Below are 61939 nucleotides of genomic sequence, written 5' to 3'. Positions count from 1 at the left end.
ACACCGGGATAGCCCTGGCACCTAGGGAGATGGTCCACGTAGGGGTGTGTTCGAGGTCCAGAAGGGCCCAATGCAGTCCAGGCATTGCACTGAGGCGGTGACAGGTCCTCTGCCACTTCTCCCTGCCGCACGATCCTGTGAGCCTTGGGTCCCCTGGTTTTTGACAACCTGCTTTCAGTGGGGATAAAAGCTGACTTTCTTCCTTGTATCAATGACAGATGGTCTGCAAATCTTGACCACCCTAAGTAACACCAAATACAAATGGCCCACACATCTGTGAAGGACTTCCTACTCAGAGGTGTCAGATCCTGTTGCTTTTCGCCCTCTGCGGTTTCTCTCCCATCCGTCGCCTCCCCCCTTCCCCTCTCTGCCACCCCAGTTGAGCCCCTCATTGTCTCCTGCCTAAGATGATGGCATCTGCGTTTTTACTAGTTTCTCTCTGCCTTTGAAATTGTGCCTTATAATGCTGCCCGATTTATCTTCTTTAAGTGCGGCTCAGACCACGTTATTCCCTGGCTCAGAAACATTCTGTGACGTCTTTTAAATTGCTTATTAAATGAAGCAAACACTCTTGGCATGATGCGAGGCAGACCCCTGCACTCTATCTTCCATTTCCTACATTTTATTTCGCAGTTCACAGTCACACACCCAACATTTCCGCCCGCTGGGGTACTCACTGTTTTGGAAGCTTTCTTTGCATTTAATTGCTTCTTCAAGTCCTCTGGCTAGAATGTTTTTTCTCATGGTCTTCACCTTCTGGAACCTTCTAGCTATCCATAGGACCTGGCTAAAAATGGCTTCTCCTTCCCTAAGCCTTTCCTGTCCCCACCGTGGGATACCATCATTCCTGGTTTGAACTAGCATGGCAAATCTTTTGCTCCTCTCTCATTGTATATATCGTAATTCACGGTGAGGGTCCTCTTTGGTGAGCAAGCTCACGAGGGCAGTGATTTTCACCAGGTCCCCAGAAAACGTCTGTGGATTCTGGTGCGTGCTGCCTGCGTGCTAAGCCATTCAGTCATGTCTGACTCTTTGCGACCCCATGGACTGTAGCCCACCAGCCTCCTCTGTCCATGGGATTCTCCAGGCAAGAATACTGGAGTGGGTTGTCATTTCCTCCTCTAGTGGGTCTTCCTGACCCAGGGACTGAACCCACGTCTCCTGTGTCTCCTGCATTGGCAGGTGGGTTCTTTACCACGAGCGCCACCGAGCAAGTACCATTCACATCTGCAGTCCTGGCATATAGTGCATCTCGTGAGTACCTTACTGTTTTGTGGGGAAACAAAACTAAGGCCCCCTTAGATCTTCTACCAGTGTGATTATAAAGGAATAGAAAATTTTAAATTAGAAGCAGAAGATATTAAGAAGAGGTGGCAAGAATACACAGAAGAACTGTACAAAAAAGATCTTCACAACCCAGATAATCACGATGGTGTGATCACTCATCTAGAGCCAGACATCCTGGAATGTGAAGTCAAGTGGGCCTTAGAAAGCATCACTATGAACAAAGCTAGTGGAGGTGATGGAATTCCAGTGGAGCTATTTCAAATCCTGAAAGATGATGCTGTGAAAGTGCTGCACTCAATATGCCAGCAAATTTGGAAAACTCAGCAGTGGCCACAGGACTGGAAAAGGTCAGTTTTCATTCCAATCCCAAAGAAAGGCAATGCCAAAGAATGCTCAAACTACCTCACAATTGCACTCATCTCACACACTAGTAAAGTAATGCTCAAAATTCTCCAAGCCAGGCTTCAGCAATACGTGAACCGTGAACTTCCTGATGTTCAAGCTGGTTCTAGAAAAGGCAGAGGAACCAGAGATCAAATTGCCAACATCCACTGGATCATGGAAAAAGCAAGAGAGTTCCAGAAAACCATCTATTTCTGCTTTATTGACTATGCCAAAGCCTTGGACTGTGTGGATCACAATAAACTGTGGAAAATTCTGAAAGAGATGGGAATACCAGACCACCTAACCTGCCTCTTGAGAAATCTGTATGCAGGTCAGGAAGCAACACCTAGAACTGGACATGGAACAACAGACTGGTTCCAAATAGGAAAAGGAGTACGTCAAGGCTGTATATTGTCACCCTGCTTATTTAACTTCTATGCAGAGTACATCATGAGAAACACTGGGCTGGAAGAAGCACAAGCTGGAATCAAGATTGCTGGGAGAAATATCAATAACCTCAGATATGCAGATGACACCACCCTTATGGCAGAAAGTGAAGAGGAGCTAAAAAGCCTCTTGATGAAAGTGAAAGAGGAGAGTGAGAAAGTTGGCTTAAAGCTTAACATTCAGAAAATGAAGATCATGGCATCTGGTCCCATCACTTTATGGGAAATAAATGGGGAAACAGTGGAAACAGTGTCAGACTTTATTTTTGGGGGCTCCAAAATCACTGCAGATGGTGACTGCAGCCATGAAATTAAAAGACGCTTACTCCTTGGAAGAAAAGTTATGACCAACCTAGATAGCATATTCAAAAGCAGAGACATTACTTTGCCGACTAAGGTCCGTCTACTTAAGGCTATGGTTTTTCCTGTGGTCATGTATGGATGTGAGAGTTGGACTGTGAAGAAGGCTGAGCACCGAAGAATTGATGCTTTTGAACTGTGGTGTTGGAGAAGACTCTTGAGAGTCCCTTGGACTGTAAGGAGATCCAACCAGTCCATTCTGAAGGAGATCAGCCCTGGGATTTCTTTGGAAGGAATGATGCTAAAGCTGAAACTCCAGTACTTTGGCCGCCTCATGCGAAGAGTTGACTCATTGGAAAAGACTCTGATGCTGGGAGGGATTGGGGGCAGGAGGAGAAGGGGACGACAGAGGATGAGATGGCTGGATGGCATCACCGACTCGATGGACATGAGTTTGAGTGAACTCCGGGAGTTGGTGATGGACAGGGAGGCCTGGCGTGCTGCGATTCATGGGGTCGCAAAGAGTCGGACACAACTGAGCGACTGAACTGAACTGATGTTGATTTACGATATTGTGTTACTTTCTGCTGTATAGCAAAGTGATTCATTTACACATATATATGTATGTATATACTTATACATATACAAATATATATATATATATATTCTGTTCCATTATGGTTTATCATAAGATGTTGAATAATCTGGGAGATGGTGAAGGACAGGGAAGCCTGGGGTGCTGCAGTCCATGGGGTTTCAAAGAATCGGACACGACTGAGCAACTGAACAATAATGACATTGAATACAGAGCCCAAGAATAGAAGTTTCTACACTGCACACACGTTCATGGATTATTATAGCATGTGGAGTATGAACAGAAATCTAGCTCAACCCAGCTAGACAAAAAGGGGACTTATTGGAAGGACATGGGTTTCCAGAATGGAAGTGAATTGAAGCAAAAGGCACTCAGTCATGTCCAACTCTTTGCAACCCCATGGACTATACAGCCCATGGGATTCTCCAGGCCAGAATACTGGAGTGGGTAGCCATTCCCTTCTCCAGGGCATCTTCCTGCACAAGAATCAAACCAGGGTCTCCTGCATTGCAGGCAGATTCTTCACCAGCTGAACCCCCAGGGAAACCCTGCAGAATGGAAGAGAAGCTTGAATGAAGCAGATAGTTTCAGGGGCCTCCTGACTTGGACTCAACATGTCTCTATGTCGGCAGACCCTAATGGCCACTCATCTTGCGTCTCTTTGGGAGATAACTTTCAAAAAAAAAAGATGGGAGGCCGAGTAAAGAGAAGGATGAAAGAGTGCGTGCGGACTCATCGGGGTCACACATGGTCATCTAAGGTGATTAAGTTGATGCCAAGTCTCAATCCTATTACTTTTGGCCCAAACTGTAAGATTTATTTGACACTCCTCAGAGTCCCTAATCATGTCTTCTGGCTTCTGGGGAGGAAGCAAGCCCATAGGGCAGGCTGTCCCTTCCTTTTTCAGATGGAGAGGAGTGTAGGAGCTTTAGAAGGAACGGGCAGCAGAGAGCTGGGGAGGGAGCTGGAGCTGGCTGGTGGCCACGGTGATGGTGGACGCAGGGAGTGGGGGTGGATGAAGGGCAAAGCGGAAGGGAAGGTTCCAGTTCAGGGCTAACTCTGGGTCTAGGCATGGAGCAATGTGAGTTAGTTATACATATATTCATTCTTTCTCAGAGCCTTTCCCCCACACAGTTAATACAGAGTATTGTGTAGAGTTGCCTGTGGCACACAGTAGGTCCTTGTTCGTTATCTAGCTTCTATGCAGTAGCACGTGCATATTAATCCTAAGCTCCTGATTTATCCCTCCTCCCACTTGGGTCACCATAAGCTTGTTTTCAAATTCTGTGAGTCTGTTTCTGTTTTGTAAATAAGTTCATTTATAGCATTTATTTTTGTTTAAAATAAAAAAAATTTGCCATGCCATAAAACACACACGATCTTAGGTCCCCAACAGAGATGGACCCTCGCCACCCTGTAGTGGAAGTGCAGGGTTTTAACCCCTGGACAGTTAGGGAAGTCATTAAAAAAACAATTCCACATATAAGTGATCTCATGTGATATTAGTCTTTGTCTGGCTGACTTACTTCACTGAGAATGATAATCTCTAGGTCTATCCATGTTGTTGCAGGTGGCATTATTTTATACTTTTTTGTGGCTGAGTGATATTCCATTCTATATATGTATGACATCTTTACCCATCCCTGTGTTGACGGACATTTAGGTTGCTTCCATGTCTTGGCTACTGTAAATAGTGTTTCAGTGAACACTGGGGTGCATGTATCTTTTTAAATTATCGTTTTCTCCAGATAGAAGTGGGATTGCTGTAGTTCTATTTTTCAGTTTTTTAAGGTATCTCCATCCTGTTTTCCATAGCGGCTCCACCAATTTGCATTCTCACTTACAATGTAGGAGGGTCCGCTTTTCTCCACACCCTCTCCACCATTTATTTGTACACTTTTTGATGATGGCCATTCTGACTGGTGTGAGGTGATACTTCATTGTAGCTTTGATTCTGGCTCGAGGCATGGATCATTGGAAGCCAAGCCTTTTAATGAGCAGGAGTTGATAGAAATGTCTTGGTTGCTGGAGCAATTAGATGACTCAAAAGGGCTAACAAGAATAGCTAAGGAGGCAGGTAATGAGAGATACGTGAGTTTGTGAGACTATGACGGAGGATAAAAGTCATCTGCCTACCAGAGGGAACCTGAATATTTAACGCTGTGAATCTATAAATATTTAACCACGTTCAAATATTTAGCTACTGAAATTGCCTCTTTAAAAAATGAGATTTTTCTGAATACAGGGCCATTTTTCTCAGGGCACAAGGTAGCTTAAGCAATTCATTTAAAAAATCATTTTTGACAACTTCTCATGGATCACAGAATGCAGCCCATTGTGTGTTAGGATCCCTTCTGATACACTGATCAGACGGAGTGTAATGAAAGCCTGATCTGGCTATTTTTCACCACACCCAGGATGTCAGAAAACCTCTTCTGGCTTCTTGACATTTACGAGCACATCCATTTCTCGTTCTCCCTGTGGCAATCTTGCAAGACTTCCCCTCTGCACAAAATCATGCCCCAACATAGAAAATACAGGCACTTAGGGAGTGGTTAACAACGACAAAATAAGAGCTAAAAATGGGAGATGGGCGCTTGGGAAAGGCGAGGTGGGGAGTGAAAACCTCCAGGGTATTTAGCTGCAGATACAAACTCGGGCAGACTAGTTCCAGGAAGGAGTTTGCACGGCATTGGCCAGCACAGAACTGCATTCCGTCTAAACCATCTGTGCCCACGTGCCCTCTGGAAGCCTTTGTTTCACCCAAGACTCGGGCTCCACGGTAGAGGGCTCTCTGCACACACCCTCTCTTCAAAGTCCCTCTGCTCAGAGCCCATGCACTCCCAAGCGTTCATATCATCACTTACGTTTTGTCTCTCAAATTCTCTGTCTCTACGCACCTTCCCTTTTCTCTCAATACCTTCTCCTCCTCCACATTTAAGGAAAGACCCTTTACACAGCCCTCAAGCAAAACAAGGGGGCTAGGCAAGCTGCCGTCTGTCTCATTAACCCTTCGCCATGGCCGACATCTCCCGTGACAGACAGGGCTCTCCAGAGGAACAGAACCAGCATGATAGAGATAGGCAGATGTGGGCTTCCAAGGCGGCTAGTGGAAGAGAACCTGCCTGCCAAGGCAGGAGACAGAAGAGACAAAAGCTTGATCCCTGGGTTGGGAAGAGCTTCAGGAGGAGGACATGGCAACCCACTCCGATGTTCTTGCCTGGAGAATCCCATGGACAGAGGAGCCAGGTGGGCTTCAGTTCATGGGGTCGTGAAAGAGTCGGACACAACTTAGAGACCTAGAAGAATTGGCTCATGGGATTCTGAAGGCTGAGAATTCCTACAGTCTGCTTTGTGCAAGCTGGAGAACCGAGAAAACCAATGGTTTAAGTTCAGGTCCACAAACTTGAGAATCCCAGTGTGAGTCTGAATGCCCGATGAACTAGGAGGGCTAATGTCTGACGGCCAAGGGCGGAAGACGGATATCTCAGCTCAAGCACAGACAGCAAATTCTCCCTTTCCTCGTTTCGTTTTGTTTTGGTTTACTGAAACCCTCAGTGGATTAGATGATGTCCCCTGACACTGGGGATGGAGATGCATCTACCAATTCAAATGTCAGTCTCTTCTGGAGACACTGACACAGACTCTCAGAAGTAGTGCTTTTACCAGCTGTCTGGACATCCCTGAGCTCAGCCAAACAGACACGAAAAATCAGTCATCATATATCTAGCAACTCTCCACGTCCACTGTCCCAGAGTGATCACAGCTTAGTGTGTATGAGCGCTGATGGTGGGTGTGAGTTTTGAGGAAAAGGCAGAGATGGAAATGGTCCACTGAGGAGCTGTAGGGTCCCAGTCCTTCCACGTACAATTAGCCTCCAAATGACTGTTTTGGTCTCATCAGCCACTGCCCTAAATCATAGGTCACAGGAGTTGGCTTGTTGCTTCGTCTTTCAGCTCTACGTCCCTTCTCGTACGCTGACCTAAGTCTGAAAAATCTGATTCCCCTATTTCTTCTGATCCTCAAGGCCAACTTAAAATTTGTTTCCTCTAGTCTGACAATGTTAGTTACACATAAAACATCTGTATCTTGTGATCTAGCAAACCTACTTTTAGGATTTTACACCAGAAACAGACATGTCCTTTCAAGGGCGTTCACTGCAACTTTGTTGGAAATGTCCTGAAGTGGAAACAATCTAAACATCCATCGAAGGGGAGAGTGAAATAAGTCACGGCGCCTCCTCACAATGGAAGACCATGCACAGTCAGAGAAAAATGAGATTGCTACAGAGGAGAAAAGTGGTGTATGGTCAAGTGAAAGAAAAACACGCTGTAAAACAAGATGGGCTGTAAGAACAAATTTTCTTAAAGAATAAAAGCATAGGCAAAGTCTAGAATGCACCAAACTATTGGTAACATGAATCATCTTTGGAGGTTAAGACTGGCAAACTTTTTCTTTTCTCAATATTTGTGTAATATTTGATTTTTTTTTTTTTTTACAAAAAGGCAAAAATTTTACTTCCTTAGGGCATCTCCATCAACTCTCCAGACCCTCAGCATGCTGCCTGTACCTAAGTTCTTATATCAAATTTTCTTTTCTTGTTTATGTCCTCAACTTCTTTTTTAAAATAATTTTATTTATTTTTGGCTGTGCTGGGTCTTTGTTGCTTTGTGCAGGCTTTCTCTAGTTGTGGCGAGCGGGGGCTACTCTTCATTGCAGTGTGCGGGCTTCTCACTGCGGCGGCTTCTCTTGTTGGGGAGCACAGGCTGTAGGGAGGACTTCAGTAGTTGCAACACCACGGGCCCAGTAGCTGTGGTGCATGGGCTTAGCGGCTCCAAGGCATGTGGGGTCTTCCTGGGAATCAGATCTGTGTTCCCGGTATTGACAGGTGAATTCTTATTCACTGAGCCGCCAGGGAAGTCCCAAATTTGGCTTTTTAACATGTTAATCTCTTTTCCTGAGCCACTGACTCCTTGAACCCAGGGTTTGTGTCGTTCACTTTTGTGTGAAGTTGAAATGTGCTAAATGGCCGATTTCTGATCCTCTTTTGCTGCAGAAACAGCAGTTCCAAGGAAGCTAATCTACTCTCTCCTTACCCCTCAGCACAGCATCAGGCTCTTGGATGAACCCACTGAAGTGATTGCCCATTGGGATCTGGTATTTACAAACAGGTCCGTTCATTGTCTCACTCAAACATCCTTAAGTATATTCACATTAATACGATTTGCCAGATAATTCATATTCACATTTTGTAAATACAGTCAAGGTGTGTGTATCATTGGACGATTATTGATATGTTTGTGCAGGGCGGAAACAGAGCTTCAAAATGAACCTCATATTTCCTAGGAGCAGGAAAGCCTCTGGATGTGAGGGAAAAAACTGGCAAACCTCTAATTCTTTCTGGTTCTTGATTTCTTTTTAAAATTGTCAGCTAAAGAGAGTGAGGAGGCTTGAACCGAGGCCAGTGTAATTTTTTCCACCCAAAGTGAGGCTCTGGCTGCCTTGCTGTGAGGTTGGACGCTGACAGCGGTGTTGGACGGACTGACTGTTCAGCAGATGCTTCATTAGGGGCCGTCCATCTGTCTGGAGGGCTGACCACATTTCTTCATGAAGGACTGGTGCTTCTTTTTTACTTTGGTACCAACAGCTATGATATTAGCCCTGAGTTACTGATCTCTGACCTCAGATTTTCCACAGGCTCAGGTAAGAATTCTCTCTGTCAACACAAGCAAATAGTTCAGGTGGTCCACATAGAACTGGGAAAAAAAAATCAAATCTGCAAGCTTGAGAACCTAGATGAATCCTCTCCATTTCAAAGGATGAACGTGGTGAAAGATGAGATGGCTTATTTTCTCGGGTCACCTCTGGGAGGAAAGCCTGAGAAACAGATACCTACACATCCCAGGGATGAAGTGATGGGAGCTCGGGGCCTGTTTCTGAGACTTCCCACCTGCCAAGGCTGGATGGAGTCTGTTTCTCCATGGGCCCTTGAAGGAGGTCAGCCTTCTGTAGCATGCAAGAGGAGGGTCAATGTTTAGGACTAGATGATAATTTAGCTATGAACAGGCATCACCTAAGTTTCTTTCTTTCTTTTCTTTTTTTTTGCTACAGTATGTGGCATGTGGGATCTAAGTTCCCTGACTAGGATTGAACCCAGGCCCTCTGCAGTGGAAGTACAGAGTCCTAACCACTGAACCACCAGGGAAGTCCCAGTGGGACTCAGGTCCAGTTGCCCCCAGTGGCAGCTGGCTTAATAATGCCTCCTTCAAGGATGCCTTCCCTTCCCTATTTGCTTCTCAATTTCCTTACCTTTTTTCCCTTCTCTTCCCAAATCAACTACTTGTACTCAAATCTTTGTCTCATCATCTGCTTTGGGAGCCCCAAGTAAAATTGCTGATTAAAGAAAAAAACGAACAGATTTCTTTACTACAGAACTTTCCAGAGTCTTTAACATGCTAATGTACTTTGTGACTATCCAAGAGAGATTCAGTCTGCAGAATTTCCCAAATATTGACTACAAAACCATATTCTGCCCCTGCTCACAGATATCTCTTGAGACCAGTATCTCCAGCAAAATATTTTGGAAGACATTCTCTTCACTTTGCTGATGAGAATGTCATCAGTCTCTATATTTTACCGAGAAGAGGACTCTCCCAGGAAAGTCAAGGGTTCATCTAATGTGTCACAGTCAACAATGGGAATTATAGCTGGACTCAAGACTTACTTTTTTCTCTTCACTACTCAAGCTTGTGTCTGTGCACCATTTGAGACCAGCATAGCATCAGAATTCTGAGGTCAGACCTTGGGCTTGGGAGTTAGATCTCAGGGTTCCATCACCAGCCAGCTATGCCTATTAATTGATCTAAGCCATCTTCTTTGTCATTCAAAACAATCTTTTGTCTTATCTTCTTCACACATGAAACTGGGGGATTACATTGGCTAACCTTCTTTTTTTCCCCGTGGTAAAATTTAAAGAACAGAAAACTCACCTTTTTAACAATTTTTAGTTCCAGCGGCATTAAGTGTATTCACATTGTTGTACAGCTATCATTATCATCCATCTCCAGAACTCTACCATCTTCCCAAAGTGAAGTTCTATGCCCACTGACCTCTAACTCCTATTGCCCACTGCTCTAGCCCCTGGCAACTATCACCATACTTTCTGCCTGTGCATTTGACTACTCTGTGTACCTCATACAATTGGAATCAGGCAGTTTATGTCTTTTTGTGACGGGTGTATTTCACTGAGTGTAATGTTCTGATGGCTTATCCATGTTGTAGCATATTGCAGAACTTCCTAGCTTTGAAAAGCTGAGCAACACTCCACTGTAAGTATGTACTGTCTTTCATCAGATTTGGGCAGTTTTCAGTCATTATTTCTTCACATATTTTTCTCTGCCCCTTTCTCTTTTCTTCCTTCTGGAACTCCCACGGTGTGTATATTGATCTGGTTGCTGGCATTCCACAGGTTCCTTAGGCTCTGTTCACTTTTTATATTCTTCAGCTTCACATCCGCTGCTTCCTTTTTCTGCCTGTTTAAACCCACCTTTGAATTACTTCTGAGTGAGTGAAAGAGAGTCATGTCCAACTCTTTATGACCCCATGGACTGTGACCCTTCAGCTTCCTCTGTCCATGGAATTCTCCAGGCAAGATTAGCCATTTCCAGGTAGCCTTTCCCTTTTCCAGGGGATCTTCCCAACCCAGGGATCAAACCCAGGTCTCCTGCATTGTAGGCAGATTGTTTACTGTCTGAGCCACCAGATAAGCCCCCAAGTGAATTTTTCAATTATTGTATTATTCAGCTTTGGGATTTCTTTTCGGTTTCTTTTTAGGTTTATTATTTGTTTTTTGATATTTCCATTTTATTCTCACATCATTTTCTTGACTTCGTTTGAGCATTTTTAAGATAATTGTTTTAACATCTTTGTTTAGTTAATTAGTTATCAGGTCTATCTCAGGAACAATTTCTGTTGATTTTTTTACCTCTTTGAATGGACCACGGATTTGTGTTTCTTTGCATGCATTGTGGTGGTTTTTTTTTAATTGGACATTTGAATCTAATAATGAGGTAATTCTAGATGTCAAATCCTTCCCCTTCTCCAGGCTTTGTTATTGCTTTTTATTATTGCAAGTTGTCTCTGTGGGGAGAATCAGCCTGAGGTATAAACTGAAAACCTTCTTAGGTCTTTTCTGAGCCTTTTACTGGGTATGTGGAGTTTACCTTCTAATTTTCCTCATATATGCAGTTGTTTTTGAACATCCTACTCTTTAATGGCTGGCTCCCAAACATGAGAAAAGAGAGAAATGAAGGTCGTGGGGGAAAGAGCCTTGGCCCTTTAAGTTCCCTGGTTACTTTCGCTGGAGAGGGAGGGGCTTGCAACAGTTGGGGTAGGGAGGTACAACTAGGGCTGCCTGTCTCTTGCCTGCACCTCTGTGATCAGAAGCAGCAGTCGGTGACCACCGCACAGAGCACTGATATTCGGAGGGCAGGCTCCTTTTTGCCCACCCTGGCTCTAGGAAGTTGTGTCCAAGCTGCGCCAGGAACACACGCACAGCTGCCTGCCTAATGGCTGGAGTTGGCGGACAGGTAGCTGCTGCTGCTGCTGAAAACTGCAATTGACTGCAATTAACTGCAATTTACCACCCAAGTCTGCCCCCAGAATTTGCAAGCCTTCAATAGACTCCAGAGTTCCAAAATAGTTATATCAGATAGATTCTGCCAGCGCAGTTGTTGTCTAGGTGAAGAGAAATATTCCTGGTGCTTCTTTTTTTTTTTTTAATTTTATTTTTAAAAAAATTGAAATATAGTTAATTTACAATGTTGTGTTAGTTTCAAGTGTACAGCAAGAGGATTCAGATATATCTATCAATCTATACAAAAGAATCTAAAAAAGAATCTGTAGGTTCTTTTTCAGATTATTTTCTCCTGATGCCTCTTTGTCATCATTCAGTGGCTAAGTCGTGCCCCACTCTGTGACCCCATGGACTGCAGCACACCAGGCTTCCTTGTTCTTCACTCTCTCCCGGAGTTTGTTGAAACTCATGTCCATTGAGTCAGTGATGCCATCCAACCATCTCATCCTCTGACACCGTCTCCTCCTGCTCGCAATCTTTTCCAGCATCAGGGTCTTTTCCAATGGGTTATTTCTTCATATCAAGTGCCTCTTATGTCTCCATTTCCCCCAAATCCTCTATGTTTAATTTTTTTGAGAAACTACAGAATGTTCTTCATAGAAGCCATACCATTTTAAATTTCTGACAGCAAAGTGCAAGAGTTCCAGTTTCTCCACATCCTTCCCAGTATTTGTTATTTTGTTTTTTTTAGAAATAACATCCCCTCTAACATATATGAAGTGGTGTCTCATTGCATTTTCCTAATGATTAGTGATAACTGTTCAAGTTTTGCCCATTTAAAAATTTTTGTTGTTACTGCTGTTGAGCTGTAGGAGTTATTTACATACGCTGGGTAGTAACTTGACTTATCTGACTTTCTTAAAGGTTCCTCTCTGTTTTAACCTTTAGGCATCTTAAAATCACACCTACTCTTAATTCAATAAACCTTATGCTCAATCACAGTGAGAACCTGGCTACTCAAAATGTGGTCCTGGGCTGGCAGCATCGGCATCCCCGGGGAACCTGGTTTCTTTCTGGCCGCACAGTCTGGCTTGTGGGATCTTAGCTCCCTGACCAGGGACCAAGCCCAGGCCCTCGGCAGTGAGAGCGCAGAGTCCAACAATTGGACTGCTAGGGAATTCCCTGGGAACAGCTACAAAGGCAAAATCCTGGGTCTCACTCCACATCTGAGTTGAAATCTGCATGTGAACAAGGTCCCTGGGGGATTTATACAGTAAATCTTGAGGAATACTGCTCTGGAACACAGTGTGGCTGTGTAAGGTGGAAGATGAATCAGGCATTCGTATGTTTCCATTTTTGATTCTGGAATGACCCCATGCCAGCATTCTTGCTTTTTCTGCTATTGAAAAATAAGACTAAGCCATGCATTTCTGATAGCAAGTTCACGAGCATGTGACCCTTCTTAACCCTGACACATGGAGATGGATGTTTTTCTCCAGGGTTGAATCAGATCAATCCATATTCTACATCTTTTTCTATATATTCCCTTTCTTTCCCCTTCTCCCTGCTCCAAAAATAAATGTAGCCAGTGGCTGTACCTTCTGTTTCTTTCCAGAAAAAAAAAAAAAAGGAACAGATTCCCACATTGGTTTTCAAAGGCCCATCTGACACTGTGTTTTATTTCCTAGCTGCTCCTTGTAAATTGCTTGTAGGCAATTCTCTTCTTAACCTCTAACTGGGGCTCTGTGTGGCAGAAGTGGTTGTTATCTCAGCCAGCCATCAGTCCATCCCCTCTCCCAGGGGCTGTATGCCTTTAATGAGAGCACTCCCTAAGCGTCCACTTCTGAGCTGCTAGGGAGGGTGCAGTTGCTAAGGGCGAGACCTCAGCACAATGAACCTTTGAGTCAATGAGACGCTTTTCTGACACCTGGATCCTACACACTTCATCTGACACATTTCAGTAGCCTTGAAAGATACCTTTGGCTCAGGTAGATTTCTGGGAAATGACAATAATGAACATGGTACCCATCTTAATAGACACATTCACCTTCAACACGGGCTGGCGGCCTTCTGTGTTCCCTCATGGTGAATCTTGCTTTTAATGGCTTACTAAACTTCCACTTTTTCCATCTAAGCTGCCTTTTTTTAGTGATGTGAGCTTTGTCTTTCTTTTTACGGATTTCCCTGGTGGCTCAGTCGGTAAAGTCTGCCTGCAATGCAGGAGACCCGGGTTCAGTCCTGGAAGATCCCCTGGAGAAGGACATGGCAACCCACTCCAGTATTCTTGCCCGGAGAATCCCATGGACAGAGGAGCCTGGTGGGCTACAGTCCATGGGATCACTAGAGTTGGATATGACTGAGCGACCAAACCTACCTATCACATCGAGCACACAGGTAGAAAGGAGGTAGAAAGGACTTGAACACAGGCTCAGCAGATGTGGCCCACGGGCTTGGTTGCCCCAGGGCGTGTGGGATCTTCCCAGACCAGAGATCAAACCCATGTCCCCTGCACTGGCAGGCAGATTCTTATCACTCTACTACCAGGGAAGTTCGAGGTTATTTTTTAGTCTCTTACAGTTGTTTTGTACTTTGTTGCTTGAGGGGATGTTTGTCCAGGTACAGGCACTGCAGCAAAGGGTCCCAGGTCCCAACCCATCTCAGAAGGACGTGGGAGGGAGGCATCTTGATCTACACTGATACTTGAAGTGAAGTCGCCGACTCTTTGCCACCCCATGGACTGTAGCCTATCAGGCTCCTCCGTCCATGGGATTTTCCAGGCAAGAGTGCTGGAGTGGATTGCCATTTCCTTCTCCAGGGGATCTTCCCTACCCAGGAATCGAACCCGGGTCTCCCGCACTGCAGGCAGACACTTTACCGTCTGAGCCACCAGGGAAGCCCAAACTGATACTTAGTGTTACTCAAAAACCTTAGCCTGTTCCCATGTGACGCCTCTCCTGACGTGGCTGTAGGAAGGGGCTTCTTGGGGGAATGACTGTGTAGGCAGCGGATGCTGTTTTATAGGCCAGCATCCATTCTCCTCCCTTTGATTAGTCTAAACCCATCACAGTGACCCCATCCCCCTACTAGTGATTGGCTCTGGCACAGGGGGAAACGAGGCCTGCGGGGACGTCTGGGGTCATGTGGGGCGGGAACATTCTGGGAAAGGCTTCCCTGTACTCTGGAAAGATGGGCTTTTTCCTTGTTCTACAGAAAGACTGCTTCCCTTTTTCCCCTTGAGCCTGTCCTGTCTGGAGAAGATGCTGGGAAGTCCTGCCAAAGCCTGAGGAGGAGGCGGCCCGAGGACAGCCGAGCAGAGGGCCGGCGCTTGAGGACGTTGCGGAGCTGCTACTTCAGCAAACCGAGACCCTGACCTGCGTTCTCTCTGTTTTGTGAGACAGTAAATTTCCCCATTGTCTAAGTCAGCTTCTGTCAGGAGTTTTGTTTCCTGCAGCCAAGATCATTTTGATGAGTACAAAGGGAAAATACGGACAGTGTCCCAGTGTTTCAGTGTTTGGGTGTTTTTTTTGTTTTTTTGTTTTTTTTTTCAGTTTGCAGCATTTTAAGTTCAAGGCATGAAAGAGATCCATATTCTAAGGTATGCAGAGACACTCAATGCGGAACATAAATTAAATATAACTTTTAATTTGCATTCATTGGGAGGACTGATGCTGAAGCTGAAGCTTTAATACTCTGGCCACCTGATGGGAAGAGCTGACTCATTTGAAAAGACCCTGATGCTCGGAAAGATTGAGGGCAGGAGGAGAAGGGGACGACAGAGGATGAGATGGTTGGATGGCATCACTGTCTCAATAGACATGAGTTTGAGCAGACTCTGGGAGATGGTGAAGGACAAGGAAGCCTGGGGTGCTACAATTCATGGGGTCACAAAGGGACTGAGCGACTGAGCAACGACATTTAAACTACCAATGCCAGGACTTTTCTATGCTAACACAGATAATCGAGACCTGGCTATTTAATTTTCACTGAAGTATGCACCTTTTAGGGTGTAGAGGGGTCACTCTGGGTCCAGGATCTCCTGTCCCAGTCTGTTCCCTTTGAACCTGACTGTGGGCCCTGCCAGGCACGGCTCTAACCACAGTATTCACAATGTATGTTTCAACTCCATTAGTTTGGGGGCAGAATAAAATTGATTTATAAAAGGAAGTTTTAAACTTACATTTAAATTTTAAATTACATTTAAGCTAACATTTAAAATTAAAAGTTAGTTATTTTCTGAAGAGTTGGTTCGTACATATGGTACACAATTCAAAGGCAGTGAAAAGAAAGTCTCCCCCTCACCCCAGGCTCCAGCTACCCGGTTCCCCTTTCATCAGCAATCACTGTTCCCATTTATGAAAGGAAACCTGTCTCCCTAATCCTCTCAGGCCTCAGTTCAGCTCAGGACAGGAGCCCTGCTGATACAAAGGGTATTCTGGAAAGTTGGATAGAAACCTAGACTCACCTAGATTGTGCTCTGGTCCCGATCTTGAGAGAACAGCTGGGCCTCTGACCTTGGTTATGTCACCGGGGCTTCTTTTGTGGAATGGGGGTAATCACGCTGATTCTTCTCTTCTGATGAGCTTAATTAAACTTCAGCCAGGATATAATAGTCCAAGTTCTCCGGAAAGATAAAAAGGCAACAACAGTGGAATGCAGACAAATGAAAGTAATTTAACCAATTGGGGGATACACAGTTTTCTTTCACCTATTAAAAATTCTGCTTAATGCTTCCATAATTTCCGCATGAAACAAACTATAAATGTAAAGGGACTCCTCTGGTGGCCCAGTGGCTGGGACTCTGAGCTCCCAATGCAGGAGGCCTGGGGTTTGATATCTGGTCAGAGAACTGGATCCCACATGCAACTAGAAGATCTGCAGGCTGCAGCTGGGACCTGGTGCAGCCAAATAAATAAATATAAATATTTTTTTAAAAAATAAAATGTAATATAATGTAAAAGTAAAGGATAATGAAACCTATCATCAACAGGTTCTAACTAGATGGCATCCGTCAGTCCTTTGGACCCCTCTGAGATACAGGAACCTTTAGGATTTGGGTAGGTTTTCATTGTTTTTGTCTTTTTTTTTGCGGTCTAGGCATTGAGTACTTTGTGCTAGCACCTCACTGCAGGGAGAAAGGATGTTAGCGCAGGGCAGGGTTTATGCAGTTTCTGGGAGGTGGCCGTGCCCTGGCGCATCATGGTGGCGGTGGCGGGTTCCTCCAGTGTGGGTCCGGGTCTTGAGAGTCCCCTTCCCGTGTGGGCACAGTGCTGCCTGTGCCTGGCGATGAGCAGGTGACCTCGGGGATAGGGCGGTGGCCCCAGGACTCCACGTGTGGGCCTTAATCGGGGAACCATTGCTTGAGAGGAATTACAACCGGCTTCCCTGGTGGCTCAGACGGTAAAGAATCTGTCTGTAATGCGGCAGACCCCGGTTCGATTCCTGGGTCAGGAAGATCCCCTGGAGGTGGGATAGGCTACCCACTCCAGTATTCTGGCCTGGGAAGTCCCATGGGCGGAGAAGCCAGGCGGGCTACAGTCCTTGGGGTTGCAAAGAGTCGGATACGACTAAGCGACTGACACTTTTCTGTTGAAAAGTGCAGGCGTTGAGCTTCAGGGAGGGCTGAGGAGGGGGTCACCCGGGGCTTCGAGGCTTTGCCGGGTGGGGGAAATGCGGGTTGACGCGTAGGGAAAAAGCCAGCATTGTGAGGAGCTGGCTGCTGGCTGCTGCGGGAGGCCCACGGCTGGAATGTGGGCCGCTCGGAGAGGTGCGCTGTGTTTACCCTGGCAGCCGCCTGGCAGAGCTGTGCTGAGCCCCGGCCTTGGGACTGCCGGGTATGAAAGGATGCTTCAACCCTGCGCAAGGTTCATCGACCTCCGGGCCTCTGAGGTTCATCTGTTTAGACTTGGGGCCCGACGGAGACACTGTGTCTTTGTGGACGGCTGCCGTGGCCGAGAGAGGCTGATTCTTTTCAATTTCATTTTATTTTTCTGAAAACTCTGGCTACTGCCCTAGGATTGGGCCAAGGTTTTGTGGTCGCCATGGCAACGGCGCCTTCTCCTACCTGAGAAGGATTCCTTTTTCTCAGGAGGCCTGCGGTGCCTGCAATCCCCACCCCCAGCCCAGGTCGCTGTGGTTGCAGGCGGTCGTTTCTGGAACGTTGGGGGCGGGGTGTGCCGCGGTCCCGGTGGACAGTGTCGTTCCTGCCGCTGCTCGCTGTCCCCTGCCCAGGTCCAAGCTGAACACAGTCTTTGCGGATTTTGCAAAATGGGACTCTGGCAGTTTACCTCCCTGCTTTTCACATCTGTCTTTTTCCAGTTTTAAGTCTTTGAAGCACTGTGGCCGAGGGATTAGTGTATGTGCTACCAAAAGGGGGCGCTGGCATAGCAACCAGGCCCAGGTTCCCCGAGTCAGGGTTTTGCGCTTGGACTGCAGCTTAACGTTTTCACTAAATAGATGCCCTCAAGTAAGGTTCTGAAAAGACCCTGAGGCTGGGCAGTCCATGGGGTTGCCAAGAGTCGGACAGGACTGAGCCAGTGAACAACAAAAGGTTCTGAGTCCTCTCTCTTCTTACCTCTAAAATGGGGATTATTGTTGTACTTTCCTCACAGGGCTTCAGCGAAGACCAGCTGGGATTGTGTGTGCCAAGTTTTGCCACAGTGTCTGGATTGCAGTAAGAAATAAGCTCCCCATCGTTATTATTATGTGTTAGAAGCTGTGCGTAGGTCTTTGAGGCTGAAACAACACAAAGGCAGCCGGCAGAAACAGGTACCTCCGGCCACACGCCTTGCCTGATCGAGTCTCGGGGAGGCCATACACATACATACCCAGATCCATCCACACTTGCCTTGGTTTCTAATCGTTTCTAGTAGCTGGATCATCAGTTGCTCTTCCTCTGTTTATTGACTGAAAAAAAAAAAAGCACAACCTGAAAGTTGAGAGTTATGTTGTATTTGGTGGACAAATCTGACTTAGGCCTGGGATGTGGCATCTCAGATAACACTGAGAATCTCTTCCAAGAGGAAGGGGGCGGGAAGGGGGTGGTGACGGGAAGCCGGGATATATAGGCCTTTTTGCAAAAACACCAAGCGGTCAGAAGATCAAAAGATCGCTTTTAATTGAAGAAAACCAGATCTCTCAAGTTAAGGAACTGAGCTCTTTTCTGTGAATATGGGAAGACCTGAGAGTCTGGGCCGGCTGAAGCCATTCCTTTGGCGCGCACCTCAGCTGTCTGGGGCCAGTACCCTGCGTGTCCTCAGGGCTCACTGTCAGGGGAGGCTGCAGCAGCTGGCTGCTGGATGGGCTTGGCAGTGGGCAGCCCGCTGGTCTCCTCCTGAGTTCCCTCAGGGCTCACCATCAGGGAGGCTGTAATGTAACGGCTTAATGGCTGCAACCTCCTTTGTTTACTGGCCTGGCGGGCAGTATTTCAGTTCTCCTGTTCTTGGAGCCTAGCGTCTACATGCATCCACCCTGGCTGCCCCTGACCTTGGGAACTGTGGCTCTTTCCAGGATCCATCCCACATCTTTTTTTTTTTTCCTTTTTCTGATTCAGATTCACTGTTGGCAAGAGAGGCCTCCACAGCTGAGTTTCTCTTGCTCATGCAGTTGGACTTGCCTCTAAATAAGGCTCTTGCTCTGGGCGGATGTGGCCGGCTCAGCACCTCTCAGCACAAGTCTTGCTGACTCTCATCGCACCACCTGTTCCCAGCGGGCATGATGGAGGCCGTCACACCGGTGCGTCTGCTGTCTCAGCACAGAGCCACCCAGCTCAGGAACTGCCCCGTTCCCACCCGGACACTGAGCTCACCCCAGACCAAGACAAACCTGTCTCGGACCCAGGTCCTGGTTCCTTCTTGTGCAATGCCACTTCCCATGCAGTTTGGGGGCATTTACAGCACTCCCATCCTTCCCCACCCGAAAGGCTGCCTTCAATTCAACTTGGGTGAGAACCAGATCTTATTTGACACACACGTGATGGACTGGGTAGGGAGATGAAGCCAAACCTAGCAGAAACACAGTCCCCTACTAAGTCCCAAAGTTCAAATAGCAGTACAATAATTTGCTATCATTTTTACTCTAGTATCTTATATAGGGAAGTCGCTCAGTTGTGTCCGACTCTTTGCGACCTGTGGACTGTAGCCTACCAGGCTCCTCCATCCATGGGATTGTCCAGGCAAGAATACTGGAGTGGGTTGCCATTTCCTTCTCCAGGGGATCTTCCCCGCTCAGGAATCAAACCCAGGTCTCCCGGATTTCAGGCAGACTGAGCCAGAGGGCTTCCTAGATGGCGCTAGTGGTAAGGAACCTGCCTGTCAAGGAAGGAGAGGTAATTGATGTGGGTTCAATCCCTCGGTCGGGAAGATTCCCTGGAGGAGAGCATGGCAATCCACTCCAGTATTCTGGCCTGGAGAACCCCATGGACAGAGGAGCTTGGCAAGCTACAGTCCATAGGGTCAGAAACAGTCAGACATGACTGAAGCAACTTCGCACGCATGCACACCTTATATAGATCTATGTTAGAAAGTAGGCGAGCCACTAGTCACGTGTAGCTATTAAGCGCTTGAAATGTGGCTGGTCTGGAGAGTGCTTTACAGATAAAATATGCACTGTATACTGAAGACAGTACAAAAAGGAAGTGATCTAATTCGTATTTTCATATTGACTACACACTGAGATGATAATATTTTGGATATATTGGGTTAACTAAAATATATTGTTGAATTAACTTCACCTGTTTCTTTTTACTTTTTTTAATGTGCCTGCTGGAAAAATTCAAATTACACGTGTCTCCCATGTGTGACTTACATTAGTTTCCTACTGGGCAGAGCTGTTCTAGATTGTTGCTTCACTGCAATAAGTTAAGGATTAAGGAAAATATATTTCACTCTAGGTATTTGAGTCAGAGAGGGATTTAACACAGGGAATTAGGAGCTTACAAAGCTAAGACTGGAGGAATAAAAATCAACAGCAGGGAAGTGGATGTGGGGGATGGGTTTTCTTGGTTTTCAGATTTATTGCCGACTTTCAGAGAATCAGGGGTTACTGCTTAGAGCAAAGATCAGAAAGCTGCAAGAAAATGCTAACAGTCCCAGCTGCCCCACAACACCCAGGTAGGTGGTTGCTAAGAGCTTCACTGTTTTCTGCAAAAACTCACATCTGACAAAACTCATGTGTCCATTCTGGAGAAAGAAGACTAGGTCCTCTCGCCTCCTTTCTGCCTCCCAAATCTCATACAAACACACATTGTTGGCAGAATTCACATTGCATCCAGGAGCCCAAATGCCATGGAGTTCCCAACCTCCCAACCCTGTAATACACCGGAGAACCAGAAAGAAGTGAATACAGGCTTCTCAAAATAAACAGACAAAAAACAAAACAGCCTCATTCTCCAAATGGTGCCCTTGGCCACCTGTCTGCACTGAAGTCAGGTGGCCTCCTGAAGGCACTGCCCAGCAACTTCTATGTCGACCGGAGCCAGTACCGAGACCAGCCCTTCTGGGGTGACAGTGAAGAACAGGGGAAATTACTGAAGAAAAACTGCACATTGTATGTAGGAGATCTTTCCTTTCATACAGCTGAAGAACAAACCTACGAGCTCTTCAGCAAAAGTGGTGACATAAAGAAAATCATCTTGGGCCTGGATAAAATGAAGAAGACAGCGTGTGTGTTCTACTTTGTGGGATACGATTCAAGAGCAGATGCAGAAAATGCCACGCGGTACATTAATGGAACTTACCTGGTTGATCGATCATTCGCACAGACTGGGATGCAGGCTTTAATGAGGGCAGGCAGTTTGACCGTGGGAGTTCCGGGAGCCAGGAACGAGGTGAGTATCCTTAGGACTATGATGCTGGGAGGGGTGGCTATGAAAAACCGGCCCCAAACCAGTGGGTGGTGAGAATTCCATCATAAAAACTTGCACTCTGGTCTGTTGACTTTGACCTGTGTTACCCAAGATCTGCACGTCTGCTCATTTTTTACCAAGCTTTAATTAATGTCTCTACTGAGCCGGAAGCCCCTTCTTGGTTTCCCTCTTAAAAATGATTAAGAACAGGATCCAAAAGAAAGAAAAACAGCCTCCTATTCAGCACAATACTTTAGGAGACTCATGTTTGCTGTGTTGGAGTCCAGCATAGTGCCTGGCGCAAAATAGCTGTTCGATAAACATTGAAAAAATTGTGTTTGTGTTACAATTTTGCTATTGTAGATAATGCTGCAATGGACATTCACATGTATAACTCTTCCTGTTGTTTTTTTAATTAATTAATTTGGTTTTGGCTGCACTGGGTCTTCATTGTTGCGTGGGGGCCTTTCTCTAGTTGCAGCGAGCAGGGGCTACTTTCTAGTTTTGGCACGCAGGTTTCCCATTGCGGTGTCTTCTCTTGATGTGGAGCACAGGCTCAGTAGACTTGAGGGTTGTGGGATCTTCCCAGACCAGGGATTGAGCCTGTGTCCCCAATATTGCCAGATGAACTGTTACCACTGGACAACCAGGGAGGCCCTCTTTCTGCTTTTATTGATGTATTTCTATGGTATATTTTCTAAGGATAGACATTCAGGAGTGGCCTTGCTGAGAACTGTTTAGTCATTTTGCTTTCCAAAATTTGCACCAATCTAGTCATATACATATTATATACCCAAGAATGCTATACGGAGGGTGGCTTTTTATGGCAATGTCACCAACCTAGTATGTTGATATTTTTTGCAGATGTTTTCTCTAATTAGGATGTATAATGTGTTGCTAGTTTTCTTTGGCTTGGATACTGGTGAGCCAGGTAGCAAAAAGGTTACGGATGGGGCTGACTTGGATGCAGGTCAAGGTTTCTCTCATCATTGAAAGCCTCTAGCTGCCAAGAAAGTCCAATTTAAGTCTTTCCCACTGTTTTATGTGTTCTCCCTTTAAGATTAACTAAAAAAAAGTGGCAAACTTTGAATCATTGAATTCTTCCCTTCTCCCAGTGAGAGTTAAGGATAATTACACAGACACTTAATGTTTGTCTCAGAGAAGGAAATATTAAATGGTACTAGCTAAATGAGCCTTTTATTTTCTTTCTTGCATCTTGCTGCGTTTCATGATGGAGACCCACATGGTGATGGCTTATGTGTTTATGAATTACATTCTAAGAACAAATATACTCCTTATTTCTCAGTAAGGGGAAGATGATCTGAAAGATACAAAGATGATACAGAATTGGACCAGAGAAGGGTTTGGGCTTCTTCACTGGTAAAGAGGGATAAGTAACGATGATATCTCATAGGGTTATCTCGTGGATCAAATAATTTAATCCACAGAAAGTGTTTTCAGTGTGCCAGACGCACAGCAAGTGCTGGGTAGGTGGTGGCTGTTTTTGGAACATGTGAGGCAATGCATGTTCTTTAGCCTGAGCCCTAATCCTTTCAGCCCTTTTGCATCTTTTTTTTTTTTTTTTTTAAAAGTCAGTAGTCAAATGAAGAGCCTGTTGGCTCTTAGCTGGGAAATGCAATTATCTGTAAAGGACCTGTGGCCATTTTAGGGTTTACGAGCAGTAACACGTGTGCAAGGTGCCTAGAATTACAATGTGTTGAGTCAAAGAATGGCTGAGCTGGCAAGAGTTTCTGACACCTTTTGTGAAATCATTTTATAGATGAAGTAATGGAGGCCCATGAAAGTGAAGTGAAAAACCCAAGATATTTTAGCCAGTCAATAGCAGACCTCAGAGTAGGAGTTGAATGTTCAGACATGCAGACAGTAGCTTGCCTGTTCCTCGAGGGCACCACACCCAACATTGGGCCAACATCATGAGCATGAGCCAGTGGGGGGTGGAGAAGGGACTTCATCTCTGGTATTTTCCTTCCCCATAAAGGGGAGAGAGGCTGTTTGCTAGAGATCCAATTTCCTTGAAACAGTGATTCCCAGTTAAAATATATATATATTGAACTATAATTGATTTATAATGTTTTAGGCGTACAGCAGACTGATTCAGTGATACATACATATTTTTTCAGATTTTTTCCATTATAGGTTATTAAAAGATATTGAAATAGTTCTCCATGCTATACAGTAGAACTTTGTTTTTTATCTATTATGTAAGTGTGTATCTGTTAATCCCAAATTCTCAGCTTATTCCTCTTCCTCTTTGCCTCTTTGGTAATCGTAAGTTTGTTTCCCATGTCCGTGAATATATCTCTGTTTTGTAAATAAGCCGTGGTGTGTCATATTTTAGAGCCCACATACAGGTGATATCAGGTGACATTTGTCTTTTTCTGTTGGATTCACTTAGTATGATAGTCTCTAGGTCCATCCACGTTGCTGCAAACGGCATTATTTCACTGCTTTTATGGCTGAGTATTATTCCGTTGTACAAATACACCACATCTTCTTTATCTGTTTATCTGTAGGTGGACATTCAGGCTGCCTCCGTGTGTTGGCTACTGTAAACATTGCTTCTCTGAAAATTAGGGTCACGCATTTTTTTGATTTAGAGTTTTCATCTTTTTCTTTTTTGGATATATGCCCAGGAGTGGGATTACTGAATTGTACGGTAACTCTATTTTTATTTTTTAATTTTATTTATCCATTTACTTATTTATTTTTATTATTTTGGCTCCTCTGGGTCTTCATGGCGGTGCGTGGGCTTTCCCTGGTCGCGGTGAGAGGGGCTGCTCCTAGCTGTGATGCTGGGCTGCTCCTGTTACGGGGTGCAGGCTCCGGGACGCACAGGCTCAGCAGTCGTGGTGCACGGGGTGCTTGCTGGCTCTCGGCATGTGCAGTCTTCCCAGGGCAGGGATCAAACCCACGTCCCTTGCGTGGGTGGGTGGATTCTTAACCGCTGGACCACCTAGGAAGTTCTTTTTTAATTTTATTAAAAGAAATTTTTTTTGATTACATCATGCTGCTTGTGGGATCTTAGTTCCCTCCCCAGCGATTGAATCCCTGACCCCTGCAGTGAAAGCATGGTGTCCTAACCACTGCACTACCAGAGAATTCCTTATTTTCATTTCCTTTTTTTAGGGAGTAGCGATTCCCAATCTTTTTGAGAGTGAGGAATACTTTCTATTAATAACATCAATAAGTTTCAGTCCCCCACTTCCAGGATGATATAGATTCTGCAGCCTATGTGTAGATATCCAACGTTAAAGAAAATGTACAATAATACTAGATACTGTATACAGACCAGCAGTTTATAAAGGAGATGCTCATGCATTCAAAAAGCAGTTGTACCTATATTATTCATTCGGACTTCAAATAATGTCTGGCTGGCATTTAGATTCATGAACAGTTTGCAATAACTCATCACTTTGCTAGATGACTTTCATGTCCATGGGGGAGGGGGTTGTTGCTGTTTTCCCTTATTTTCTGAGCATTCCAAAAGGAAGATACTAATACAGAGATAACATAATAAAAATAAAAAGAATCAGCAGGCTAAATCCCTCTGGTCCTCTCTCTGAAATGGTCCAAGGAGAAGCTCTCAGCCAAAAGGAATGAGGATTAAGTAGCTAAACAACACACACAAAGCTCTTTCTTGTTCTTTCATATAAATGCAATGGTAAATCGATATCCAGTTGGGAATGCTGGCTCCGATAGTCTGAAAGCCGGAGTATTTGGGGGCAGTTAGGGTTCATTAACTGCAGTCAAAAACACAGAGTGACAGTCAAAGCTGAAGCTTAGGCAGCCAGACTTGTGCGTTTTCTAAGGTTGGATAATATACATATGACAGAAGGAATTCAAGCGACAGAGTCCTGCCTACCCCACGGCAGAGCTGGAAATGTGCGAAGAGAAGGAGTTCCCAGCAGAAGGTTCTGAAGGGCAGGGACCACTTTGGAGCAGTTTTGGGGCAGATCTGGCCAGATACAAAGGCATATGGGGCAGACGGGGAGCCCCAGCGCTGGCAGTTCCTGAGTCTTCGTAGCAGCATTCTGAGAGAAGCTGGGGGCAGAGATTTCCGGAAACAGTGGCATGGGCATCGGTGGCTCCTTTCTATGAAATGAGCATAAAACTGGAAAAATTGTCCAGAACAACCATTTCAAAGCACTGTAAATTGACCAAAAGCACACAAATTGACAAGCTTTTACTCTTGAAAAGCTGCTGGAGTTTTGGGGGAGCACAGCAGGAGACTGTGGCCTCCTGGCCTGGGGCTCCTGACGGGTCCTTATGCCAGCCAGACTGGCCAGAGCACTGTGCTTTTCAAAGTGCGGGGCCGGCCATGAAACGGGCAGTTTTCTTGCAGGAAGGACAGACTCCATTTGGTGTCCATGCATATATGTGTGTGTGTGTGTGTGTGTGTGTGTGTGTGTGTGTGATCCTGTGTTTTTGCTGGTTGAAAGTGGAGGACTCCAAAGGGAATGAATGAGGAAAACCTGAGATTTTGCTAACCCCAAATTGCGCTCTTGGCTGGAGTGAGCGGCAGCCCTGCCAGAGATTTCATTGGGAAAGTCCTGGAGATGAAAGAGTGCTACAGAGAAGTTCGGAGAATTCTCCATGTGTTCCTGGACTGGGCCATTTTGCAGGTGTGGGGGAGATCCAGGAGAGGGAACACTGAACATCAAGGAGAACTGAGATCTGACTGTAACTTCCAGTTAGTTTCTCAGCCCCACACAGATCTAACTGGTAGAGGGATGGACATGGCCAGGCGACTCCTGGTTCAGTGCTCACCCCACTGCCCCATGCACTGCAGGCCCTAGAGAATCTCGAGGCCATGATGCGACACTGGCTGTCAGTTATAGCCGCTTATTGTCTTGGGTTAGACAGGGCTGTGGTCCATGTGATCAGATCAGTTACTTTTCTGTGATTGTGGTTTTCAGTCTGTTTGCCCTCCGATGGAGAAGGATAAGAGGTTTATAGAAGGTTCCTGATGGGAGAGACTGACTAAGGGGGAAACTGGGTCTTGTTCTGATGGGAGAGGCCATGCTCAGTTCAGTTCAGTTCAGTCGCTCAGTCGTGTCCAACTCTTTGTGACCCCATGAATTGCAGCACACCAGGCCTCCCTGTCCATCACCAACTCCCAGAGTTCACTCAGACTCATGTCCATCGAGTCTGTGATGCCATCCAGCCATCTCATCCTCTGTCGTCCCCTTCTCCTCCTGCCCCCAATCCCTCCCAGCATCAGAGTCTTTTCCAATGAGTCAACTCTTCGCATGAGGTGGCCAAAGTACTGGAGTTTCAGCTTTAGCATCATTCCTTCCAAAGAAATCCCAGGGCTGATCTCCTTCAGAATGGACTGGCTGGATCTGCTTGCAGTCCAAGGGACTCTCAAGAGTCTTCTCCAACACCACAGTTCAAAAGCATCCATTCTTCAGCGCTCAGCCTTCATCACAGTCCAACTCTCACACCATACATGACCACAGGAAAAGCCATAGCCTTGACTAGACGGACCTTAGTCAGCAAAGTAATGTCTCTGCTTTTGAATATACTATCTAGGTTGGTCATAACTTTTCTTCCAAGGAGTAAGTGTCTTTTAATTTCATGGCTTCAATCACCATCTGCAGTGATTTTGGAGCCCCAAAAAATAAAGTCTGACACTGTTTCCACTGTTTCCCCGTCTATTTCCCATGAAGTGATGGGACCGGATGCCATGATCTTTGTTTTCTGAATGTTGAGCTTTAAGCCAACTTTTTCACTCTCCTCTTTCACTTTCATCAAGAGGCTTTTTAGTTCCTCTCCACTTTCTGCCATAAGGGTCGTGTCATCTGCATGTCTGAGGTTATTGATATTTCTCCTGGCAATCTTGATTCCAGCTTGGGTTTCTTCCAGTGCAGCGTTTCTCATGATGTACTCTGCATATAAGTTACATGAGCAGGGTGACAATATACAGCCTTGACATACTCCTTTTCCTATTTGGAACCAGTCTGTTGTTCCATGTCCAGTTCTAACTGTTGCTTCCTGACCTGCATACAGATTTCTCAAGAGGCAGGTCAGGTGATCTGGTATTCCCATCTCTTTCGGAATTTTCCACAGTTTATTGTGATCCACACAGTCCAAGGCTTTGGCATAGTCAATAAAGCAGAAATAGATGTTTTTCTGAAACTCTCTTGCTTTTTCGATGATCCAGCGGATGTTGGCAATTTGATCTCTGGTTCCTCTGCCTTTTCTAAAACCAGCCTGAACATCAGGAAGTTCACGGTTCACGTATTGCTGAAGCCTGGCTTGGAGAATTTTGAGCATTAAACGGCAACCGACTCCAGTACTCTTGCTTGGAAAATCCTATGGAGGGAGGAGCTTGGTGCAGGCTGCTGTCCATGGGGTCGCAAAGAGCTGGGCACGACTGAGCGACTTCCCTTTCTAGCATGTGAGATGAGTGCAATTGTGCAGTACTTTGAGCATTCTTTGGCATTGCCTTTCCTTGGGATTGGAATGAAAACTGACCTTCTCCAGTCCTGAGGCCACTGCTGAGTTTTCCAAATTTGCTGGCATATTGAGTGCAGCACTTTCACAGCATCATCTTTCAGGATTTGAAACAGCTCAACTGGAATTCCATCACCTCCATTAGCTTTGTTTGTAGTGATGCTTTCTAAGGCCCACTTGATTTCACATTCCAGGATGTCTGGCTCTAGATTAGTGATCACACCATCATGCTTATCTAGGTCATGAAGATCTTTTTTGTATAGTTTTTCTGTGTATTCTTGCCACCTCTTCTTAATATCTTCTGCTTCTGTTAGGTCCATAAACCTTTAATCCAATTTTCTGTTGATGGGCGGGGCTGTGTCCCCTCCTTGCTGTTTGACCTAAGGCCAAGGTGGAGGTGAGGAAGATAATGGCAACCTCCTTCAAAAGGTCCTGTGCATGCACTGTGAAATCAGTTGGGAAAACCACTAGACCATTCAGGTTTGACCTGACTCAAATCCCTTACCATCATACAGTAGAAGTGACAAATAGATTCAAAGGATTAGATCTGATAGACAGAGTGCCTGAAGAACTATGGATGGAGGTTCATGACATTGTACAGAAGGCAGTGATCAAGACCATCCTCAAGAAAAAGAAATGCAAAAAGGTAAAATGGCTGTCTGAGGAGGCCTTATAAATAGCTGAGAAAAGAAGAGAAGCTAAAGGCAAAGGAGAAAAGGAAAGATATACCTGTCTGAAGGCAGAGTTCCAAAGAATAGCAAGGAGAGATAAGAAAGTCTTCCTCAGTGATCAGTGCAAAGAAATAGAGGAAAATAATAGAATGGGAAAGACTAGAGATCTCTTCAAGGAAATTAGAGATACCAAGGGAACATTTCATGCAAAGATGGGCACAATAAAGGACAGAAACTGTATGGACCTAACAGAAGCAGAAGATATTAAGAAGAGGTGGCAAGAATACACAGAAGAACTGTACAAAAAAAGATCTTCACAACCTAGATAGTCATGATGGTGTGATCACTCACCTAGAGCCAGACATCCTGGAATGTGAAGTCAAGTGGGCCTTAGGAAGCATCACTATGAATAAAGCTAGTGGAGGTGATGGAATTCCAGCTGAGCTATTTCAAATCCTGAAAGATGATGCTGTGAAAGTGCTGCACTCAATATGCCAGCAAATTTGGAAAACTCAGCTGTGGCCACAGGACTGGAGAAGTCAGTTTTCATTCCAATCCCAAGGAAAGGCAATGGCAAAGAATGCTCAAAGTACTGCACAATTGCACTCATGTCACATGCTAGCAAAGTAAAACTCAAGATTCTCCAAGCCAGGGTTCAACAATATGTGAACCGTGAACTTCCAGATGTTCAAGCTGGATTTAGCAAAGACAGAGGAACCAGAGATCAAATTGCCAACATCCACTGTATCATCGAAAAAGCAAGAGAGTTCCAAAAAAAAAAAAAAATCAACCTCTGCTTTATTGACTACACCAAAGCCTTTGGCTGTGTGGATCACAACAAACTGTGGGAAATTCTTCAACAGATGGAAATACCAGACTACCTGACCTGCCTCCTGAGAAATCTGTGTGCAGGTCAAGAAGCAACAATTAGAACTGGACATGGAACAACAGACTTGTTCCAAATCGGGAAAGGAGTATATCAACACTGTATATTGTCACCCTGCTTATTGAAGTTATATGCAGAGTACATCATGAGAAATGCTGAGCTAGATGAAGCACAAGCTGGAATCAAGATTGCTGAGAGAAATATCAATAACCTCAGATATGCAGATGACACCACCTTTATGGCAGAAAGTGAAGAACTAAAGAGCCTCTTGATGAAAGTGAAAGAGGAGAGTGAAAAAACTGGCTTAAAATTCAACATCCAGAAAACTAAGATCATGGCATCCGGTCCCATCACTTCATGGCAAATAGATGGGGAAACAATGGAAACAGTGACAGACTTTATTTTTCTGGGCTCCAAAGTCACTGCATATGGTGACTGCAGCCATAAAATTGAAAGATGCTTGCTCCTTGGAAGAAAAGCTATGACCAACCTAAACAGCATATTAAAAAGCAGAGATATTACTTTGCCAACAAAGGTCCGTCTATTCAAAGCTATGGTTTTTCCAGTAGTCACGTAAGGATGTGAGAGTTGGACCATAAAGAAAGCTGAGTGCTGAAGAATTGATGCTTTTGAACTGTGGTGTTGGAGAAGACTCTTGAGAGTCCCTTGGACAGCAAGGAGATCCAGCCAGTCAATCCTAAAAGACATCAGTCCTGAATATTCATTGGAAGGACTGATGCTGAAGCCAAAACTTCAATACTTTGGTCACCTGATGAGAAGGACTGAGTCATTGGAAAAGACCCTGATACTGGGAAAGATTGAAGGCAGGAGAAGGGGACAATAGAGGATGAGATGGTTGGATGGCATCACAGACTTGATGGACATGAGTTTGAGTAAGCTCCAGGAGTTAGTGACGGACAGGGCAGCCTGGCATGCGGCAGGCCATGGGGTTGCAAAGAGTTGGACACGACTGAGCGACTGAACTGAACTGATTTTCTTGGGTGCTTTCACAGTGGTGCTGTTGAGTGTGGTAGAAAGAGCAAGGGTTTGGGTCAGACAGAATAGGGCTCTAATCCCAGCTCTACTTCTTACTGTTTGGGTAAATTTGTATCAATATTTTCTTCAGTCCTTAGAAAAGTCTGATATGCATCAGCACTCTTCCCATGTTCCAAGATGTAGTGATATGCAGAGCCTTTTAATCTGTTAAAAAGTTTTGTTTTTTGTTTTGTTTTTGTTTTTTTGCGATGATTTAATGTGGTAAAGGCTATAAAGTACTTAACACATGATTGGTTGCTTTTTAAAAAATTGTTATTGCTGAAGGTAGGGTTTCCCTGGTGGCTCAGCTGTAAAGAATCCATAGGAGATGCAGTTTCAATCCCTGGGTCGGGAAGATCCCCTGGAAAAGGAAATGGGAACCCACTCCAGTATTCCTGCCTGGAGAACTCCATGGACAGAGGAGCGTGGAGGGCTGCAGTTCATGTGGTCACAAAGAGTTGGACACGACTTAATGACTAAACAAAATTGGCAACTGTTGTAATTGCCGAAGATGCAGAAGAACTCTGGCCAGGTTGATAAACCCAGAGAGCTTAACCCACCAGCTTGTCAGCAAGAAAATCATAAGACGAAAGTTTGAATGCTGCAGAAGGTAAAACATCTTCATGAGCTCTGTATTGATTTTCTATTGCTGCCAGAATAAATAACCACAAATTTAATGGCTTAAAAAAACACACAAATTTATTGTTACATAGTTCTGTAGGTCAGAAATTTGGGCACAGTGTGGTTCAACTAAGTCTTCTGCTTAGAGCTTCAGAATGATGAAACATGGAGTTAGCAAGCTCCTTTTTGGAAATTCTGGGTATGAACCCTCTTCTAGGACCATTCAGATTGTTGGCTACAATTAAGTTCCTTGAGGTTGTAGGACTGAGGTCCTTGTGTTGGCTGTCAGCCAGAGGCCTATCTTTACTAGAGATCCTTGCTAGAGGCTGCTTGAATTTCTTTTTGTATTTTATGTGTGATCCCTATTGCAACTTCAGGGGATCAAGTCCCATCCACAGTTAAGAATTTCTCCAACTTCCTCTTCTGCTGCACCTGTCTGATTCATGTGACGATGACAGGTCCACCTGGATAATCCAGGCAAATCTCTGCATTTTATACTCTGTTAATCACATCTTCAAAGAACCCCATTCACAAACCCGGGGGATTAGGACATGGAGGGATGCATTCTGCCTTCTGCAGCCTCTAGGGTAGAGTAGGCATCGGCAAACTTTTGGGACAGGAAACCATCCTCTTATGAAACCACGAGCAACTGGACACTAGCGACTGTGACTATGTATATATTGGGTTGGTGAGGTTGTCTCTAGTGGACCCCTGTTTTTGTCCACCCAACATTCCTTTCTTTGGTGGAAATTCCCCTGCTTCATTCTCTGGGGTTTTTAGGGGCTGCCAGGCACAAGATTCACAGGATTCACCCACATGGCCACAGGGATAGACCCATGACCCTAGATGGATCAATTAGGTCATTTCCTCCCAGCAGCTGTCTCCAGGGTGGAGACAGACAGGGCCTGGAAGTGTCTGGGGAGCAGTCAGAGAATGTCTAAGCCCTAGAGTTCGCTGGGCCAGCCCTGATTCAGTCCTTCCGGGGCCAGCACTGAGACCTACAAAGAATTCTTTCAATACACCCCTTTTGTGGTTTAACTTACTCAGAGTTGGTTTCTGTTGCTTACACCCAAGAATCATAGCTGATACACTTGCTTACTATCCCACCACCATTATTATAGAAAAGAACATTTTTTTCAGATGTCCTTGGAAACTAATGACTAGCACAGTTTACAATCTCTGTAATGGAGCCTCTTACCTGTGACATGTCTTTTTAACACTTGCTTCACAAACCCTGATAAACCTGAAGCAGACATAGAGAAAAGAATTTAATAACACGTAATGCCTTAGAAATCAAGTTATTTACATGAAAGCATCAGCCAGTCAGGCAGAGATCACCACTGCTTTTAACCTTTTATTACCTACCATATATGAATTACAACCACACCATGTAGTTCTCAGTCAAGATGATGGCCTGAATCATAAAATTTCAAGTACGAAATGTTTATTCTAGCAGTGAAGTATGCAGTACAGCCAATCTTCTTATTTTTTTATGATTAAGTGCTTTAACAGGTAAGCTTAAACCACAAGGCACATTCACTCCTGCAGAACGCCTCGTCCCCTGACAATGAAGGGATCAATGAGGTGTTATAGGAGGTGAGAATTAAGATTTGAATTGTGTACAAGCCACTGACAGTTGTATTTCTGTCTTGAGGACTGAAGGCAGTGTTCTGAGTGGCTCACATTTCTTCACAGGAGCGTTGAAGGAAGCCAGCTCTCCTCTAGCCTTGAGTCAGACCACGATTCTGGACTTTTTCAGCATCTGATCTGGTCATTGGAAAGGCAGCGACTGTGGATGGGCAGGAAAGTGGCCCTTGCTTGGTGCTCCTGGGGGAAGCTTTGATAAGAGGAGTGAACTGCTGTTGGATCCTTTCTGAGGGAGAAGTTGAGTTCCACCCAACTTCTCACAAGGTCAGACATCCAGCGCCCAGGCTGGTTCTCTGTGAAGATTAGGAAACAACGAATATGCCTGCTGCGGTATCTGCCAGGCCCTCCTACTATGCCTCTTCAGACCCCAGGAGCCCGATTTCTCTAAAGAAGAAATGTTGGGAAACAATTCACCCCTCAGTCTAATTTCTCTCCTCGTCAGCAGAACAATCTCTCAAAGGCAATTCAGTCCACTAATGATAGTAATACAGGCACCATAACTGCCTCCTGTCTTTATGTCACGCTGCCTTTCCAGAAGGATGGGATGCTTTGAAGAGTCCCTCTTATTCCAGAAGGCGAGCACCTGAGAATTTCCAGGAGGCTGGGTGCAATTAACCTGATGGTCTTCGATCTTCACAAAACCATCCCCACACACTGTGATCTTCTCAGAGCTAGTAAATGGAGTTTTTGATGCTCTCTTCTATGGAGAGTTTTTCTTTTCTCTTCCTTCCCTTCCCTTCCATTTCTCTTTTTTGAGGCTTTTTTAAAAAGAGAAATTTCAGTTTCGCAGCTGAATCGAGAGGAGGGTATAGAGATTGCCCCCCACACTTGCATAGCCTCCCCCATTATCAACCTTTCCCATTAGGGTGGAACATTTGTTCCAACTGACATCGACACATCATAATCATCCAATGTCATTAGTTTACCTTAGGGTTCACTCTTGGTGGTGTTCACTCTATAGGTTTGGACAGATGTATAGTGACATCATTATGCTCTCAGTCAGAGTATTTTCACTGCCTTAAAACACCCTCTGTGGAGACTTCCTTGGTGCCTAATTGTTAAGAACGTACCTTGCAGTGCAGAGGACTAAGATCACACGTTCAACTAAGCATCTAAGCCTGTGCACGGCAACTACCGAGCCTGCATGCTCTGGAGCCCATGCCACAACTAGAGATTAGTGAGCTGCCGTGAAAGATCCCACATGATGCAGCTGAGATCCCGTGTGCCACAACTAAGATCTGACTCGGCCAAATAAATATTTTTACAAACCCTCTATGCTCCACCTAGTCATTGTTCCCTTCCCCTCCAGTCCCTTTCACTGTCTCTATAGTTTTGCCTTTTCCAGAATGTCATGTAGTTGGAATTATACAGTATGTAGCCTTTTCAGCTTTTCTTTCCCTCATCAATATGCATTTAAGATGTCTTCATGTCTTTCTTGGCTTGAGAGCTCATTTCTTTCAGCAGTGACTAAAATTCCATTGTCTAGATGGACCCCCATTATCCCTTTACCTATTGAAGGGCATCTTGGTTGCTTCCAAGTTTTGGCAATTATGAATAAAGTGGCTATAAACATCTATGTGCAGATTTCGTGTCAATATGCGTTCAACTCCTTTGTGTAAACACGAAGGACCCCAATTGCTGGACTGTATGCTGAGAGTATGTTTAGTTTTGTAAGAAACCACCAAGAGGTCTTCCAAGACAGCAGGACCATTTTGCATTCCCACCAGCAATGGGCGAGAGCTCCTGTTGCTCCACATCCTTGCCAGCTTTTGGTGTTTGCAGTGATCCGAATTTTGGCCATTCTCAGGATCTCACTGCTGTTCTGATTCGCAGTTCTCTGAAGATATATGATGTAGCGCATCCTTTCTTCCTTCTTTCCTTCCCCCCTCCCTCCATCCTTCCCTTTCCTCCTTTTCTTTCTTTTTCTTAATAACATGCTTCCCTAGTGGCTCAGTGGTAAAGAATCCACCTTCAATGCAGGAGACGTGGAATCAATCCCTGGGTCGAGAAGATCCCCTGGAGGAGGAAATGGCAACCCACTTCAGTACTCTTGTCTGGGAAATTCCATAGACAGAGGAGCCTGGCGGGCTACAGTCCATGGGGTCGCAAAAGAGACGGACACGACTGAGCGACTAAACAACAGTATGCTTATAGCCATCTCCCAAGCTGCTTCTTCCTAAGTTTTTCAAGATGCAGTGGTAATTTTCCGGTCTCGGGGGCTCTCAGCTCTCCTCTGGCAGCCTGGGTAGTGACTCAGCTGCCTCCGGAGTGCTGCGGATGTATTGTTTTCCTCTGCAGCCACGGGTCCAGCACTCCATTCTTTCAACACAAAGGCATTGTTATTGACTAGTTTTGAAGGGAAATTTATTTTCCTCCGCCCTCCTAAGCCGCAACTTCGACACCTCCTCCTCCTCCTCCTCTTCATAATAGTCTCAGTAGGATGTTCAATTATAGCTGAAAGCTCTACATATAAGTGACAGATTAAGAGGCTTGGCAGGTTGCTGCTATAATGTTCATTTCACCTGTGGGTTTATTTTTCTAACCGGCAGGCACTGGGCTTCAGGTGAGGCTTTCGACAAAGTGCTGAGTGCAGATGCGTCCCGTGGTCAGCCAGCCCTCTCTGCTGGGTGCTCTCAGCGTGGTCTCTCGCAGAGGTCATCTGGAGGGAGCCTGTCTGCAGGGCACCACCCACGGCCATGGCATCTTTGATCTGGGTCCCCGTGAGGCCCCTTCAACCCCACCAAGTGATGGGAGAGCAGGAAGAAGCCCTCCAGACACCCCTGCTCCTGCCCCCAGCCCCTGGCACAAAGCCTGGCACATGGTGGGCGCTGCATAAAGTCTGCAGGATGAAGTGCTCTGAAGCAGTGAGACTTAAGTTTCTATAATTTGCTTCAGGTGGAGATACAGGGGAGAACTACAAATTGTCACCCACGCAAACACCTCTTGAAATTATAGAAAAATGCCTTTCCTTTTCATGTTGGCTTCCAAAGGAATTGAGTTGGCTGAAAAGTTCTTTTGGGTTTTTCCATAAAGATTGAAGAGAAAACGCGAATGAACTTTTGGGCCAACCCAGTATACGTCTAGCCTAATCCACTCTGCCCAGCTTCCTGTTTTCCTCCAAGGACCCTCCTAGGTGTCTCTGATGTCCCTGGAGTCTCACTGTTCTCAGCTCACCTCTTCAAGGGGCATCCTCTCTTAACTCGAGGCCAAGGCTGTCCAGGCAACTTTGCCTTATTAAAGGCTTATTAAAGCAAGTCTTCTCCCTTCCAAAGAATGACATTCCAATGGTGGAATTTCAGACGGAACAGCAGTTTCCACCATGTTTTCAGCCTGCTGTCACCTTCCAGATACAGAAGGTTGCTGCTTCAGATACCTTGAAGCTTTCTGGTAGAGCTGTTGGGTAGGGCTGCTGCAGTGGTTGGGCACTGCTGATTTTTTTTTTTTTTTAATCTTTATTGACTTGTTTGACTGGGCCAGGTCTTAGTTGAGGCATGTGGGATTCTTAGTTGAGGCATGTGAGATCTAGGTCGCTGCCCAGGGATCGAACCTGGGCCCTCTGCACTGGGAGTGTGGAGCTTCTAGTCACTGGATCATCATGGAAGTCCCCACTGCTGCTTTTGACTGGGCTTTGTCTCGCCTTGGAGGTTGGGTTGAGGACACCAAGCATCTTCCTGGTGGTACCTCTGCCTTCTGCCTCTGCTTCTGAGATCTTTCAGAGCCTGGAGCCCTGTGCTCAGAGCACTCAGTGCAGGCTTGTCCTTCCAGAGCCTTCTCAGGTTGGGGCCTTCCTCAGGGGCTTTCCCTTATGCCAGAGCTTGACCTTACTGTCTGATTAGGGTATCTTTCTTCGGTGTTCCTGGAGGTTTCTGTACTTCAAATGGTATTTGAATTTCCTGTGTGTCTTTTCCTCCCAGTAGCTGCAAGTTCCTCAAGGGCAGGAATAGCTATTCTTATTTACATCCCTACTGTCTAGTACAGCACCCACCTAATTATAAACACAGGCAAAAAATAAGGAGAAAGAGGGAGAGGCAGAGAGAGACACTGAGAGGAGAAGGAGAAACATGGAAGGAGAAGAGGAGGGAAGGCAGGAGGGTGGAGGAATGAGAAAACCACGGGTCAGGCACCCAGTGTCTGTTCTTTCCAACTAGTCTAATAGCAGTCTGCCAGTGTAGCTCTAAGAACTGTGTGTGTTGTGTTAGTCGCTCAGTTATGACTCTTTGTGGCCCCGTGGACTGTAGCCTGCCAGGCTCCTCTGTCCATGGGCTTCTCCAGGCAAGCATACTGCAGTGGGTAGACATTCCCTTCTCCAGGGGATCTTTCTGACCCAGGGATCAAACCTGGGTCCATCCCACATTGCAGGCAGATTCTTTATCATCTGAGCTACCGGGAAGCCTAAGAGAACTGGTATTATATATACACCCTATGGATTTGAGTTGCCATCCAGAGAGTGGGTGATATTGGGTTCTTTTGCTGGGAGCTGGGGCACGTCTTAGAGCTGTGAGGCACTCATAGATCATTAAACGCAAGGTTTTTTCTTCCATCTCATTGGTCCTAGTAGTTACTGTTAGTAACCACTCTGATCTTAAGCCCCACTTTGAAGTTGGATACCGTGGGTGTTTTACATTTAGCCTTTATCAGCAACCAGTTGGTGTCTTGTAATTGCAAATTATTTGAGCAAGAGGCGAACTGTGTAGCAAGAATCTGAAAAGGTCAGGGGAGCTGTGTCTAAAAAGATGCAGTGGGAGGATTAAGAACCTTCACTTGAAACATTAATTTTAGACAATCGCGAAGCCCCACTTAATTAAACTGGAGGAAACGTGTGTGGTATTCAGTCCTTCTGTGATGAGTAAGCTGGGGTAGCGTTTCCTGCATGAGTGCTATGAATGTGTGTGAGAGTGTGTGTGCATGTGTGTCCAGGGCACATGTGCAGCCAAGCCTAATGTGGGGTGCCACACCCTGGTTGGCTGTAGGGTTGTCAGGTCCAGCATGGATCTTGAGTGGTCAGTGCCCAGGCATGCAAATTATTCAACACAAGAATCTTCTCTGAGCAAGGAGACTTCAAGATGTCCTAGAGACAAGAAGGAAACTACAAATGCCCCCACTTCTGAATAAAAATGGCAACCCACTCCAGTTCTCTTGCCTGGAAAATGCCATGGATGGAGGAGCCTGGTAGGCTACAGTCCACGGAGTCGAAAAGAGCTGGACACGACTGAGTGACTTCACTTGCACTTTTCTGAAGAAAAAAGCTTCTGCCCCCCTCCCCACGGCTGAAGCACTGAGAACACAAGCTCAGGGACTGAATCCCAAGTCCTTCACGTCTTCCCCAGGGCAGGCCTTTTCTCTCTCCCTCCTTCACCTTCCTCTCCTCTGTCCCTGTCGTTCTTTGCCTCCACCTTCTCCTTGGTCCTCTCTTTTACACTATTTACCTTTTGCCCCTAAATCCTCTTTTCTCCCAGAGTCATTTGCATCCCTGGGACATGCCACCTTCCCCAAGAAAGTAGAGCACAGCCATATTGAAGGGCTGAGGGCACCCCGTCCCATCTGCCCCCTTCCACTTGCTGCTGACTCTCCAGGTCAGGGCCCGGCCCCAGACCCCTGCTCCAATCACCTTCCTCCACATGCTGCTGACTCTCCAAACAACACCTGCCCCCGCCTCGCACCCCCAACCCCTGCCCCCGCCTCCAACCCAGCCCCGTGGAACACAGTGCCAGCCTGGTTTCTTTTGTTTCCACGTGCCACTCTGTGCCCCGCATCCTGGCATCACCTGTTTAGACTCAAGCAACACACCATCACTTCTTTTGGGTTCTCTTCATTGCCTGGAAGGTGCTTTGAAAAAAAAGATCAGTTTTTTATTGAGCAGTTGACGCAGATACTGAATTAGCTCATCTTAGGCCAGTCCACTTCCTGAAGGGCGAAGGTCAAGGCCAGAGTGAGCACGGAGCCTCTGAGCTGAGCTGACTTTTTGGCAAGTCCATGGGGAGGCTCAGTCCATCTGAAAGGAGATCAGTCCTGAAGGTTCACTGGAAGGACTGATGCTGAAGTTGAAGCTCCTTTGGCCACCTGATGTGAAGAACTGACTCATTAGAAAAGACTCTAATGCTGGGAAAGACTGAAGGCGGGAGTAGAAGGGGACAACAGAGATGGTTGGTTGGCTTCACCAACTCGATGGACAGGAGTTTGTGCAAGCTCCAGGAGTTGGTGATGGACAGGGAAGCCTGGCGAGCTGCAGTCCATGGGGTCACAGAGTTGGACATGACTGAGGGGCTGAACAACAACATGGGGAGGATGAGAATGGGACCGGGGCTCTAGGCTTTGGAGCCAGAAAATTGAGGGTTTAAACTCTGACTCTATCACTGACCAGCTGGGGGACACTGGACACATGATCCCACCTCTCTGAGCCCCCATTTCCTCATCATTAATGCTACAGTCCCCGTAATAGCCTCCCGGTTGCTATGGAGAGTAGACGGGCTGATATTGCCAAGTGTTTGCACATGCTATGTTTCTTCTCTCTCCTGATTGCCGAAGACAAGGGACCCCGGTGCCCAGCCCTGCAGCAGCATCTCTGGACTGCTGCGTGTTTATACCAAGAGGGCACGTGAGTCCTGGGCAGGGAGGCATCGTGCCCAGGCCTAGCTGGCTGGGGCTGCTCACAGCGGCCCTGGGATACTGGGGAAGTTAAGCTGACACCTCGGGGGTGGATGGCAACCTGCTTGTGCTCAGATTCCTAGTCCACCTTATCCACTTCCCGTGGAGTCCCACTCCAAGGTCATAGGTGCAAGGCCTTGTACCAAGGCCACAGGAGCAGAGCCCAGAAGCAAGGTCATCTCTGGAACTGACTGAGACCCTTTGTAACTATTGCCAGAAGCCACCCCCCGCCCCCCACCCCCCTACCCCCGCACCCCCCACCCCCCTACCCCCGCACCCCCCACCCCCCCACCCCCCACCCCCCCACCCCCCCACCAAGAGTCACTGGCCAGGTCCTTACCCCATATTAGGCAATAATGCCCACCCTGGTACCCTGGTATTCATCCTATAGGCCCTAACCTAATGTTACCCTTCCAGCAGGAATTTTCTTGGGCTCAGGCTATAAAAATTGGCTACTAACCCATGAAAAGCATCGACTCTCCCTTGAGAGACACTTCTAACAGTGTCCTGTGGATACTCCCTGGTCTGTTGGGAGGTTGGCTGGCTGTGCTCACAGTGCCCTCATTATCTCTGCTCTTTGTTCTTAAAAAACCCACTCCTTTTCTGCACTACTGTGTGTCTGGAAATTCTTTTCCAACTGGTGTTTGGACTGCCAGGAACCTTCCTTGGACAGACGCTATGACGCTGGGGACCTGGGATGCAGACAGCTTTGGTGCCCGCCAGGGGCAGGCCTTTCGTGGACAGACACACTACTACAAGATAACGCTCCCTCACCCGCCAGAAGACCCTACTACAGATGGCGCTCCCTCACCCGCTAGAAGACCCTACTACAAGACGGTGCTCCCTCACCCACTGCTGCTGCTGCTAAGTCGCTTCAGTCGTGTCCGACTCTGTGTGACCTCATAGACGGCAGCCCACCAGGCTCCCCAGTCCGTGGGATTCTCCAAGATCCTACTACAGATGGCGCTCCCTCACCCGCTAGAAGATCCTACTACAGATGGCGCTCCCTCACCCGCTAGAAGATCCTACTACAGATGGCGCTCCCTCACCCGCTAGACTTCTCTGGTGGCTCATATGGTAAACGGTCTGCCTACAAAGCGAGAGACCCAGGTTCAATCCCTGGGTCGGGAGGAGCCTCTAGAGAAGGAAATGGCAACCCACTCCGGTACTCTTGCCTGGAAAATCCCATGGACAGAGGAGCCTGGCAGGCTACAGTCCATGGGGTTGCAAAGAGTCGGACACGACTGAGCGACTTCATTTTCACCTGCTAGAAGATCCTAGGGGACCTGACCAGCTTCACACAGCGTCTTCGGATAGCTTTCACCTGCATGTGGCTGCAGAGCTCTCAGAGGGCAGAGGGTGCTGGGTTTCATACACCCCCACCCAAGAAGAGGGCCTACCGCCCACCCCCCCACCATGGCATCATGATTCCAAAGCATGGGAGGTAAGAGAAGGCACTTTGGTGTCAGGAAGACATCAATTCAATCCTTCCCCTCACTGGTTATCTCCCTGAGCTTCAGTTTCCCCGTCTGTGAAAACGGGGATGATAATATCAACCTCATGGGATGGTGGTGAAGATAACATGAGCTCATGTAGGCAAAGCTTAGAGCAGAGCCTGCCAAGAAGTCCCTAAACATAAGTTACCAATCCCACAGTGAACACAGCCCATACTCTACTGCCCGGAAAGAATGCAGTGGCGTCAAAATGGAAGACCTTCACAATTTTCTCCCAAACCGGCGTTTGGCGCTAAAGCCGAGAGCGCCCCCTTCTGGGCTGGCGGACTCTCTGAGCCTAGGGTTGATGGTCCTCCCCCTGAGACTCCTGAGGGACAACAGGGGACAAAACAAGCCAAATGCACACAAGGGTCTGGGCATCACGGTGGCTCGCTGGAGCGGCTGAGTTCTCCCACCCTGGGATGTTGATGTGTGTGAGCCGTGAAACGGGGCCTGCACCGACATCGTTTTAATAAGGCTCCAGCACTTGCCCGGGTACTCCAGAGTCTCCGCTGAAATCGTTTTTGCTGTCAGAAGCTGACATTATAACGACATTTCAGGAGAGACTCCCTGGGAAATCATTGCTCATTTCCTTTCAGGCAGTTCGTTCACCTGCAGAAATCAGCCTGTTTGGGTCTGCTCTGCGGCAGCTGGCGATTGACATGATCCCCTAAGTCAATTTTGCAGCTGAGTGGACTGAGGTCCCAGAAAGCCAAGGGCCTGAAGTGGAGAACATGGAGCAGGTGACTCATTGAGGCTTGAGTCCAGGGCTTGAGCCCGGACGAGGGGCAGCCCATGTGTGCCTGAGTTATTGGCCACGAGGAGGCAAGATTGGATGGTGGCCTCCTTGGAGGCCAGTGTGGGAAGGGTGGGAAGTGTGGGGGGAGGTAGGGAGTGGGGGTGGGGGGAACCTGGGAGTATTTTCCACTGCTGATCTTTTGAGTTTTTAAAATGTATTTATTTTCCTACTCAGCTCACTTTGATTCTTCATCTGATCCTCACCGTCTGATGCTATAACTTTCTTCTGGCCCCTTCCATTCTGTTCCGTCCAAGGTGTTTGGAAACTTGTTCCCTTCTCACCATGTACTTCTCACTCAGTCCCACCTCACCAGATGACCTTGCCTTTGGTTTCCCAAGAAGATTGAGACTCACTGGAGTGATCCCTGGACATCGCCCTTCCACTTGAGTACGTCTCTGGTTTGTCATCCCCCTCTCCCCAATGTTTCCAGGTTTGGATGATGAAGCAGGCCTTCTCTTCACCAGAGGCAGCCTCTGATGCCATTCTTTTGGCCTGGGTCTTGGGTTTTCTCCTCTAGGCTGAATAGTCTCACTTTCTGTCCGCTTAACTAGTCACCCGCATCAGTGGCCACAGCTTTCTCACCCCTTGGTGTCCACGCTCAGTTGCTCAGTGGGGTCTGAAGTTTTGTGGCTCCGTGGACTGTAGCCTGCCAGGGTCCTCTGCCATGGAGTTTTTCCAGGCAAGAATGCTAGAGTAGGGTGCCATTCCCTTCCGCAAGGGATCTTCCCAACCCAGGGATCGAGCCTGTCTCATGTCTCATGCACTGGCAGATGCATTCTTTACCCCTTCAGACCCTCAATGGCTACCTCCCCTAGACTCTACTCAAATGGCATCCCTGAAGGTCAGAGGTGTCCCTCCAAAGGTCCAGCTGCCCCATGCTCATCACTCAGTGCTCTATAACCATGAACATTCTTAACAACCCATCTTCCTTTGAACTCTTTCCTCCATGGGCCTCTATGACACTCAACTTTGAGCTCTCTCCAAACTTCTGACTGGTTTTTTCTCTTATTCAAAACTCATGTCTACAAGCCCTGTGGGGTGACCCTCCAAGCTGTATCTCTGCTGCTAAGTCACTTCAGTCGTGTCTGACTCTGTGTGACCCCGTAGATGGCAGCCCACCAGGCTCCCCTGTCCCTGGGATTCTGCAGGCAAGAACACTGGAGTGGGTTGCCATTGCCTTCTCCAATGCATGAAAGTGAAAAGTGAAAGTGGAGTCGCTCAGTCGTGTCCAACTGTTTGCAACCCCATAGACTGCAGCCTACCAGGCTCCCCCATCCATGCGATTTTCCAGGCAAGAGTACTGGAGTGGGCTGCCATTGCCTTCTCCAGCTAATATCTCTAGTTTGACTTATTTTCCAAGTTATGGACTTCTGTCTCAAAAAACTCCAAGAGTCTTTCCACATGGGTAGGCTTCCAACATGTCACAAGGTGCGGGTGGTCAAAGCTGAGCTGACTTCACCCACAGCACAGTTATCATGTCAAGTCAGGAAGAGGAATGGTTGAGTATGTAAGCGCTGAGTCAGGCTGTTTATGTTCAAAGCCTGTCTTGCCCTTCTAACCATGTGATGGAGGCCAAATTATTGAACCCCTCACTGCCTCAGTTTTCCTATCTGTAAAATGAGAATAATAGTCCAACTGACTTCATAGGGTTGTTGTGAGGATTAATTGAAAAAATACGCATAATGGTCTTTGGCTAGTGCCTGGTCAGTGTTACTGACCATATATTCTGAAGACTTTCGAGTTTTCTGGACATAGTTCTCTTTCCTCCATCCCATCTTGTGTCCGCATCTCACACCTCCTTTTCCGAGCCTTTCAGCTTTACCTAGTGATTCAGGCTGGGCTGGTGCACTTGGCTTTGACCTGGTATCCTTATTTCTAGGCTTTTCCACTCAATCTAGCCTGCACTTTTCTGCAAGAGTAATATTCTCCAAGCCTCCGTTTTACTTGCTCTTCATGTCTTCGCTTTTTTTGTAGGAGAAAGTTTTCCACAATCTGAATCCACACCTGTCTTCTTCATCTGCTGTCCCATCCCTCACCTACTCACTCTGTTCCAGGTGGGCTCCGTGTTCTACAGACACACCCTGCTCATATCCATCTTCACCTTTCACCCACGAGGTCTCCTCCTCATGCTCCTAGTATCTCTTTAAGCCCTTGGTAATTCACCAACACTCAAATGCCTACAGCACTCACACTCCAAGACTTTTGTTAATGGACTTGATCATGTACAATTGTCTGGTCAGTGGAAGCCAGTCTTCCCCAAAGACTGGGAGCTCCTTGAGCGTAATGACTGTGTCCTGCATTCCTTTATACCCTCAGAGCATCTACCAGAAGGTTGTGCTGCTTCCAGTACAATCTCAATAAAGATTTGTTGGCGATAAACAATAAGGTCCTACTGTATAGCCCAGGGAACTATATTTAGTCAATCCTTCACTATTGGATGAACCATAATGGAAAATAATATAAAAAAGGATGTATATGTGCATCAGTGAGTCATTTTACAGCAGACATTAACACTACATTATAAGTCAACTATACTTCAATAAAAATACATTTTAAAAAAGATTTGTTAGCAATTTGGCCAAATAATAAACTATCAGATTTCCCATTCACTGTAAATATATACAAAAAGTTAAGAAGGAAAACCCTTGCATTTTCCATGAGATTTGGTCTTTGCTTTCTTCAGGCAAAGAGGTGTATGTGGGTAAGAGGGCTGGACTGGGACTCGGAGTTGGTTTAGGAAGACTTAGTTGGTAGAGGAAACTGAGATATTGGCAATACCGAAAGAGCTAGTTTACATCTGAGTTTCTCAGCACTTTAAGGGATTGTGCCAGTGTATCCCATAGTTATTCATTCCCTGGCTTCCTGTTTCCTGTCTTACATTATGCAAGTATTAATTAAACATTCCATTTTATTGGCTTCTGGAACCATAGTCTTAAGCTATGTTGTTTACTGGTTGCCTGAGTGATGAATGACAGTTCTAGATCCTTCCTCTTTGGTTTGTGAAAACCCATCATCTGTGCCCTGACCATGTTGATTAGATGTGATGTAGGATTGGCCTTTGAATAGCCAGGGGAGAATTCTCAGACCCCTGTTTGGGCAATGACCCACCACGTGGTATGCAGAGCCATCCTTACTCAGGATGGCTGAAACTGACAAACAAGTCAGGAGTGTTCCTGCTTCAGGACCAGAGAGGCACCTGGGATGAGGGGGAGTCAGTGATCCCCTCTTCACTACCCTCCTTTCTCTTCAATGGAGCGATGCGATCCAACAGAAGCATCCCCGAGCCTTGTCCTCAAGACCCAGGGGCTTCTTTTCCCAGTGAAAAATCAACCTCATTTTAAAGCAGCCTCTGTGTCTGCACTTGGCCTGCAAGATTTTTGTGAACTTCATCAACACCGCTGACAAACTGAGAGATGCCCAAATCTCAGCAGAAATCAATCAAGTGTTACGATTTTGGGAGGAAAAAGTTGCTTTGTTTTCTGACTTGTACCGCAAACAGCGGCTCCAATCTGTCATTATGACTGAGAACATGTCACAACAATCTGTTTTTATTCTTTAGGAAAGAAGAACAGCGTCTTGCTCTCCTCCAGCTATGGCTAATTTGGAAAATTTGCAAGCTGACATGCAACTTGATTAAAATGACCCGGAGCCACTAATTCTTTTAAAATGCAACTCAGTGCTCACAACCCCAGACCTTCTGTAGCCTGGTTATCTCCTTCTCAGCTTGCTTTTAAAGGGAGGAAGAGGGTAAGGGAGAGAGAAAGACCTGTATTATAATCTACAGAGAGATTTAAAATTATTTTTTATTTTCTCCCTTCAGCTCTACTGTCACCATGGATTTCCTTGACAGCCCAGAGGAGAGGAAAAGCAGAGTGGCGTTTCTTAGATACTAGTGTGGGTTTCATAGTCCGGAGTACAGAGCAGGCACATGACTCAAATGAAGCATCTATAATGGCGTTGGAGGCTGTTTTGACATTGTGGTTTCAGCCCCATTCCATACTTTTCGAAAATATGTAAGGATCTGTCCTAGACTGAATTGGCTCCCTAGGTCTTTGTCAAACCCTGGCTACACCAAGAGCAATGTTATTTCCTTTTAGGGAAAGCAATGAGTGAAAGAAAACAGCAACAATTCTGGTCCATTCCAGGACCGGGAATCATAGCATTTCACATAATAGAAACTGAGGCAGTGCTCAGGGATCAGAGCGCAGGTTTGGTCTATAAATACACTCTTAGGAATATCTCACTTTTCTTCATGGCATCTGAAAGTAGTGTATTATTGGCCCATTGGAGGGAGGGTGTTAATGTAGGAGGTGTTAATGTGGGCTGGCATGCGTACCCGCAGCTGTTTTGTTCACTAAAACAATGTATAATTATTAGGAGACAATGTATAATTACACATTGAATTGTGTGCTGCAAACTGTAAGTGCTGGCATTCTGTCTCAGAGAGGGGAGAGCTAATGCCTGCTGAGACCGCGTAAATGCAGACACTCATTTGTTGGGGAATGTACAGTAATGAGAATCATTTCTGTATCCTGTTGCCTTGGCAACCTATTCTAAAATGATGTAGATAAAGAGCTAGCCACACTTATCAATGAAGCCAGTGTGTCTTGGGAAGAAAAGCTGCCGAAAACAAGGCATCAAGCATCAGACCAAACTGACTTTGTTTGGTAGATGGCTCTGTTCAAAATCGGGTCAAGATGTGGAATGAGGGATCAGGCCTTCAGGACGCCACTATCAGCAGTGCTCCACACGACACCCTGGTCAGACACATCCACTGTCAGTTCTGAGCGCCATTAATCAAGTCAGGCTCCTTGTTCATGGTGGAACTTCTGAATGGGTTGTTTCTGTGTGGATGGGTAGAAACAGAGATGCCAGAGGGGACGCTCTAGGGTGGGTGAGGGTGGCACGCTCCCCCGTTTGGAAGGATATCTGGATATTTCGCCCCTTCTTTCTGGTCTCTCTTGCGTGCTTACATACTAAGTTGCTTCAGTCGCGTCCGACTCTTTGTGATCCCACTTGTGATTCCACGTGACTCCCTGCCAGGCTCCTCTGTCCTTGCAGTTCTCCAGGCAAGCACACTGGAGTGGGGCACCATGCCCTCCTCCAGGGGATCTTCCCAACCCAGGTCTCTTATATCTCCTGTATTGGCAGGTGGGTTCTTTACCACTAGCCCCACCTGGGAAGCCCCTGGTCTCTCCTGACTTAGTGTAAATTTACAATCTGATTTGGAAGGAACGATATATTAATGGTTAGCTTTCTTTCTGTGGCTGTGTCACATGACTTGAGGGATCTTAGTTCCCGACAAGGGATTGAACCCAGGTCCCGGCAGTGAAAGCACTGAGTCCTAACCCCTGGACCGTCAGGGAATTCCCAGTTAGCTCCTTTTTAAAGACGAGGGAAATAGGGCCAGGGAAGCTCAGGACCAAGACCAGCTGATTTTTTCTCCCCGCCGCCAGTCTGAGTAGAACCCCTCAGGAATCCCATCGCCCACCTCCCTGGCCTCGGGACCTGCACTTTTTTCTTCATCTTTAACTCAGTGTAAGCCCCGACAAGGGCTCACTCTGTGGTTCTGGGTTCGAATCCTGGTTGATCTGTATGCACTCTGAATCTGGAACAAGGCTTCTGGGGGATGGAATGGGTGGGGACAGCCAGCTCCCACGTCACCCTGGGTTGAGGCAGGCAAGGTCCCTGGGTCGGGTGCCTCCTGGTAAGTGGGGAAGAGAGACTGACATCCCTCTCTGGGCGTAATATTTTATCTCAAGTATGTCAATCAAGAGATTGTGAGAGTGCATTCGGAAGGTTTCTCTTGGTAGCAGTAAATCTGGTCCAGATATTTTTCAACCTCTTTTAATTATGTTTTTTTTTTTTTTTTCAAATTACATACCATCAGGTTCAGGCTGACTGCATTCAGAGCAAAACAATAGCCCAGGCATCATCCAGATTGTCAACAATTGTTCACTACATTTGTATCTATCACGAGTTTGAAAGAACGAAGGGGCACTCATTTGCATCCTGTTAAAGGCCATCTATAAAAAACACACAGAAAAAATGGATAAGAGCATAAGTTGCTGACAGTGGCATATGCTTAACTCCTGGGCTCTTAAGCAGAGTAAAACTCTTATTTAAAAAAATCCTTTGCCCTTGTTAATTACAGAGTGACAGAGAGGAGGGTGTTGCCCCCTCCTTCCAGGCTTCTTCATATGTTCTTTCTCTCCTTCCTTCCTTCCTTCCAGACTTACTGTTCATCAAACACAGCTCCGGGCACTGGCAATATGAAGGTGACTGAGGTAGAGAGCCTGCGCATATGGGAGTCCCCTTTTGATTGGAAATAGATGCTAGGCTTTGATGGTCACTTTCCAAAGTCTTATAAGAACGCAGAGAAGAGAAATGGAGTCAAAGTCAAGGAAGGGCTCCCAGAGTAACTGACCTCTCAACTGGCCCCAGAGATGGGTAAGAATTTGCCCACTGGAGAAAGAGGATTTGCAGGAGGTGAAGGACTATCTGGGCTTCCCAGGTGGCACTAATGGTAAAGGAACTGCCTGCCAATGCAGGAGATGAAAGAGATGTGGGTTTGATCCCTGAGTCGGGAAGATCCCCTCGAGGAGAGCATAGCAACCCACTCCAGTATTCTTGCCTGGAGAATCCCATGGAAAGAGGAGCCTGGCAGGCTACAGGCCATACGGTTGCAGTGTCGGACGCGACTGAAACAACTTAGCACGCATGCATAAGGGGCTATCTAGGCAGGAGGAATGACATGATTAAAGGCAGGATGATAAAAAGTGATGGTTTAGGGGATGTATTCAGTTGCTGGATGTGGTAGAGATACGACATTAAAATTTGTGTTGTCTCTTTAATGCCACAGATTAGTTTAGCCAAAGACTATATTTCCTTAGAGCCTTTGCATATAGGTGGACCACATGATTAGTACTAGTTGAGGTGTTCAAGCTGAGAAGGCAATGGCACCCCACTCCAGTACTCTTGCCTGGAAAATCCCACGGATGGAGGAGTCTGGTGGACTGCACTCCATGGGGTCGTGAAGAGTTGGACACGACTGAGCAACTTCCCTTTCACTTTTCACTTTCATGCATTGGAGAAGGAAATGGCACCCCACTCCAGGGTTCTTGCCTGGAGAATCCCAGGGACGGGGGAGCCTGGTGGGCTGCCGTCTATGGGGTCACACAGAGTCGGACACGCCTGAAGCGACTTAGCAGCAGCAGCAGCAGCAGCAGCAGAGTGTTCAAGAGCTGAGCCTGCTTCTCTTTCCTTCCACATCTGCTTAACTTGGATTCTGAGGATTCTGCACCCTAGGCAAGAGAAAAGCCATAAAATGGAAGTAATCTGGGGAGGGATAAATTAGGAGCTTTGGATTAATAGATACATACTACTGTATAAAAAATAGATGAGCAGCAAGGATTTACCATATAGGTGACTCAATTCAATATCTTGTAATCACCTCTAATGGAAAAGAATCTGAAAAAGAATGTGAATATATTAAAAAATATGTGTATAACTGAATCACTTTGCTGCGCACCTGAAACTAAGATAACATTGTAAATCGACTGTACTTCAATTTTTTTAAAAGCCTGGAAGAGGGCCTGGGCCCTGGGTCACCTCGTGAAGGGCACCCACTGAGCACTAGCATTTGTGTTGTGCTTAAAGCACCGTGTGAGTCAGGAGTAAACTTTTATTGAGGAAACCACCGAAACTTTAGGGCTTCTTGTTACAGCAGCTGGCTTTACCCTAACAAACGCACTCGATGTGACAGGGCAGTACCTTAGTAAGTACCCAATAAAAAGGAAATAAAAGAGATTTGCTGGCCAGCTACATTGGGGAAACACCGACTTCAACAGGTTTCCTGGCTGCAGGATGGCACCAACTTTATAGGCTAAAATGGGCTATCAGTCTCCCCGCGACCCAGCGGACAGTGTTTTCTAAATGTCTTTGGCCGAGTGTGGGTTTTTTTCAGTGCTTATGAGCGTGCCACGGTTCTACAGCAGTCAGGGGAAGCTGGCACATGGCGCAGGGGCAGGTGTTGAGTGTTGGGGTGAGCGGGACCAAGGAGGTGGCCTGCGTGCGCTTTCTCTCCCGTGCCCACCCTCTGCTCCAGCTTGTTCGTTCTGCGCTCAGTGCGCACGTGAGCTGGGCTCCACGGTGTGTTTCTGGCCCTTGCACGCGTAGCTCTGCCTGGTTCTCTGCTTGCCTGTTCTTTGTGTTTTTCTCGAGCCCAGCTTCCCACGTGAGCTGCCTCTCCTCTAAGAGCAGCCCTCCCCGTCCTTGGTCTTCTCATTGCATCACTTGCTTGCGCTTTTTGCTGACTTCGCTCCTCCTTACAGCATGGCCCGTGGCCCGTGTGTCTGTCCCTCTCCTAAGATGTGACTTCTTTTCTTTTTTTTAAATTAGCTTATGAAAATTTTTTAAACTGGAGTACAGTTGATTTAATGTTGTGTTTGTTTCAGGTGTCAGAGAAGGAAATGGCAACCCACTCCAGTATTCTTGCCTGGAAAATTCCCTGGACAGAGGAGCTGGGTGGGCTACAGTCCGTGGGGTCGTGTGGAGTTGGACGCCACTGAGTGACTGAACTCACATACACACAGTGGTTTCAGGGGTACAGCAAACTAAATGTTACCCGTACACATACGTCCATCCTTTTTTAGATTCTTTCTCCACATAGGCAATTACCGAGTACCAAGGAGAGTTCCCTGGGCAAGAAGTAGTAGGTCCATATTATCTACCTATTTTATATAAAATAGTTTGTGTATGTCGATCCTAACCTTCCAATCTCCAACCCTCCCCCACCCTTACCCCTGGTAAGCTTAAGTGTATTTCCTACACCTATAGCTCTATTTAGATGTGAATTCTTTAAAGTAAAAATGGATACTTGCTGTCTGCCTCTTCAGAGATTAAGTCACTAGCCACTGCAGTCTCTGACCTTCAATACACCTTGAAAGGAGTTCAGGGCAGAGATCAGGAATGAGGCACTCTGTGTTCTGGGAAAACCTGTCAGAACAGGTCTTCAGATAGTTAGATATTTTCAAGAGAAGATTTTGTAAGTTCAAATTCTTGGATCTCCTCATATCTAGAAAAGCACTGAAATTAGCTCCTCGTGGCTAGCAGCAACCTTCGGCTGAAATAGGCTGATTACATGCATCTCACTTCATCAAAATCACATATATACTGACTTACCCCCTACCTCTTTGGAGCAGCTCTTCAGACCTATCTGAGAGGCTGTCTCCTAAGCTATAGTCCTCATTTTACCCCCAAATAAAACAACTCATAACTCTCACACTGTGCATTTTTGTTCAGTTGACAGAAGGAAGTTGCCACATGCAATTCATTTAAAAAACAACAGCAACTTGGAAAGAGTGTCAGACTTTATTTTTTGGGCTCCAAAATCACTGCAGATGGTGACTGCAGCCATGAAATTAAAAGACGCTTACTCCTTGGAAGAAAAGTTATGACCAACCTAGATAGCATATTGAAAAGCAGAGACATTACTTTGCCAACAAAGGTCCATCTAATCAAGGCTATGGTTTCTCCAGTGGTCATGTATGGATGTGAGAGTTGGACTGTGAAGAAAGCTGAGTGCGTGCCGAAGAATTGATGCTTTTGAACTGTGGTGTTGGAGAAGACTCTTGAGAGTCCCTTGGACTGCAAGGAGATCCAACCAGTCCATTTTAAAGGAGATCAGCCCTGGGATTTCTTTGGAAGGAATGATGCTAAAGCTGAAACTGCAGTACTTTGGCCACCTCATGCGAAGAGTTGACTCATTGGAAAAGACTCTGGTACTGGGGGCAGGAGGAGAAGGGGACGACAGAGGATGAGATGGCTGGCTGGCATCACTGACTCGATGGACATGAGTTTGAGTGAACTGCGGGAGTTGGTGATGGACAGGGAGGCCTGGCGTGGTACGATTCATGGGGTCACAAAGAGTCGGACACGACTGAGTGACTGAACTGACTGACTGATGTTAAAAAAAGAAATTGAACTGAGTAAATTTGAAGATTTAACTGGTTTTATTCAATGATTCCTGAATGGGTGGCATACAACCTCGTAAGGGGCTTTCCTGCTGGCTCAGCTGGTAAAGAGCCTGCCTGCCAGTGCAGGAGATGGAAGAGACCTGGGTTTAATCCTTGGGTCAGAAAGATCCCCTGGAGGAGGGCATGGCAACCCACTCCAGTATTTTTGCTTGGAGAATCCCATGGACAGAGAAGCCTGGCAGGCTACAGTCTATGGGGTCTCAGAGTTGGACATGGCTGAGTATGTGCGCCAATATGCGTGCACACACACACACACCCCATCTAGTAAACAGCAGGGTGCTCCAGGTGTTTGTACAAAATAGAAGGTTTCTATAGGAAGAAGGTTGGGGCAAGGGCGCTATTAGCAAAAAAGAGAGAAAGGATTGGTTTTAGCTGAGGCCATCTCTTCATGGGGAGAGGGGAGGAGGGAATGGCATGGATGTCAGCAGACAGAGTGCTTTTCCTCCTCTGAGTCGGGGGCAGGGGATGCAGAGGGCCCACATGGCACTGCCCAGAAAATTCCAGACTGGTTGGCTAAGATTACATTTCTGGTTAAGTCAGGCACTAAGCCTTGGCTTGGTGTCATGGGCTTTAGCGGAAGTGACACCATTTTGGACCTGAGGTTTTCTCTTAACAAGTATAGTATACTTATCAACAAAAAGTGCACATAGTGTGAGCAGCTACTCTGATGGACTTTAACAAGCTTATCCCACCTGTGTAAGCAGCGTTCAGATCAACAAACAGCGTAACCAGTGCTCTAGAATCCCCCTCACGCTCTCTTCCGGCCACTACCCCATCAGGAGAAACGCCATTCTGACTTTTACTCCCACAGATTAATTTTGCCCACTCTCATAATCTGCTCATGAAACCACATAGTGTGTGCTCTTTTGTCTCTGGGTGTTGAGAGAATCATCTGTGTTCTCTGTTTTTATGCAGCTGTAGGCCATGCTTTTTGTATTCGCTGTGTGACTAGACCATCATTTATTTATTCATTCTACTGCGGATGCGTAATTATGTAGTTTCCAGTTTTATGATATTACAAATAGTGCCGCTGTGAACAGTCTAAGTTCCTAAGTGTTGGTAAACACAGAGGCACACTTCTGTTGGAGACATACATAGGCGTGGACTTGTTGGGCCACGGGGTATGAACATGTCTGCTGTTACAGGGTACTGCCAGTTTCCAAAGTAATTGCCCCAATTACTGTATGAGAGTTCCAGTTGCTCTGATCTCTTGCCAACTCTTGGTAATTTCCTGCTTTTATTTTTTGTCATTCTGGGGGGTCTACTGGTATCACGTTGCAGCTGTAGTCAGCATTTCCTTTATGACTAATGGACACCTTTCTTATGTTTATTGCCCATTTGGACATCATATTCTGAGGAGCGTTTAAGTCATTTGCCCTCTTTTCTATTGGATTCTATTGGATTTTCCTTTTTGGTTTACAAGAGCCCTTTATATATTCTGGTGTGGACTCAACTAAAAATTTCTCCATAGTCCTGACCACTGCACTACTGGTTTCCACATTCAGTAAAATTTTCCTGCATGAAATAGATCAAAAGGGCACCATTAGACTTGAAGCCTTGGGATGCGCTTCATCACCAGACTGCCTCCTTTCCTCCTTACCATAGCCTCTTGGACAGTTAAATGGGGCGTATTCATACAGGGCAAGTTTGAACAAGGTTCAGAAAAGTCTCGGCATCCAGGTGAGCCTCATCATACTGGCTAGTCTATGAGAAGCTGTCTATTGAAGGTTCCTATCAGCAGTGATTTCCTGGCTGTTCCGCCTGGGTCACACAGACGATGCTCGAGTAACGGGATGGTCTTCATTCCTTCATTTATTCAACAAATATTTATCAAGCACTTGAGATACATTAGTGAATAAAAAAAAGATCTCTATAAGCAAAAGGACAAACATCCATACAAATATAATGAGTTCTTAAATAGTGTAGTATGTTAGAAGGTGATTAGTGCTGCATGAAGGGGGAAATTAGAGAAGAGCTGACTCCCTGGAAAAGACCCTGATGCTGGGAAAGACTGAATGCAAAAGAAGGAGGCTGCAGAGGATGAGATGCATCACCAACTCGATGGACATGAATTCGAGCAAACTCTGGGAGACAGTGGAGGACAGAGGGGCCTGGTGTCCCACAGTTCATGGGGTCACAGGGAGGAGGACACATTAGAAGCTAAATGACGACAATAGGAGAAGGGCAAGCCCAGTTAGGAGTGTTCAGGAGGCAGTTGGCCACAGGAGAAGAGCAGGCCAGTTGAGCAGAGATGGAAGGCGGTGAGGCCAGCGCCAGGAGGATATGCGAGGAGCAGCCACAGAGGGGTGGGCTGGCGCAAAGGCCCTTGCTGAGAGCGTGTCCATCACATTCAGGTTGCAGCAAGAAGGACAGGAGGTCACAGAGGTAACAGGAGTCCCAAGGCGGTCTTAAGTGGGCTTTGAGATGAAGAGTCATTGGAGGATTTGCCCAGAAGCATCACATGATCGGACTTACATTGTACATGGTTCTGATTGCTGCTGTGCTGAGAATAAATGGAAGGGAGGAAGGAGCGAAATATGGAGACCCCCTGGGAGGTATGTAATAAACCAAGTGAGAGGTGCTGGTGGCTGGGACCAGGGTGGTAGCAGTGGCGGTGAGAGGCGGTCAGATCCTGGATCCATTTTGCAGGTAGGTCTGGATTTCCTGATGGAGTCAGTGTTGGGTGTGAGTGAAGACAGGAGTCAAGGAGAGCTTGGCTTCCACAAGACTCCCTGGGTCTGGTCCCCATTTACGACAACGACCGCTTTCCCAGGGTGCTGTCCCCTCCCACCTGGCCTGCAGTCCTCTTGACCCCATCTGACATCTGATCCTGGATCTTGATCCCTATCCCAGTTCAGGTAACTCCTCATTTGTTATAACAAAGACTCTTCCCAATTTCCCTGGGAGCTTCACTTTGAGATCTAAAAGCTCGTTTTGAAAGTAAAAAGACATTTCTTTCCTTTGGCATCCACACGAATGCATTTCTAATTCTCCCTGGGGCCACACGGATGACTGTGACTGATCAAGAAAGAGTCACAAAAAAGAAAAGCGTGACTGATTAATATTTCAGACTCACTTGTTTAGCTTGCTTACCACTGGTATGTTTCTTTCTACTTAGAATGAGGGACACAATTGGTGTGAGAGCTGAAAAATAACCAAAAGATGGTAGAGTTGAGGGTTTGCCTTTTATGTATGAGAAACACCGAGACCCTTTGTGTGGGCTGGTCTTTTCAGGACTGCAGGCTTTCTACCAGGCGGGAAATGATCTTTCCACGACAATGGTTAAAAACAAGAAAACTGACCCCCAGATGAAGTCACTTATGCTAAACCCCACTTGACAAAACCCAGACTTAACTTGATTAGTTTCAGCCTCTCCAAGAAATGAAGTCTTAAACGAGTCAATTAGGAATCAGCATAATTGCAAGGTCATTTGCCTGATAGACTCCTGTGCATGCGTGCTCAGTGATGTCCAACTCTTTGTGACCCCATGGACTGTAACCCACCAGGCTCCTCTGTCTGTGGGATTTCCCAAGCAAGAATACTGGCGTGGGTTGCCATTTTCGATTCTAGGGGATCTTCCCAATGCAGAGCAGAGTCTTTACCACTATGCCACTTGGGAAGCCTGATAGATTCCTACCTTCCCCTAAAGGAGAGTGACCTTGTCACCACCTAGCGTAAGAATTTTCTAGCAGAACTTCCTCGTTCTGCTCCCTTCTGCCTATAAATGTCTTTCATTTTGTAGAGCTCCTCGGAGTCCGTTTCTCTCTGCTGGATGGGATTGGATTTGGTTGGGACTGATCTGATTTTTTTTTTTTTTTGCTCAAACAAACTCTTATCATCTGTAATATGCCTCAGTTTATCTTTTAATGCAACCACCCTTCACTAGTCTGTGAAGTTTTCTGGGCTTTTCCTCTGGGCTTTATGATCCCTTTGGCCTTTTTTTCTGCCTCATTATCTGCCCTCAGACAGGCTCTGCAGTTGAGGTCTCCTGGTTTCCATAGCTGACACATCACACAGGCACGTGGAAAGCAGATGTGACCCCCAAAGGCCTGGGGCTGTCTTTGGGTTCTCCGTGGAAACCTAGCCTAACAGTGGGGTCTTACAGGGCTGTGCTTCAAGAAGGGCAGCCAGCCGTCTTTTGTGTGCCCTCAAGCCCAGGGGCATGGCAGGCTCCTTCCGGCCCATGGGGGACAACTGCCTCTGCAGGCTTGCCCCTGGCACACGTACAGCAGAGCCCAGCCGCCCGCCAGGAATGTTCAGTGCATTTTTCCCGCTAGTCCCAAGCTTCCTTACAAGAGCGGCCGTGTTTTTCCCTGGCTTGGGTGGTGTTTGAATTAACTTAAACAAACATAGGCAGAGCAGCTGGTGGTTGGGAGGGAAAGCTTGGTCTGGGGGTCCAGGCCAACACTGCACAATTTGTGGCCACCTCTGGTTGCAGGAATCCAAGCCCAGCCTCATTTCCGTGAGTCAGAATTTGCTGCTTGTGCCCTTGGAATGAAGGCAAATCGCAGTTGGTTGGCTGGTTGCTGACTGCATTATAAAAGCTTACAAACGTAAGCCACATACTAAAAGGCACACATCCCCAGCTGTACAGCACACAGAACTGGCTCAGTTTGCAGATGGGGGTGCTGAGGCTCAGAGGGATACGGTGAAATCATGGCCCAAGGTCACAGGCAGGGCGAGGCAGAGGTAGGGTTCACGGTCACGGCTCCCAGGACCCCACGTCCCAGTGTTTCCACACAGCATTGCTGTTGAAGGGCCTGACAGCTTTGTGATCAGATGTGCGTTCTGGATATATCTCTGTTTCCAAGTGGGTCACCAGTCTTGGTCTCTGCCTGAAGTGTCAGGTACCGGCTCAGCCCCTGCCTCCAGCTGCTCCCCGGTCTGCAGAGCCTCCCTATATCGGATCTATTTACCCTTTTCTGGGGGTCCGACAAGCACCATGGGACCTCCATCTCTAAACTCAGAGATGACAACTAATACATTGTCCTCTGAGGCTCCTTTTACACTGGCTCTGTCCTTTTGTGGAACACGACAGCTGGCAGAACGGGGAAAGTGAGGGCCTAGGAGCCAAGCAGCTGCTCTGAGTACAGGCTTTGCATTGTTTGGTGGGTGTGGATTTGAGGGTGCATTTGTTTAGGGAGGTGATTTGGAGACATGGAAACACTCTTGTATCTGGGACCTCATCTATAAACAAGGGGATTGGGTAGTAATCTACCTCATCCTTCCCAGTTCTAAAATTCTGTGCCTGTCTTTATAAAAGTAAGTAAACAAGCTAAACAGTAAAGCCAAAAATTTTTTATTGTTCATTCACTAAGTCATGTCCAACTCTTTGCGACCCCATGGACTGCAGCATGCCAGGCTTCCCTGTCCATCACCAACTCCCAGAGTTTGCTCAAACTCATAACCATTGAGTCAGTGATGCCATCCAACCATCTCATCCTCTGTCTCCCCCTTCTCCTCTTGCCCTCAATCTTTCCCAGAATCAGGATCTTTTCCAATGAGTTGGCCCTTGCAGCAGGTGGTCAAAGTATTGGAGCTTCAGCTTCAGCATCAGTCCTTCCAATGCATTTTCAGGGTCAGTTTCCTTTAGGATTGACTGGTTTGATCTCCTTCGAGTCCAAGGGACTCCCAAGAGTCTTCTCTAACACCACAGGTCCAAAGCATCAATTCTTCGACACTCAGCCTTCTTTATAGTCCAACTCTCACTTCCGTACATGACTACTGGAAAGACCATAGCTTTGACTAGACGGACCTTTGTCAGCAGCCTAAAGAGTTGGCAGCGGTGGCCTGAAGAAGCCAAAATTATCTCCCTAGACAAATGCACCCTCAAATCCACACCCACCATGGCTGACATCGGTGATTTAGGCATTGGCATTGATGGTTATAAGATTCTAATACGGTTGCTGCTGCAGTGCTGTCAGGAAATTTAAAGCAGTGCATGCTGGTAGACTTTAATCCCAAAAAGTCCTCTAAGCAATATTTCTAAAATATGTTTTGTCAAAGATGTGATGCTCTCTGCTTAGGTATTTCTCACAAACGCTCTCTCCAAACAAATCTCTTTGAAAATGCATTAGATAGCATGGTTCCTTCAATTCCATATCTTCCTTTCTGTCTAAACTGAAAAAGCCAGTTCACGTTATTAATGACAAGTCATTTTGCGGACTGCCCGGGTTAATAGAAGAGATAACTGGCAAAATATAAATGTGTAATACTAACATGCTGAAGATAAAACAGAGGTCTAATGCTGAATGCGTAATGTGGAGGATGGAAGAAAAAGTTCCTGGCTGGCACAAAATTCCTGCAGAATAAACAGGAAAGCTATGGCCTTAGCTGCTCCTTTGGTTTCCCAACTTGCTGTTTTCCTGCCTCTTTTTTTCAACTCAATTACCCTCTTTGAACCTCAATCCTAGAATTCTAGAGTTTAAAAAGGGTCCTTAGGGAATTTGGAGGATGAGAAATCAGAGACCCAGATAGGTGAGGGGACTCAGGTAAAGAAACAGAGTCATTTGATCCATTTCTGTGCTTTGCCCAGACTATCACTGCAGTTGTCCTGCTTTGCCCTCCATGCCTGAGTGCAGCCCAGGGAAGGGAAGCAGGGATTTAACAGATTAAATACAGGGCAGAATGCATTCGGGGGCTTTCCAGGTGGTGCCAGTGATAAAGAATTCACCTGCCAATGCAGGAGATGCGGGTTCAGTCCCTGGAAGATCCCCTGGAGAAGCGAATGGAACCTACTCCAGTACTCTTGCCTGGAAATCCCTTGGACAGAGGATTCTGGCAGGGAATCCACAAAGAATTGGACACAACTGATCGTATACGTTCAGGCACAGGTGCGTGCACGTGCGCACGTGCACACACACACACACACACACACACACACACACAGAGTTCACTCACAGCCCCAGCTTCACCACTCTCTATTTGGGTGGCTTTGGGAAAGTGACTTCACCTCTCTATATCTTAGTCTCTCCCTCTGTAAAATCAGTTAATACAGTTAAAGTTCTTTGCATTCTAGTGAATGTTCAGAAAAGTTAGTAGTTATTGTTAATATCTTGTAATTTGTAGGTTTGTTTTTGGTTATACAGTCTCTATCTGGAATCAGAAATCAGAAGACAGGACTGGAGGACCTCTTGACATCATATTGGGCTCAGGATTTCTGTATTTTCTTGATAGTATGCAAGTTTAGTATCAGAAAGAATGTGATAGTTGGTGGTTCTCTGTGTCCTTTGGAAAGTAAGACAAGGGGATCAAAAATGTTTGCCGCTCAATCATGTCTAAGTCTTTGTGAACCTAGGAACTGTAGCCCCCTGGTTCTTCTGCCCTTGGGGTTCTCTAGGCAAGAATCGTGGAGTGGGTTGCCATTTCCTTCTCCAGGGGATCTTTCCAACCAAGGGATCAAACCCATGTCTGCATTAAGACAAGAGGAAGAAAAGGCACTTAACTGATAGCCAAGCCTACTGGTGGGTGCTATGATCTGAATGTTTGTTTCCCCTCAAATTCATATCTTGAAATCTTAATGCCAAGTGTGATGGTATTTGGAGATGGGGCCTTTGGGAAGTGATTAGGTCACAAGGGTGGAGCCCTCATGAATGGGATTAGTGCCCTTATAAAAGAAACTCTAGAGATCTCTCTCCTGCTTTCTGCCATGTGAGAATATGGTGAGAATTTGACAGTCTGCAATTGGAAGAGGGCCTTCACCAGACACCACATCTGCTGGCACCATGATCTTGAACTTTACAGCTGCCAGACCTGTGAAAAATAAACACTTATTGTCTATAAGCATGGTACTTTGTTATAACAGCCCGAATGGACTAAGACAGAGTGGATTCCTTACCTCTGAGAGTGTGACATCTCCTTCAGTGTTAAATTTGAAGCAAAGCCAGGGACAAACTGCCATCGCATGTAACTGGCACTGAGGCCAAGAATTACCCTAAGTGACCCTGGTATCCTTTTCACCATAAGTAGTCTGGGCTTCCCATTGCAAAGCTTAATGAGTGGGTGTCATTTAGAAATGTTAAGTGAATTCAATTCCCCAGTCCCAGGAGAAAAAGGAACTCATCCTTGAGGGTTATGAGAAAAAACTAAAAATTGGAGTGGAATAATTTGCTAAAATGCTGGGACACTGCAATCATGTGTGCATACCTGCTTTCCAGTTGCATGACCTTGGGTAGGTCACATCATCCCTTGAAATCTCAGTTGCTGCATCTATAAAAAGGGGAAAAAGTCAGTTTCTTCCTGGCAACACTGTAATGAGAATTGATGAGGCATGTGTTTAACATACCACCTAGCACACAGTAAGGACTTAATGCTAATTATTATTATGATTAATTTTTGTAAAATGGTTTTATAAAGCTAAGGCCTCATTTATTTATAACCCTTAGACATTAAAACTCAGCAAAAAAAGGGTGTGTGCTAAGTCGCTTCAGTCGCGCTCGACACCTTGCGACCCTATGGACTGTAGCCCTCCAGGCTCCTCTGTCCATGGGATTCTCCAGGCAAGTATTTCTTCCTCCATGAGATCTTTCCAACCCAGGGGTCGAACTTGCATCTCCTGCATTGGCTGGTAGGTTCTTTACCTCTCGCACCACCTGGGAAGCACAAAGAGTGACACAACTGAGTGACTAATGCTTTCACTTTCAAAAGAGTGGATATATGAGTATGTATAACTGATTCACTTCGCTGAGGGCTTCCCTGGTTGCTCAGAGGTTAAGCGTCTGCCTGCAATGCGGGAGACCTGGGCTCGATCCCTGGGTCGGGAAGATCCTCTGGAGAAGGAAATGGCAACCCACTCCAGTATTCTTGCCTGGAGAATCCCATGGACAGAGGAGCCTGGTGGGCTACAGTCCACGAGGTCTGCAAAGAGTTGGACACGACTGGGCAAATTCACTTTCACTTTTCACTTTCATTACTGATTCACTTTGCTGTACATCTGAAGCTAACACAACACTGTAAATCAACTATACTCTAATAAAAAAATTTTAAAAGCCTCTGTATAAGTGCTCAATGAGAAATTATTTTCATCATTTATTTCTCAGTTAACTCTCCCAGCATTTAAATGGTAAATATGTGAGGAGGGGCAGGCATTCACCCTCATCTTACAGAGCCTTTTGAATGAGTAGTTTCTGGAGCTGCTCCGTGAGAAAATGCTCTTGTGTGTCTAAAAATCCCAAACTATTTGGAGAAACAAACAAAGCTGGACTGATCTGAGTTGATTGCTTTTAGAAATAACAAATTGACCAAATTCAACTTTTTCCTCCCTACTCCCATCAGCCAATTTTGGGATAGATATAATCTCATTATGAAACCTGACTGAGCTTGATCCTATGTGATTCAGTCTCCAGGTTTAAACAATCTGGAATGCTCTGTGGAAGACCTTTAAAGAGTTCCCAGCAGGAAATGGAAGGCTGACAAGCCAGAGAATGAATGAATTCAGGTTCTCAGTTTCTGGTGACCTTGATTAGCACCCAGCAAAGTTTGTTGGCTGTCTGTCTCCTGGCATTCACCCTCTTCCTCTCTCCATGAGTTTGACCCCTCCTATTCTCTGTCTGGAAGGACCACTGCGAGAAATTTCAGGGATGAGAGGGGTCAACAGCCTCACCCGGCAGATGAGGAAGCTTAGTTTAATGAGTTTGCGTGACCAGCATCTATTATTCTTTGATGCTTTCCTCTTGGTTCCAACATGATGCTCCATTTTCTCCAAGCAAGAGCTATTGAGGGAATTTCCAACCATTTTCCAGTTTCCATGTTCTTCATATCAAAACAGAAAAGCAAAGCATCTTTATTAAAAATGTAAAAGTGTCAGCTCTTCAGATCTGGGTACACTTATCTATTTCCCTGGGAGATGGAGGGAGGGGGCCAGGTGTCTGGGGTTCAGGGTTTGGGGGGCGGTGCCAATGGGCAGGGCGAAGAAGACCTCCACTGCCACCTTGTGGTCCCTGGAGCCACGGAGAGTCACTGCTTCTGTAGCATCTGTCTGTCAAACTTCTCTGGCTACTTTGAGGTCTTTGTCATTGCAGTCAGCATGGTGTCAGTGGAGCTTTGTTAGCGTTTTTCTTTCCAGTGCATTTTCCCCTTTCTTTGGCCCCAGAAAAGGGGAAGCTGTTGAAAGCCAGCAAAATTTGATATCCTGAAAAATTATCTGTGGGGAGGTAAGGGGTCAGGATCTAGGAAAGGACTCTCAAGATGAAATGCTGGCGA

The 61939-nt window shown here is 46.3% G+C and overlaps 1 non-coding gene and 1 pseudogene across 1 annotated transcript; one reads left to right on the top strand and one right to left on the bottom strand.

The window, feature by feature from the left end:
• Window positions 1-9145: 9145 nt before the first annotated feature.
• On the bottom strand, window positions 9146-9217 carry TRNAG-UCC (transfer RNA glycine (anticodon UCC)). Its single transcript has one exon. It is a non-coding gene; the product is annotated as a tRNA-Gly (tRNA).
• A 10080-nt stretch (window positions 9218-19297) lies between these two features.
• Window positions 19298-21496, top strand: LOC128057875 (nuclear cap-binding protein subunit 2-like; annotated as a pseudogene).
• The last annotated feature ends 40443 nt before the right edge of the window (window positions 21497-61939 follow it).

This window comes from Budorcas taxicolor, chromosome 12 (genome assembly GCF_023091745.1).
Source record: "Budorcas taxicolor isolate Tak-1 chromosome 12, Takin1.1, whole genome shotgun sequence".
NCBI lineage: Eukaryota > Metazoa > Chordata > Mammalia > Artiodactyla > Bovidae > Budorcas > Budorcas taxicolor.
Note: the sequence above shows the minus strand (reverse complement) of the source record. Positions and strands in the feature narration are given on the sequence as shown.